The sequence below is a fragment of the Delphinus delphis genome, chromosome 5 (genome assembly GCF_949987515.2).
Source record: "Delphinus delphis chromosome 5, mDelDel1.2, whole genome shotgun sequence".
NCBI classification, from domain to species: domain Eukaryota; kingdom Metazoa; phylum Chordata; class Mammalia; order Artiodactyla; family Delphinidae; genus Delphinus; species Delphinus delphis.
The window spans coordinates 76,933,086-77,005,174 of NC_082687.1; the positions used below are offsets into that span (position 1 = coordinate 76,933,086).

At 40.9% G+C, this 72,089-nt stretch overlaps 1 protein-coding gene across 5 annotated transcripts; it reads right to left on the reverse strand.

Annotated features, from left to right (window-relative positions):
- Positions 1–11,426: 11,426 nt before the first annotated feature.
- Positions 11,427–49,903, reverse strand: PGM2 (phosphoglucomutase 2). 5 transcript variants are annotated; one of them, XM_060012709.1, is made up of 15 exons: positions 49,719–49,772; positions 47,760–47,845; positions 45,567–45,734; positions 40,935–41,041; positions 36,637–36,721; positions 34,520–34,603; positions 34,206–34,399; positions 31,562–31,751; positions 30,020–30,117; positions 28,386–28,566; positions 28,202–28,295; positions 26,583–26,712; positions 25,433–25,622; positions 21,908–22,041; positions 11,427–16,423 (listed from the first exon to the last, which is right to left on the reverse strand). In XM_060012709.1, the coding sequence occupies exons 1-15, from the start codon at positions 49,726–49,728 to the stop codon at positions 16,321–16,323; spliced, it is 1,854 nt and encodes a 617-aa protein (XP_059868692.1). In that variant the 5' UTR covers positions 49,729–49,772; the 3' UTR covers positions 11,427–16,320. The 5 variants fall into 5 exon arrangements, with proteins under 5 accessions (XP_059868692.1, XP_059868695.1, XP_059868694.1 ...); XM_060012712.1 differs by lacking the exons at positions 47,760–47,845; positions 49,719–49,772 and adding an exon at positions 48,861–48,913; XM_060012711.1 differs by lacking the exon at positions 47,760–47,845 and having other exon boundaries at positions 11,428–16,423; positions 49,719–49,903.
- Positions 49,904–72,089: the final 22,186 nt, after the last annotated feature.

The window sequence follows — 72,089 nt, forward strand, 5'->3', positions numbered from 1 at the left end:
TTTAAAAATGTAAGAATTACTACATCAAACTAAAAATTTCCTGCACAACAAAGGAAACCATCAACAAGTCGAAAAGGCAACCTATGGAATGGGGAAAACATTTGCAAACCACGTATCAGATAAGGGGTCAATATGTGCTTCATTATCAACATATTAAATAACAAAATCTGGCCACGGGTCTAATAGGGTCTAATAACTACCATGATTTTGTGGTGATGAGGATATATGGTGGTCTGAGATACCTGTGGCAGCTGAAATGTGACATGAACATAGGTGATTTCTATTGATGACAAAGTTGCAGGGCCTGATGATACTTCTGTGGTTTGTTGCCTGTGTTCATAATTGAAGGAATTTCTAAATGTTGGTTAGAACTGCTAGAAGTAACTTAAAAAGTGTTTTGATTTTCCATCCAAGTTCACTGACTCTTTGCATTCTATGCACAGAATCGTTGGAGAAACTTTGATCTCAGGTTAGGAGCTCCCAGGAAGTCAAGGAGAATGTGGGGAAATTGGGCAGTTAGAAGGTCCTCGTCTTTGAGAGCAACAATTTTAATAGAGCTGAGAAGACAGCGGAACTGAAGGGCATTGATTCGGCAATGTTGGTTTGCAAAATGGCTCCCAAACGCAAGGGCAAGAAGAGACTGAAGAAAGAGGCAAGATGGGCTAGTTAAATGGCTGTTGCCTTAAGTCACTCATTTTTGGGGTGTTTTCTTATGCAGCAAAAGCTAACTAATACAGGCGGGTAATGTATTTTCCAATTCTATGTTTCCTGGCAATTTTCCCGTATTCCATGAGTTCTCCAAGATAAACACACTGTGTGTCAGGATAACATCTACAACTATTCTTAGTACCCAGAGAGATTCTTTCGAGTTGTATTTTCTAAGTGTCAGGTTACCCATCCTGGGCTTCAAAAATCCAGTTACATGTGGCATGCTACAAGATCACACTTGGATATCAACGTCACCCACCAATTATCACAAGTCATTTCTTCCTATAACCAGTGACAAGACTCCACAAATCTGTGTTAAAAATTTCCCTTTGACGTTCCATAACCACAGAAGCTCCTTAGGTTTGAATGCTCTTTTGAAGAAAGACCCCATTCCTGTCACACTGACCAGCCTCAGGTGGCCACGGATCACTGCCTAGGCTTTGTAAACTTAGGCAAATTACTTACCTGACTTCTGTTGGTTCTCAGTGTCTCCAACCATGAGATGGGTATAAAAGTAACCGTAATTACCTTACAATGTTGTCAATAGAATTAATGAGTTAGTAAAGGTAAAATACTTAAAATCTGGCATGTAGTAGAGATGCCGTTATTGCTATATTTCAGTGTTGCAATTTGTCTCCTTTTCCTTCTTCTCTGGATCTTAACAGCTTTCTCCCCTATTCCATCTCTTGGCAGGGAGAACAGGAAACTAACCTAATAGGTTATTTCAAATAACTCCCATCTTTTTGGAAACTAAGACTCCAGGAATTCAGCATTTATGCTTCTTCAGAAGCAGTGTAATGATTGCTGTAAAGAAAAAGTCTGAGACATTTTTCTCTTAAATGGTCAAGGCTTTTCCAGCAAGGACAGGAAAGCTTCTTCAAAGCCAGTAACATTTTTCAAGTTAAAATTTAACACCTTGGAAGTCTTTCAAAATTCCTTCAAGCCCTGTTCTTCCAAAATGAGATTTTTCTGGGAACTAGTGGGGCGTGCAGGAAAGCAGTCAGCGCTGGGCCAGTTCTGGAAGCATGTAGACTGTGCAGGTGTGGAGGAGGCTTACAATTCCCATGGACATTAGTGCTAGGTAAAACAGAACAAAATGTTTTAAAATGGACAGTTGAACTCCAAAGAAAAGAAAATTTCCTAAGTGTTAAAAAAAAGTTTTCCTCGGTAAATTGAGAAGAGCAGAAAGTAGCTGCTGGAACCCCCATGGCCTCAGGAAGGTATGAGACCAAGTGTGGGTCTCAAGGACTGGGGTTTAACATCTCTCTCTCTCTGTCTCTCTCTGTCTCTCTCTCTCTCACACACACACACACACACACACACACACACCCCATGCATGGGCACCTGGAAATATGGCCCCAGGCTGACAGGAGGCAGGGAGTTGGAACTGACTCACTTGTCTTTGTTTTTTTATTTTTTCTCCCCTACAGTTTCTATTGGATTCTTTTTTCAAGTCTCTTGTTCTTATTTATGGTGTCCTATCTTAATTCCTTAGTGTCCAAGACACCTGAAAAGGACTGTGCCTCTGTGAGAAGGGAACTAGAAAAAAATGTACTTGCTGGTACAGGATCTGGGAAGCTTGTAGTTTGTTTGAGACACTGGATGGGGATAGGGGGTGGGCTGGGGGTCAGAGGTGGGGAGAGTGAGTTCATGATCAGAAATCAGAACTCCAAACCTGTGTCACATGAGTGTATGAAGTGTGGATTTATGCTTACAAGTTGGTGTAGGATTCAAAGCTAATAAAAGTAACATAAAAATTCATCACCAGAACTTCCCTAGTGGTCCAGTGGCTAAGACTCCACACTGCCAATGCAGGAGACCCAGATTAGATTCCTGGTCAGGGAGCTAGATCCCACATGCTGCAACTAAGAGTTCACATGCAGCAGCTAAGAATTTGTATGCTGCAACTAAAGATCCCACATGCTGCAGTGAAGATTGAAGATCCTGCCTGCATGCTACAACTAAGACCCGACACAGGCAAAACAAAAAACAAAACAAAAAAACTCATTACCAACTTTGTTAGAAGAGTTACAAATATCTTCTCCCAGATTGTGGATTGTCTTTTAATTCTATTTATAATGGCTTTTATCATACAAACGTGGTCAACTCTTTTGCTTTATGGTTTGGGCTTTTGGTGTCTCTTTTAAGAAATCCTTCTCTACCATGATATCATAGAGAAAACCTCCTACAGTTAATTTCTTCTAAAATTCTTTTTTAAGTCTGCAACAGAAAGTTTTTAAAAGTTGTTTTTTTGTGTGTGGTATGCGGGCCTCTCACCGTTGTGGCCTCTCCCGTTGCGGAGCACAGGCTCCGGAAATGCAGGCTCAGCGGCCATGGCTCACGGGCCCAGCGCTCTGTGGCATGCGGGATCTGCCCGGACCGGGGCACAAACCCGTGTCCCCTGCATCGGCAGGTGGACTCTCAACCACTTGCGCCACCAGGGAAGCCCAGTATTTTTTAAATTGAAGTATAGTTGATTACAATGCTGTGAATTTCTTCTAAAAATTCCAAAGTGCTGTTCACATTTAGATCTTGAATCCAACTGCAGTTTACTTTTCCATATGGTTTTGGATATGGCTTGAGGTAGGGATCTAATTTTAGTTTTTCCATCTAGACAGCTACTTGTTCCAGAAGTTTTTACTCAGTAGTTCTTTCCTTACAGACGTATGATGCCATGTTGGCCATATACCAATTTCTTCTATATACATTTGCTTATTTGTTATTTCCTTCCACTGGTTTATTTGTTCATCTCTCTGCCAAATTTATTTACAGTATCTTTATAATGAATCCTAATAAATCCTAATAAGAGCATAATTTCCCTCTTCTTATTGTTATAAACTGTGAAGAGTCTGAGAATGTATCTATTTGCAAGCTAGAAGTTAGCCTGTCACTGATTCATGGATACAAGTAGAAGACATGAGAGGCTGGTGAGTCAGAGGCAAAGGACTTCATTGCTCACAGCACAGCTGGCAGCATAAGCTTTACGTTCACCTCAGTTGCCCTTGTCGCCAAGTTCCACGTGTGACATGGAAGAGCTGAGATGAAGGCTGCACATGTCACCATGAGGAACCTGAGCTTAGGAAATCCCAAACTTTAAAGACAGATGCTAGCAAACCTGCCTGTCCTTTTCCCCAGAGGGAGACACTTCTTAAATATCCTGGACATCAAACAAATCTTCCCCCTGCCCTGGAGGGAGATGCCATCTCTGTCTTCCAAAGCTGTTTGCTGTATAAACATCTTTGAAAACATAGTCCAGAAAAAAATGTCAGTGTGTCTGCTCAGGAGACGTGCAGAAATGCAAGAGACCAATAGAGTTGTCTCCCAACATTACTTCTCCGGTATTATTTTGTTTACTGTGGCTCTTTGTAATAGGGAAGAAAAAAATCTGACTTCATATAAGGTCTGTTTCTTTTACTTTAACCTTTGTACTCTACTGCTTTTGCAACAGGTTAAGAATGTTGTCTATAGCCTGAAATATACAGAATAGCCCATTCTCAAGGCTCTGACCTTTAAAAGTATAACACTTTTCCATTCATATAGAGATAAAAAGTTGCAGAACAGAGAATAACTTTTGTCTTGTTGGAGGTTTACAGGAACATCCTGACCTGACCTACCCATGTGGACAGCTGAAAGAACAAAGGATCCCAACACTGACAAGCTGTGCAACAACCAACCACAGCCTTTTAGTAAAAGAAGCCTGAATTCTAACTTGGGTAAGATGGTTCTTTGGGACACTTAGTCCACCATTTCCTTGGTCTGCTGTCTTTCCGAATAAAGTAGCCATTCCTTGCCCCAACAACTCATCTCTTGTTGCCTGTTGTGTGGTGAGCAGTACCAGCTTGTACTCGGTAATACCTTTATTCTTCCATATGAATTTTAAAATTAATTTGTATAGTTGTTTTGGGTAGCACTATGTTACTAGATATAAATTTATACAAATCTTTTTGAAATGCATTCTTTACAACCATGTATAAATAGTATATTATAATTAATAACTGTAATTATAGGCATGCAAAGCAATGAACAGTTTAAAGAAAGATTACAAAACAAACAAAAAAATAGTTTAAAAAACCCAATGACAGCAACAGAACAGTGAAACCCCTGGGACCTTGCAGAAGTAAATATAAAACTGCCTTGTAATAACATTTTTACAACATAGGGCACAAGGAACTCTCTCAAATTAAAAGAAACAAAAACAGAGGAAAAAAAACCCACAAAAAACCTCTGCTGAAAATAAAACAAGCAAATTCACAAACACTAGGAAACAATCCATTGTGTGGGACAGTCAATACATACAACAAACTGAAGAAATAGCATCTTAAGAACTTTATAGAGCAAGGTGAAAGAGAGACTAAAGCAAGCATATTAAAAATTATTCATAAACAAAAACCAAAAACGGGAACCAAGAAGATGGAATGGGACATTAATAATAAAGAGAAGGAAGATTTGAAAAAGGATCAAATAGAATTTTTAGAAAATTTTTTAAAAGCCACAACATTGAGATTTGAAATTCCAAAGAAGGATTGAATAGCAGATTAGGAAAAGCTAATGAGACATCAGTGAACTGGAAGACAGTTCCAGATGAGAAGGCAACGCAGAGATAAAGAAGTAGAAAACAATGAATATAGTAACCTAATATGACAATGAAATGGAAAAATATCAAAGAGCAAGAAAAAATGTCTTAAAAGCATTCAAGTATTGAGCAAAAGATACAACTGTACTTACAAGAAGCTCAGGAACGGGAAAAATGAATCCATGGTATTAGCTGTTAAATAGTGGTTATCTCTGGAGGTTGAGGGAAGGGTTCCAACTGAAAAGGGCATGAGGGTACCCTTTGATACCCTTTGAGATAACGGACATGTTTTATATCTTTACATCCATGGTTTCGTGGATATTTAAAACCTAAAAAATCACTGAGCTGTACATTTAAGATTTTGTGCACTTTATTGTATGTATTTTACACCTTAATAAAAACATGACTTAAAAAAGCAATCAGAAAGAAGAAGAAGAAGAAAAAAACTATCTACAAAGGGATGACAGCTAGAGTAATAGCACACTTTTGGTCAGAAACAAAAAAAGACCAGAATATAATTCAACAGTGACTTCAAAGTGCCAGGGGAAATAAACATCAAATTAGAGCCCTTTACCTGGTAGAACCATTACCAATGAATGAGGGTGACTAATGAGATTTTCATGCCAAGACTAAAACAACCTCTAAAATATGTGCTTCAGCGAGAAGGGTTAGGATGGTTGAATCAAAATAGCAAAGCGCTGGGTGAATCTACATAAGCATTAACTTTCACAAATAATGATTTTGATGAGATGATAGATGTTCACTAAACTTGTAATCATTTCATGATGTATGTAAGTCAAACCACCATGCTGTACACCTTAAGCCTATACAGTACTGTATGTCAATTATATTTCAATAAAATGGGAAAAATTATTTAAAATAATTCTTAAGGGTTTTATTTTAATTTTTTGGCTGTGCTGTGTGGCATGCAGGATCTTAGTTCCCCGACCAGGGATTGAACCCATGCCCCCTGCAGTGGAAGCAGGGAGTCTTAACCACTGGACCGCCAGGGAATGAAGGGTTTTAAAAATTAGGTGGATTATCTTGCAGACACACGCTCATGTGAAATGATCTGTGACAAGGTTATTCACTGCTGCATTGTTTGAAACAGTACTAATTAGAAACAACCTCAATATCCATTAATAGGGGAACTAATTAAATAGATTGCATTACATCTGTACATTGGACTGTACATTCAGCCATTGAATTATATTTCTGAGTGTGATATAGAGTAAATGTATTTCTCTATGAGTCAGATTTCTCTTCATTAACAACTACAACACGTCAGTGGGTTATAACAAGGAACATGAATTTCTCATACGCTCCATCTAAGGAGAAGAAGACAGTGAATAATTGCAAACATTAAAACACTCTTTCACAATTGGTAAGTGAAAAAAGCAGAGTGCAGAACAGTGTGTGCAGTGTCCTACCATTTGGATAAAATAAATCAAAACAAATGAATCCACTACATGATTGTTTTATATACAAGTTCTCTGGAAGAATGCACTTGAAATTGGCAAAGATGATGCATACGAACTGAGTGGCAGTGAATAGTGGTAGACTAGAGACATTTCACTCTTTATATACCTTTGGTACATTTTGAAATTTCCACCATTTGAATGTACTGTCTAAGCAAAAATTAAGTTTTCTGTATTGTTTGGGTGGAGGCTAGAGATATTAACTTTAGACCTGATTAAAAAATACACCTGCAGGACTTCCCTGGTGGTGCAGTGGTTGAAAATCCACCTGCCAATGCAGGAGACACGGGTTCGATCCCTGGTTTGGGAAGATCCCACACACTGCAGAGGAACTAAGCCCGCGTGCCACAACTACTGAGGCTGCGTGCCACAACTACTGAGGCTGCGTGCCACAACTACTGAAGCCCGTGCACCTAGAGCTGGTGTTCCACAGCAAGAGAAGCCACTGCAATAATGAGAAGCCCGCGCACCGCAACGAAGAGTATCCCCCACTTGTCGCAACTAGAGAAAGCCCACCCACAGCAACGAAGACCCAATGTAGCCAAAAATAAATGAATAAATTAAAGAAAATACACATGCTAAGATTACTATAACTATAACCACACAAAAAAAGAAATTTAATGTACAACTAAAATAGCACAGGAAGAGAGGTACAAAAATTATCTTAAGCACTTTAAAAAAACATACTTAAGAACCATTTGTGTTTCCTTTCCTGTGAACTATATTTCCACATCATTTGTTCTATTTCTATTGTGTTGTTGACCTTTTTTTGTTATTGATATCTAGGGGCTCTTTATTAGGAAGATAAGCCCTTTGTGATACAAGTTGCAAATATTTTTGCCCAGTTTGTGACAGAAGATTTTACTAAATGTAGGCAAATTTTCAATCCTTTCTTTGTAACTTGAGTCGTAGTTAGAAAGATTACATTCCAAGGTTACAAAATAATTAATCTATATTTTCTTCAATAGTTCCCATAGGTCCTATGTGAGTCTCATTTCCCCAAACTTTTATCTCCTTATAGGCGGGAACAATAATGGGTATATCTGCTTGTCATCCATGGGGCCTAATCCCCCATGTGCATTTTCTCCAATAGGTAATACTTTTCTGCTGATGATGTTAAATTTCTCTCTAATCACCGATTAGTGTCCTCTATGGTCTAAAACGATTGAAATGTCGTTAGCGATTATTTTGCAACAAGTGATTGGATTTCAACCACATTACAAATAAGGAAATTGAGGTTTAGAGATTTTAAGAAACTTGTCCAGCATCACATAGTTAAAAAGTAATGAAGTTGGAATTGAAACTCAGATAGCTTGGCTATAGAGCCTATAACTGTAACCCAAATGGGTTGTAGTGGGTACAACCTAGAAATGATATAGATTTTTTTTTTTCTTTTTTAAAATCACTGGTACCATGTGGGAAATGAAGGCAGCAAAATGATACTGGTTTTCTAACACAGAGCTGCAAACACTGAATGGGTGATATGAAAACATAGTTTATAAATCTAATTTGTTCATTTGTCCAAGGATAGTAATACTCAAACGACAATTTATGAAGTGTTCTCATCTAGATAATCTCATGACGTTCTTTCAACAAGGAGATATTTTAGTTGTTAAAATATTATCTTATACTAGCATGAGAGGGAAAATTATATATACATATATACACACACACAGAGTGTTGTTTATAGCTATGTTATATTAGCAAAGAATTGGAAACGACTTAAATGTCCTTCTAACTAGGGGATGAAAAACAGATGCAGAACCAAGGATATAATGTGCAACCATTTGTGAGTAAATATAGACTATTTCAACTTCTTCATCGTTTTGAGTTTTCTAAATTCAGAAAATGGCCTACTCAATGTTTCTTTCATCATTGCGATAGTCAAGATTCTCCCAAATAAAACATATACCTTGGCCACAAACTCGGGGTCTGTTTCATCCACAAGGTCAGTCCATTCAACTGTGACTACATGTTCTCTATTAGTTTAGGTTTCCACTCATCAGCCAGCTTCTGGCTTGTGCTGCTAACCGGTGATTCTCAAAGCAGCAGAACCCTCAAATCTTCTTTTTGTTATTGATGATCGAGATGATATTGATGACAGAGAATAAATGACAGAGAACAACATTGACTGAACTCTGGGTGACTTCCCAGGCTTCTTTCAGAATCTTTTTCTTTGTCTCACTTTGTGAAATTGGTTTTTGTTGCTTGCCACAGAAATGCATACTCCAGGGCAAACGTCATGGCATCACGCAATTTAAGTTTCTTGTCCAGCCAAATGAATACTCTCTGAACAAACAGAGGATGTAGATCTCAAATGAGCCCATCTTTCTCAAGCAGCAGCACAAACTCAACCTTATTTAAATCTCTTGAGATCTTATCAGCAAAGATCTTGGTGGGGGAATTCCCTGGCGGTCCAGAGGTTAGGACTCTGCACTTTCCTGCCGAGGCCCCAGGTTTGATCCCTGGTCGGGGAACAAAGATCTCACAAGTCACATGGCATGGCCCAAAAAATTAAAAAATAATTATATTCTTTAACACAAAACAAACAAAGATCTTGGTTCCCATTCTGGGGTTGCACATGCCTTCTAAAGGAAGATGGTCTTATTTCCTCTGCCTTGTGGTTACATCCACCACGCAGCTGGTTCACTCAAGCAAATCCTTCAACAGCTCTCTCCGTGGATTCTTGTACTTTGCTCATATTTCCCCCTTTGTTTGTTGGTCTTCATAACTCAACACAAAAATGCAATTTTGTTCCAGAACAGGCACATAATTAAAAGGAATCACTGACTTTGTCCTTTCGACATATATACACTACCAAATGTAAAATAGATAGCAAGTGGGAAGCAGCCACATAGCACAGGGAGATCAGCTCGGTGCTTTGCCACCACCTAGAGGGGTGGGATAGGGTGGGAGGGAGATGCAAGAGGGAGGGGATATGGGGATATATGTATACGTATAGCTGATTCACTTTGTTAAACAGCAGAAACTAGCACAACACTGTAAAGCAATTATACTCCAATAAAGATATTTAAAAAAAAAAAGCAATCACTGAGAACCTAAAGGTGTGACAAATCCCTTTCTTTGAACTACTGGAGCCCAAGAGCGCTCTCTGAGAGCAAGAAGTACGCTTTCATCAAGGCTGACACATGAGCTATGCGTTCTGTCTGAAACAGCTCATCAGGTCCTCTTGCCTCCCTTCTGGGGGAGGCCTGCACAACAATGGATACATCCATTCATGTCTCTTTTTAATGGAACCCCATTGCCTTTACCTGATTCCCCTTTTATTGTACAGGGCAAAGCAGGAGTGGGCAAACTGACTGGTGATAACCAGCACATGGCACTTGGAAAACAACTAGACGCTCTGGGAGTGCCGCCCCTCGCCCACTCCTATCAAGTATCACCAAAAAATCAAACCCGAATGAGATCATGCTTCTCCATCTTCCATGTCACTTTACAGGAAACGTAAGGCACAGAAAAACATGTTAAATACATCATGAGGAGGCAATCAACAAGATTCAAAATGTGGGAAACGCTACAGGGCAAATGATTTGGTCGTTTGGAATAAATTAAAAAAGGAAGAAGAAAAGAAAAGAGATGAAGACTTTATAGATTAAAAGAGATTTTAAGAGACCTATCAACCAAATGCAGTAAGTGGATACTATTTGAATCCTGATTCAAGCAAAGAGTAAACAACATGTAGGAGACAAATGGGGAGATTTGCACACTGACTAGATAATTGATGATGTTAAGGAATTGTAAACATTTAAAAATGTGTGACAGTAGTGTGGTTGTGTGTATGTGTATGTGAGAGAGAGAGAGACAGAATATGTCCTTATCTTTTACAGATACATACTGAAATATTTACAGATACAATGACAGGTCTGGGATTTGCTTCAGAATTGTCCTGTAGAAGGATGGGGATTGTGGAAGATTTCGATGTAACGGGATTGGACATGAATGGGGGATTTGCTATAGCTGGATGATGGGAACTTCGAGGCCCATTGTACAATTCTTTGTATAAGTTTGAAATTTTCCGCAAGTTTAAAAAGGAAAAGGTGCAAGTCAAATATCGAAATCACCGAAGGTTCTGAGCAGGTGTTTTTAAGCGGTGGTGTAGAATAAATTGGAGAAAGGGCAGCTGGGGAACTAACTGAATAAAAAAACTGATTTGGGGCTGGGTTACGCTGAACGCAATTTGAGGACATCTGAGTAGGAAAGTCCAAGGAGTCAGGTGGTAACATAGGGTCGGAACTTGGGAGAGAAGTCTGTGATCCTACACTTAGGACAATTACAGCCTTGAGCATAAAGACACTTTCAGAGGGTAGAGAATCGATGATTCCACCTCGGGGAATGAAACGACTTAGCGTTCAGAAGGAAAATATAAGGAAGCCTGCTGAACCAGCAAAGGAGATAATTAGCTCAAGCCTCCACCTAAAATTTACTTTTTTTTTTTAACATCTTTATTGGGGTATAATTGCTTTACAATGGTGTTAGTTTCTGCTTTATAACAAAGTGAATCAGTTATACATATACATATGTTCCCATATCTCTTCCCTCTTGCGTCTCCCTCCCTCCCACCCTCCCTATCCCACCCCTCCAGGCGGTCACAAAGCACCGAGCCGATATCCCTGTGCCATGCGGCTGCTTCCCACTAGCTATCTACCTTACGTTTGGTAGTGTGTATATGTCCATGCCACTCTCTCGCTTTGTCACAGCTCACCCTTCCCCCTCCCCATATCCTCCAGTCCATTCTCTAGTAGGTCTGTGTCGTTATTCCTGTCTTACCCCTAGGTTCTTCATGACATTTTTTTTTCTTAGATTCCATATATATGTGTTAGCATACGGTATTTGTCTTTTTCTTTCTGACTTACTTCACTCTGTATGACAGACTCTAGGTCTATCGACCTCATTACAAATAGCTCAATTTCGTTTCTTTTTATGGCTGAGTAATATTCCATTGTATATATGTGCCACATCTTCTTTATCCATTCATCCGATGATGGGCATAACATTTACTTTTGATTTAGGAACCTTTATCAGATATGGAGCTACATTTCACTGTTGCCACCTAGAGATTTGTAAAAAAAAATAGTTAAGGTGAAATAGTTCAGAACAATGTATTTTAAGAACACAGTTAGGCCTCATCATCTCTGTAAACTGCAACCCTAACTTCCCTTTGGAAGTTGCACAATGCTATTTTGAAATGGTTTCAAATGCTTATTTGACCTGGAGCTGGCTCTTTGGTCTGTGTGCCCAGCTCCATTCTGGACTAGGTTTGCACCAAACACCAAAGTGGCTTTCACTGGGCGCGAACGGGAAGTGGCCACTAGCTATTCCGAAAATTTTAAATTCAGGGACCTACACAAGGAAGCCAAGGCAACAGAAACCAGATTCCCCAACAGTGCTCTCCACCCTGCTCACCCTGCGCTTATGTCCGAGGACCTCATCTCTCCAGGCAGCTGTCTTTCTCCTCCAGTGAGTCGAAGTTACCGCACTGTGCTTACATGGAGAAGTCTATCAAAGTGGCGTTATTTTAAAATTTGCTTCCCGTCTGCCCAAGAGTGTGACATCTTGCTTTCAATAGTTGGGTTACTCTACACAAAGTATGTTGGTAGCAAGAACAGGACAGAGGGATGATGCAGGAAAATGGCATTCAAACAGCCTCCCAGAGTCAAACTGTTTTGAACAAAAATGGTAGGAGTTTGAACTTGGTGTTCTTGAAAAAGACAAGTCCAAAAGGGGACATTACAGAGTGGTTTGCCCATATTTCAAATGCTTTACTATTGCAATGCAGCAATCTGATGTGTACATGTGATTTCCTCTGCTAGGCGAAGTTTGAGGTCACAAATCCTGTTTATTATCCGTATCCAGAAAAGTGCCTGACTCATAGCAAAATTCAAGCATGACTCAGTCAGTGGACATATGAACGAATGCACAAATAAGTCTCAGAATGTAGTCTTTTAGGAAGTAGAAATTATAAATATGATTTAGATGCCATTCTTTCAAAATCCCTTAAAAGGAGGGCATATTCACGTTTTCCGTCACTTAAAGCATTTATTTTTAAAACCATGTCTCCAGGGACTTCCCTGGTGGTGCAGTGGTTAAGAATCCGCCTGCCAATGCAGGGGACATGGGTTTGATCCCTGGTCCGAGAAGATCCCACATGCCAAGGAGCAAATGCGCCCGTATGCCACAACTACTGAGCCGGCGCTCTAGAGCCCGCAAGCCACAACTACTGAGCCCACGTGCCACAACTACTGAAGCCCGCGTGCCTAGAGCCCATGCTCCACAAGAGAAGCCACCGCAATGAGAAGCCCGCAACGAAGAGTAGCTCCCGCTCGCCACAACTAAGAGAAAGCCCGCGTGCAGCAATGAAGACCCAACGCGGCCAAAAATAAACAAATTAATTAAAAAAATTTAAAACCATGTTTCTAATGTCAAGAAATAACAATACCGTCCCTTAATAGCATGATGATTGAGTTAAACCGATGAGCTAATGACAGCTACTGCCAATGTTTCTTAGAGGAAAGAATAAAGGTGTTTATTTCATAGAGACACCGTGAGGAAAAATAAATAAAACAGTTGGCTTGCATTTCCTCCTGCAAGTCAGTCTCTCAGACTTAATTTGGAATTTGTTCTTTCTAGGCACCAAGAGAAAATGGGCTGCCACCTCTACACTCAAACTGGACAGTCTTCCCCAAGCAGTTTAGATATGAGAAGGCAGAGGGGGCTGCTACACGGCGCTCCGTCCCCACCACTGCCTTCCTCCCCTGCAGAACATTTCCTGGCGTCTGCATGTCACGTGGTTCTGTCTTCCTCATCCCCAATTTCAGCACCCCTCCCTTCAGGCTGCAAGGTAAGGCAGGATAGGAAGACACGGCTGCCTGTCTCTTCGGTAAAAAGCGTTTTTCCCCCATCTCAGATGTTAGGTCTTGTAAGAGGGCTAGTTAAGCATTCTGCCAAAGAGAACTGCCAATGATTTATGATTGCTGATGGTGCCCTTAATGGATTTTTATATAATTTAAAGACCTGCAGCATGATATGACCTCAGAGACCATTTAGTAAAGTTTATTTTAAAAATGACAAAATTATCACCCAAAGTCCACAGTTTACGTTAGTATTCACTCTTGGTGTTGTATATTCTATGGATTAGGACAAATATAGAATGACATGTATTCACTATTACAGTGTCACGCAGAAAATGTTTTTTACTGCCATAAAAATCCTCTGTGCTCTGCCTATTCATCTCTCCTTCCCCCTTGACCCCTGGCAATTCATTGACCTTTTTCTTGTTTCCACAGTTTGGATGATAATGATGTGTTAACTATAGGTCCATCAACAGTAACAAATGCACCCCTCTGGTGGGGTGTCGATAATGGGGAGGCTGTGCATGGGGTGGGGGCAGGGTGGGTACGGGATATCTTTGTACCTTCCTTCAATTTTGCTGTGAACCTAGCACTGCCCTAAAAAAACCCAAAGTCTTAAAAAATAACGAAATGGAGACTTTGACAGGCTAAGTGACCTGACTAAGGTCACAGAGCTGGCTCCCCGTGGACCAAGACTAGAATGCAGGGTCCTCATGGTGCAAGCTTTACGCACCACACGTTGCTACCCTGCATCCCTCAATAACAAGAAATACTTGCTGGAGGATCTCCTCTAGGTCCAACTGAATCACCCACTCACATGAGGGAAGTGGGGCAGGTCCTGAAGTTTACATCTGGGTTCTGTTTTCACCATCTCCCCACCTCCGTCCAGGACTGCACACACACACCCCAGTGCCTCCAGGCTTTTGCTAATGCTGTGCTCTGTGCCTGGAAGACTTCCTCCTCCATCTCCAGCTGCTACTTGCCCCTGAAGGTGAAGCTTCCTCTGGGCAGAATGAATCCCTCTCTCACAATCCTCAACTCTGAGTACTTTGCAGATAACTCAATTATAGAACGTGTTAAGTACTGTAGTTACTTATCAGCCCTCCAATTAGACCCTGAGCTCCATCAAGCAGGACTGGATCTTAATTACATTCGCATTTCCAGAAACAAACTCTGTGATGGGGTACAATTTATGTGCTCACAAAAATGTAGAGAGGACACAAATCTAAAGTTTCTCTTTCCCAGAGTACACTTTAAGGCTAGAAAACAAAAATAAATACAGCTTTTACAATGAAGCAGCTGACAGAATATATTGAATATTGTACATTTAGGAGATCTGGTAGGGGACAAACTGTGTATCACTCGGATATACAAATATTCTTTCCTTTACATTAGAAACATGATTGTCAATGGTACTGTCATTTTTCATTGTTCTGAAACTGTTAATAACATTTAAGTTAGTAAGAGTATAGGCAATCATTTGCTTTAAAAATAAAAAATCACACAAGATATATAAAGTATATAAAGAACAGTTTGGTCCTCAGTCATGGGTTCTCAATGGGAGTCATTTTGGAAGGTTTTAAGGCCATCAGTTATGAGAAGGCGCAGATTAAATAATGAACCTGGAGAAGCCTAGTTTTAGATTGTGATCACATTAAGAACAAGGCAAAAAAAATCAAGGTCAGGCAGTCACTGTTTTAGAGTCCTTGCTGCTTTAGGACCAAAACTACATTGAATTGTGTTAAAGCAAAAAACTACAATAATCTACTTTGCAAGTTTCAAATAACCAATTATTTCATTCAAGATTTAAAGAGATAAAGTGAATGTTAACACAGTGAACAAAGATGGTTAAGCTCTTTTTTCCTAGCACATACACAATGTATAATGGTGCATTATTAGAATTAAAGTTTTAGATCAAAAAACTATCTTTTTAAAGTATCTTTTGCTCTACTTTACAGGTTCCTGTGAATTGTATTTTCCCTAAACACAACATTTGATCTGTTCATCTATTTTACTTTATAAGCAATTGACAGAAATGTAAATATACATACATGTAGAAGTGGCTATCTTTTACATAGGACAGCCCAGAATTTAGTAATACGTATAGGCTTTCTGGCTGTTTTACTTACACATAAAATGAATTTTAGAGAAGAAACATATTTGGTATTTATTCTAATGAAAGCATATTAATTACAATATATTTTTGAAGGTTATTTTTAAAATCTTCATTTTTTATGATTTTATTTTTTTTGCGGTACGCGGGCCTCTCGCCGTTGTGGCCTCTCCCGTTGCGGAGCACAGGCTCCAGATGCGCAGGCTCAGCGGCCATGGCTCACGGGCCCAGCCGCTCCGTGGCATGTGGAATCCTCCCGGACCGGGGCATGAACCCATGTCCCCTGCATCGGCAGGCGGACTCTCAACCACTGCGCCACCAGGGAAGCCCCAAAATCTTCATTTTTTAAGTTCGGATGATGCTCAACCTTTTAACAGGAATGGTGGTTTGTTAGATTTGACCATCTTTCTTTATTACCCTTAAAGTTCAAACATAAAACAAGGAGGAATGTAGGTCTATTAAAAAAATATGAATACTTGTAGCAATAGTTTAAATTATTTAGCCCACAAAAACATTGCTTAAGAAATCAAGTTCAGCTTAATTGTAGGGAAATGTAATTAGGCCCAAGGCTGGGATAGTTTACTCTCCTTTTGGCTGCAGGTTATACTTTTGTGGCTGGAAAAAATATTCTTCAATAGCACTGACTAGTTCATTTAGTTCTTTCTTCAGCTGGTCGGGATCACTGCAAAATAAAGGGGAAAAAAAATTCCAGGTCAGTGGATTATTCCAAAGCATATTTTAAAGATTCCTCACATAGATCAGTTAACATTGATATTTACCCTTAAGCGGAGGGCTAAATCAGACAAAACAGAACTCCAGTTACTTAAGCATGGGAACACATCTGTGATGTAGACAAAAAACTCATGTGACAATATTCATATTTTCCGCAAAGGCCTTCCTGAGGTCTCTACTATAAACAAAAGCACCCCTTTGCACTTCTCATAAGAATTTTTAAGAAACACAATTTGTAGCCTAGCATCCCTAAAAGTTCTGTCTGTACCTAACAGTGCAGAGAAAACTTCCATGACTTCAGCTGTCATTAAATCCTGCTGAACTTTTACAAATGACATGGCTGGCAAGTCTTTGGTCTCCCAGGATATGAATGTTCTTGATCCTGTTTGTCTTCAAACTATTGGGAGCTCGGCTACAGCCTCCTGTGTCAGGCCTTCCCAGGATGGAAGAGATGGGGAGCCTCCTAGTGGGCCTGCTGGTCACTCACCCGGAACTCAGACCCTGAGACCTCCTGTTTATTATTATTTTTTTAACATCTTTATTGGAGTATAATTGCTTTACAATGGTGTATTAGTTTCTGCTGTATAACAAAGTGAATCAGCTATACACATTCATATATCCCCATATCTCCTCCCTCTGCCGTCTCCCTCCCACCCTCCCTACCCCACCCCTCTAGGTGGACACAAAGCACCGAGCTGATCTCCCTGTGCTACGTGGCTGCTTTTTATTCTACTTTGGGAACAAAAGGGTCACAACTAAAGTATAAACAAAAATCCTGGGAACTAGATCCCTTTAAGGAAACCAAGTTTTCAAGCATGTGGAAAACACTCATTTATGTGCAAACAATTGGAAGGTTGGTAACAGATAAAACAGACTTGTAATTAGACAGGTGTCTAATTTATGTGGCAGCCTTACATATCAGGTTACTAGCATGAGGTGAGTTACTATAAGTACTTAAAACCAAAAAGCTCAATAGAAAAACAAAAATCCTTCAATTCAAACTTTTAATACTTCATACTTGACCACCTTTAATATATGCAAACTTAACTTTAACGGAAAGGGCAATCTTTGTAATTAGTTAATATCATTTTTGCATTGTAACAGTTAACCAGTACAACTAAAACAATCCATTTTATTACAGACATTAATTCTGGCTGTACTACTTACTAGCTGTGTGCCCTTGGGCAAGTGAGTCAACCTTTCAAAGGCCCAGATTCCTCATCTGTAAAACTGAGATAAAGACTATTTTCTCAAGAGAGTTGTCATATAGATTGAGATAAATTATAGAAAGCAATTAGCACAGAACCTGGCCCAAAAACCTCAATAGATGTAGCTGTCATTATAATTACTTTTACCCCCCCATTGGTAACATATTTCGTAATTATGCTTCATAAATATATATGAATTACACAAGTCTTTTCTTTTCCTTCTCCATAAATGTGCTTTGAAGAAAATAAGAGTTCTCAGGAAGGCACACTGACTAATAATTACTGGGGTTTTTTTTAATATAAATTTCTTTCTTCCTTTCTTTATTTTTGGCTGAGTTGGGTCTTTGTTGCTGCACGCGGGCTTTCTCTAGTTGTGGCGAGAGGGGGCTACTCTTCATTGTGGCGCGCGGGCCTTTCATTGCGGTGGCTTCTCTTGTTGCGGAGCACGGGCTCTAGGCGTGCGGGCTTCAGTAGTTGTGGCTCGTGGGCTCTAGAGCGCAGGCTCAGTAGTTGTGGCGCATGGGCTTAGTTGCTCTGCAGCATGTGGGATCTTCCCGGACCAGGGCTCGAACCCATGTCCCCTGCATTGGCAGGCGGATTCTTAACCACTACGCCACCAGGGAAGCCCTTATTGGTTTTCTTAAAACAATATACATAAAACAAAACTCATCAATAAATTTACTATATATCCCCTGCTGGTTTTGTTTCTCCGTTAGAACCTTGCTTGAGACTATTACCTAAATCTTGAGATAGTAAGAGAGTGTCCTCGTTCTTAGGAGTTGAGTATTGAAGTCTGCAACTTATTTTCAAATGGCTGAGAAAACAAATAAACCAACCCAAATATATAATATTGATATGTATGGTGAGTGAGAGCAAATATTGCAAAATGTTAGCAACTGCTGAAACTAGGTTAGGGTAGGCAAACTATGGCTTGCAGCCTGTTTGTGTAAATAAAGTTTCATTGGAACACAGCCACACCTATTCTTTTATGTCTGTGGCAGCTTTCCGGCTACAACAGCAGAGCTGAGTGGTTATAACAAGGGCTATATGGTCTGTAATCCCTAAAATAGTTACTGTTTGGCTCTTTACAGAAAAAGTTTGTCAACCCCTAGTCTATGTGAGGAGTTTGTGGGTATTCACTACATTATTTCTACATTTCTATAGGTTTGAAAATTTTCACAATAAAAAGTTGAACAAAACTAAAGACATCAAGGGAGTTCCCTGGCAGTCCAGTGGTTAGGACTCTGTGCTTTCACTGCCGAGGGCGCAGGTTTGATCCCTGGTTGGGGAACTAAGATCCCACAAGCTGTGCGACACAGCCAAAAAGAAAACCCCAAAACAAAAAACAACAACTAAAGACATCAACCCCAACAAAAATAGTTTTTAAAAGCAGGAATTGTATTTGAAAAAGATTTTCTATTCAAAAGGGTTAGTGGGGGCTTCCCTGGTGGTGCAGTGGTTGAGAGCTCCGCCTGCTGATGCAGGGGACATGGGTTCGTGCCCCAGTCTGGGAAGATCCCACATGCCGTGGAGCAGCTGGGCCCGTGAGCCATGGCCGCTCAGCCTGCGTGTCCGGAGTCTGTGCTCCGCAACGGGAGAGGCCACAGCAGTGAGAGGCCCGCGTACCGCAAAAAAAAAAAGGGTTAGTGGGTTACGGAATTCCATGAATGAATGAAATTCATGATATAAAATATATTAATAATATTTAATGTTAACAGAAAGTAAGGAAATCTTAGCCATGGCTTTATTGCTGTTGTGTGTTAGTTATGCTCATGCCTTGCTTGAGCCTTGACAGCATATCTATGGGCTGACCTAGTGCCTAATGTTTCATTTAATAAATGGGAGTAACATTTCAATGACTATAACAAAAGGACAAATTTTCAAAGTATTTTCAGCAATTTAGAAACTAATATTTGAATTTAAGTCCACTCAATAAGCCATGTGAAAAATGTAAATACCACAGATCCTTAAACAGTAAGTTGTATTGTTATTATAAAAGAAAGTTTTCTAAAATATTACACATATTTTCACAGGACAATGAAAAGGAAAGAAATATATAGAGAAAATAGATCTTTAAATTGGACTTATGTCCATTTGTTTTCAAAAGAATGAGATACAGAAATATGAAAGCACTAAGTGAGAATGAGAATTATTCAGAAGAAGATTCAGGGCTGATTTGGGTGTGGCTTGCTATTTCCTTTATGATAAAGTCCCCAACAGGTGACTATTCTGAGTTCTTGTATCCATGTTTTATAGTTTTGTTTTGTTTTAATATTTCTTGCGTTGCTATCAGCCCTCACTTCTTCATGCCTAAGGAAAGTCCAACTGTAACAAATCTTCCCTGCCCCTCTAATCTGCTACATTTAATCTGCTATTAGCTCACTGATTTAAGATGCTCAGAAAATTTCCTCTGCTCTTATTTCCACATAATGTAAATTTGGTCCACAAGCCAGAAAAACGCTATGGACAAACTTTGGAGTGTATGTGCCATTACTACCTAGGCCTGTGTCGTCTACTACAGTAGCCACTAGCCACACGTGGCTACGGTGCAATTGAAATGCGGTTAGTTCAACAGAGGAACTGAATTTTTCATTTCATTTAAGTTAATTAATTGAAATTCAAATTTGAAAACTAGCACTTGATTCAGTTATTGGAAAACTTAAGTATGTTTCCAACAACTTGGGTGTCAAAATCTACTTTTTCAACTGTAAATTTTAGGAACTCTAAATACAGATTAAGAGGACCTCCCTGGTGGTCCAGTGGCTAAGACTCCGCGCTCCCAATGCAAGGGGCCTGGGTTTGATCCCTGGTCGGGGAACTAGAACCCACATGCCGCAACAAAAGATCCTGCATGCCGCAATGAAGATCTCGCAAGCCGCAACTAAGACTCAGCACAGCCAAATAAATAAATATTACCCAAAACATTTTAAGTATTTCCAGAAAAATATAGCATTCGAATTTGAGACGTGTGGTAAGTGTAAAATATTGTATGGATTTTGAAGACTTAGTGCGAAAAAAATTTTTTTAAATACCTCATTAATAATTTTTATAGTGATTACATGTTGCAACGTTAATACTTAAAATACTTAGTTAAATAAATATATTATGTTTCTTTTCACTATTTAAAATTGTGTCTAGGAGAAAATTTCAAGTTGCATATGTGGCTCACATTTTATTCCTGTTGGACAGCACTGACTTAATTCACTTAAAAAAAAATTTCCTGATATTTAAAAAATTATTTTTATTTTTTGGCTGCGCTGGGTCTTTGTTGCTGCACACGGGCTTTCTCTAGTTGTGGTGAGCGGGGGCTACTCTTTGTTGCGGTGCACGGGCTTCTCATTGCGGTGGCTTCTCTTGTTGTGGAGCATGGGCTCTAGGCACGCGGGCTTCAGTAGTTGTGGCATGTGGGCTAGTAGTTGTGGCTTGCGGGCTCTAAAGCGCAGGCTCAGTAGTTGTGGCGCACGGGCTTAGTTGCTCTGCAGCATGTGGGATCCTCCCTGACCAGGGCTCGAACTCCTGTCCCCTGCATTGGCAGGAGGATTCTTAACCACTGTGCCACCAGGGAAGTCCCAAATTTCCTGATTTTGAACTGTATTCTGAATAGAGAAATGATAGCTAAGTGACTGTTAAATAGGTGTGTAATATGACATTTACACGTACTAGCTACATGTACCACGGCTGATAAAGTTCAAAATGTTACAGGTGTTGGAAAGTGACCAACTCAAACCCTTTACCAAGGTCACAAAGCACGACCCTGAAGCTACCAGACCATCAGCTCTTTGGTGGACTCTCTGTGTGGCTCTTCATCTGCCCCAAGGCCCAGCGTGACTTACACACAATAGGTGCTCAAAGATATTTGTTGAATGGACGTGTAATGCATTTTAATTTACTGTATCAGAGACATGGAGAAAAAGAAAAAGTCATCGGTGTCAGCCTCAAATATAAAGTACTAAAAAAAGGAAATTTAATTATTATTACTGAAATTAGGAATGAAATTTTCCCATACAGGGAAATTTGGGGTAGAAGGAAATAACCAAGTAGGAAGTAAGCATTCTTGTCCCTAGACGCTTCAAGGGGCTGTTAATGTCACAATAGTGCTGCAGGTTCTGAAACAACATTCCTAATTAAACTACATATTGGAAAGATAAAATATTTTACTTAGCATCTGAATAGAATTTAGGAAGTTTAGGGAATAAAAATCACAGCAGCTGCCATCCATAGCATACCTATTTCCAGGGGGGGCGCACAGTTCCGAATAGTACTTGATTTTGGGCTCTGTCCCACTGGTCCGAATGGTGGCCACACCTCCATTAGCAAAGGTAAAGGTGATCATTTGACTGCTTTTACTAGTAGGGAGAACCTAGGAATTAATTTACACGTTATAAATTTAAGTAGTAACATCAGCTGTTCTTACCTAACTAACACTTTCCCCTGAATAAGCAAGAAAGTAAATGCAAAACAAAGAAGAAAAGAACATTTTTGAGGAAATCAGAAAATGTACTCTGTATAAATGAAACAAATAATAATAATAAGGCAATTTGTGAAAATTAACTTTGTATATTACTTTTTACCTCCATGGTTCTATTAAAGCTACTAAAGTTTTACTAAAATTGAAACACATCACTTTCACAAGAAATTGCTTTAAACCAATTAATAATGCATTACCAAAACCCCACAAAACACTAGGCTTATTTCACTTTCAAGGGCTTCTGATAGATGTATTCTTAGCTGATTGCTCTCCAAACTCCACTAAAATGACTGAAGCATTAAAATCAAAAACCACACAAGGGCAAAGAGGCAGCAGCAGTTGAGGGGGTTGCCAACTAATCGTGGCAGTCAGAAACCAGGTGGAGGGCAGAGGTGACCTGATGGAACACAGAAGAATGTCCTCGGAGCCCCTGTAGCAGGCAGATAAGAACCGAGTCGGCATGTTCTGCAGGGCCCTAGTAAAGCTCACTACCTAGCGCACCTGGTACAGCAAAGGGCAGGCGTGAGACAAAGAAGCTATTAGATCCTCCCAAATCCCCACCTTCTGCCCACGTGGTCAACCAACCACCTCATCAGGAGATGGATTAAATCTCTGGTGTAACTGAACCAGAAGGGCTCAGAAGCTGGGGACGCTGGGCACCATGGAGGGCAGGGCATGGAGAAAACTTAGAGTAAGTCAGAGTCTGCACACTGAATGCTCAAACCCCTCCTCCCAGGTCCGCAGCACCTTTCCACCACTTCTGGGGCCTCAGCATCCCAGTTTATTACCCTCAGGCAGGAGATTAGGGTGAGAGTGAGGCGTCCCCAGGAGACCTTGAGGGAAATAAAGACAATACAGAAGAAACAAGATCTACATTTTAAAAAAGCTGTAATTAATATCCTTAAGAGAGGTAAGATATAATACACATGAAACAAGAATAAGATGTTACTTTCAATAAATGAGAGAAAAAGAGCTGAAATGTTCAAAGAAGCATTGAAAGTTAATGTTGAGGTAATCTCCCCAAAAGTAGGAAAGAAGGACATAGATGGACAGTGGGAAAAAAGAAACACGGAAAGTAGAACATCACTCCAGGAGAGTCAGCATCTAAGAACCTGTCAAGAAGGACTTGTCAAGAAGGTGAGAACAGAAAATGCAAGGGAAGAGGTTACTTGAAAAACAACCATCCAGCGTCCTTCTTTGACAAAAATCAAGAGAATTTCTCAGAACTGAAAGAAATGACTCCGTAGATCAACAAAGACCAACCAAGTATCCAGAAAAATGAATGAAAAGAGACCCATACTAAAAGCATATCACTGAAATTTTAGAACCCCAAGTTTAGCGGAAAGTTCCTAACGTCTTCCCATGGAGAAAAAAACAAATGGCACGGAAAGGACTGAATGAGTATGGTGTTCTCATCCCTGAATGCAGCACACAGCAGGTCCCAACTATTTCCTGAGTGAATGAATGATGGATGCTCAACAGCTTTACAAATACAGAGCAATGCTTTCCAAACTGTGAGTCAATAAAGCATGAGGGTAGAGTAAGACATTTTCAGACCTAAACACCTCCAAAGATTTACCTGTCATTCATTTCTTCTTAGGAAGCTACTAGAGGATGTGATTTAGGAAGATAAATATAAAAAGAGGAAATCATGGGGTCCAGGAGCAAGGGACCCACCCCCAGAGAGTGGTGAAAGGGCATTCCCAGGATGACAGCTGGGCGTTCAACCCAGAGAGCAGAAGGCTCTCCCCAGAGGAAGGGACCAGGAGGGAGGCCATTGGAAACAAGATGGAACCAACAGTCCAGGTCAAAAACCCTACTGAGCCGTATTTGAAGGATGTGGGAAGAACTGGTGAGGGCTACATAGAAATCCATGCAAATGAAAGAACAAAGCAGCTATCAATTAAAGGAAAAGTAATTCTTTATACAAATTAAGGGGAACCTAATCATAGTATACTACTTAACTAAGCAAAAAACAATAGTTACCAGTCATAATAATACAAGCATGGAATCTGATGTCACCAAGAGTTGTGGTATAAATGTACTGTAAGGACAGGGGAGAAGAGTCGTGAATGCTGGAAGTGTAAGAACTAAATCCCTATCTCCATAATAGAAAATTAATAAAGTCTAACACTGATAAGTCATAGTATTACCACATGAGCACACTGTTTAGAAATCTGGTGGTAAATACCAGGAGAAACAACTAAGAGGGAAGGTGGTTGTCTTGGCACATGGAAATGAGATGGCAGGAGTTGGAACTGCCATGTTTAATCATAACCCTTTTAATACTATTTGCCTTTAAAAACATATTGTGTGCAGATGTAAATTAAAAAATATAACAAGGTGAATATCAAAGCTAATGGGAGACTGGGATTGAAATATATACACTAATATGTATAAAAGTTATAACTAATAAGAACCTGCTGTATAAAAAAATAAATAAAATTCAAAAATTAAAAAAAAAAAAGGCAAATGTCCAATATCTCAAAAGGATATTCTTACTGTCCTTCCTCTACCCCCTTGCCATAGTTAGCAATACTCTTCTGCCACATTTGAGCCTTCTTTTGACTCCAGTGGGGGAATCTACATGGTAGGAAGAATGCAAACTCATGCTTTACAGCTAACAACTCCTATATATTCAGAGAACAGGGTAAAACTAAGGAGGAAGCAAGCAGTGGTTCTCAAAGTTGGACCAGTCGCATTAGCATCAGCAGGGAACTTATTAGAAAGGCAAATAAGGGGTGGGCTGCAGGACTCAGTGTTTTAACCTGGCCACCAGGTGATTCTGATGCTTTTTCAAGTTCAACTTTTGAAAGAGAGGAAAAGCTGCGTTTGGAATCAGAAGACCCAGATTCTATCCCTAGCATCACCAATTAGCTGTGTGACCACAGGCAGGTCTTACACTTCTGAGTACAGTCGTCCCTCGGTACCCGTGGAGGTTTGGTTCCATGAGCCCCCCACAGATACCAAAATTCACGGATACTCAAGTCCATTAAACAGTGTAGTACAATCGACCCTCGGTATCCGCGGATGTGAAACCCTCAGATGATGAGGGACGACTGTATCGATTTCCTGCTGTATTAAATGACAGCATTGGCTTAGATGACTAGCGAGAACCCCTTCAGTTTCAGCTCATGATTTTTAACTCTCTGTATATTTTGATAGCTTATTTATAATAATGCCTAAAATCAGCTTCAATTAATTATATGATTAAGTTGAGCTATTCAAAGTATAGTCAAAAAGTAAATAGAGACGAGTTTAATTGATAAAAGACATTACTTACAGCTTTTTTATCAGGTTGGCTATCATCATAGCCAGTTGTAAGGTCCCTAATACCGGAAATTTCAAATTTGCCACAAGTTTTTGGATAATTATTCTTCCCATCGTAGTTTCTAAGGTTTTCAAATAATTTTTTAATAGTGCCTTGATCGTGGCAGATAAAATACGAAGCTTTGGTGATATGGTAGCCATACCTATCAATACAAACACAATTACATGCAAAACGAGGAACAAATAATTCTGCACAGGGTACACTGAACATGTATCAACCAGTATATTCTAAAACAAATAACCGCGACTAATTTCAAAGGAATAATTCAGCATTAAAAAAGAGGTTCAGGGCTTCCCTGGTGGCGCAGTGGTTGAGAGTCCGCCTGCCGACGCAGGGGACACGGGTTCGTGCCCCGGTCTGGGAAGATCCCACGTGCCGCGGAGCGGCTGGGCCCGTGAGCCATGGCCACTGAGCCTGCGCGTCTGGAGCCTGTGCTCTGCAACGGGAGAGGCCACAACAGTGAGAGGTCCACGTACCCCCCGCCAAAAAAACAAACAAAAAAAAAAGAGGTCCAATTTTATAAAAGAGGTCCAACAATCTACCCCAGGGATCGCTGAACTGCTCTGTGGCCCTCAGCCTGTATTTCTAAGTAAAAGTTTCTCTATTGGAACGTAGCCATGCCATGCCCATTACCTTATGTATTGTGTCTGGCTGCTTTTGCACTACAAAGACACTGGTGAATAATTGCTTTAAAGACTAAACATGTTTTGTGAACACATGTGTCTTTTTTGACATTGGACACTTAAAAATCACATTTTTCCCTTAGCCATTTCTGCAACTAATGTTCTCATTTGTTAAGAATCAATGTCATCATGAAGGGTAACTACTATTAAGTAGTTAAATATCAAAAGGAAAAGGTGATCCCTTATTTAGTTTTTATAGGCAATAGAATTCATAGCCAAAGTAAGGACATCAGAAAGAATATTAGTATCTCATGCATAAGAACGGAGTAAAACATTAAAAAATATTACTACATGTGGGGATAACATGTAAACTGTATTTGTTGCGATCATTTCACAATATAGATATACATTGAATCATTGTGTTGCACAACTGAAATGAAAAAAACATTACTTCAATTTAACAGTCAATAGAAACTTACTCAACATAGATGGCCTTTAGCTGCTGAGACAAAGACAAATTCTTGGTTGCTAGAAAGCTGGCCAACTCTGCACTTATGACGGCGGCACTGACTCCATCTTTGTCCAGAACGAAAGGGCAGCACATATATCCTGCAGAAACACGTGTCATACACACACCCTGAGGAGTAGGTCCCTTTACACACTGTGCGTGCACACATCTATATGCTCCCGGTCTACTGCATAAGAGGTTGTCAGTATGTAAATGCTTCTCATTCACCACCATTACATTTAAGAATCTAGGCCAGCGCCTAGCACATAGCAGGCCTTCAAGAAGTATCTGCTGAGGTACAAACTACTGTATATAAAATAACTAAGATACAAGGATGTATTGGACAACGCAGGGAGTGTAGCCGATACTTTATAACAACTATAACTGGAGTATAATCTATAGAAACATTGAATCACTATGTTGTACACATGAAATTAATATAATATTGTAATACAACTATGCTTTAACTTCAAAAAAGAAAAGAAAAAAAGAAAAAGCATTTGTTGAATAACCTGTAAGGAGAGTCTCCCTCCTAGACAAACTGTACTCATTTTCCAGGTATAGACCAAATCCCTCTGGCTGAAACACAAAACTGCTTCCAATTGTTCTAGTCAATGCTTATTCTGTCTTCTCTGAATCCCCAGTTATATGATTCATCTTGACACCTAGCCTATACTCTTTTGTGTGGTTTCTAACTAGATCTATATAAACTGCTGTAGGCTAAGGTCAGTGTCATCCATTTCTTTCAGAGTCAGTGTGCAACTGATATGCAATAAATATTTGATAAACAAATATAAGAAAATCTTTTTTTTTTTTTTTTTTTTTAATAAAAAGCTATAGTCAGGCCAGGATTGCAGTTCTGAGAGCATAAGAGCAAAAGTTGAGCTCTTACACTTCATTCATTGAATTAGTTCAATGATGAGCCTGTGTCTATGTTGCAGGGAATGTATGAACGAGAAGAGTATGTATTATATAATAAGCATCATGTACAACAACTTTTATTAAACAAAGAGCTAAAACATCCCCAGCCCAAACATTTGCATTTCACGTTTCTATTGCTAGCTCTCCTCTTTTGCTCATTGATAGTGATCATTTAAGACAAGTGTTTTTCCATCAGCCTGGCTGGTTCTTTCAGGTGACAGTCACTCTGATGAAAGTCCCACAACCATGCCTTCTCCTTTCTTCTGGACAGATCTCTGCAGAGCACTCTATGAGGGGGAGTGAACTATATTTGGCCTGTATATCAATACCATAGGGAGGAAATATCGTTAACTCCCCAAATAGGAGGATTCTGAAGCTACTACAGCCGTGTACAGAACATCACTGTTCACAGTTATCTGGGCAAAGGATTCACTACCTGACATGAATGGCTTGGTTATTTGTGAGATATTCTTTTCAGCTAAAGAAATCTGTGATGCCAACTTTGGGGTAGGACAGTTCAGCATTTGCCGAGCATCACAGAAGAAAAACAAACTGTGTGTTCCTGTCTCACAGTTAATCTTTTGAACCCAAATCCAAATCCACATCTTTGCCCATGTATTTGCATTCTATAAATTAACTGATCCCAGGATCGTCATGATCAACTCTTACCAATAGCTTCTTCAAAAGCAAATAAGACATTTTTCCCCTGGTCTATTAGCTGTTTGGCTCGGTTTCCCATCCACTTAAAGCCAGTTAATGTTTCCTAAAAGGAAAATCCAAGAGAGAAAGAAATGCCTTAGACCTTCTACAGAGCAAAAGAAAGGGAAAAGAGCAACTCTCACAAACACCTTACCTCGAAGTGAAAGCCCTCCTTTAAGGCAATGGCCTGCAGGATTTTGGAGGAGACGGTGCTGGACAACATATATGTGTCTTTGAGGGCGCTGTGATCTTGGTTCTTTTCTTTCCAAGAAGTAAAGAGCCACCAGCCCAAGAGGGCCCCCAACTCGTTGCCTGAAAACACTTTCCATTCACCACTGTAAGAAAAAACAACCTATGTACAGCAGTGATCTCAAGAGAGATCACTTAATTGTAAGTAACAATTAAGGACAGAACAATTAAGCCAAACAAGGTTCAAAGTAGCCCCTGCAGGACTGTTCTTATTATTCTTGTTTAAATAATAGGCCAGAAGCGTGACTGCCACGCCACAAACATACGAGCAGCTACCGTGTCTCAGCCTGTTCGCCTAGACAAACATCCTGTCTTTGAAGAGCGTACAAAATAAGTACATCAGCGATGACACACAAATGCTTTTATCTCAGTCTTTGGCAAAGGCTTTGGTTTTAAACATAACAGAAACATGCTAGCAAGATGTCCCCTAAGGACTTCCCTGGTGTTGCAGTGGTTAAGAATCCACCTGCCAATGCAGGGGACATAGGTTCGAGCCCTGGTCTGGGAAGATACCACATGCCGCGGAGCAACTAAGCCTGTGCACAACTACTGAGCCTGTGCTCCACAACAAGAGAAGCCACTGCAATGAGAAGACCACGCACTGCAACAAAGAGTAGCCCCTGCTCTCAGCAACTAGAGAAAGGTCCGTGCGCAGCAACGAAGACCCAATGCAGCCAAAAATAAATAAATAAATATATATTTTTTTTAAAAAGATGCCCCCCAAGTATAATAGTTTGCATATCTCAATTTTCCGCTCAGCTTTGCTGATTCTGAGAGAGAGAGACTGCTTAGCATTCCTTAAGATCCAGCGCAGTATTCACACAGTCAGGACACCAGAGAACAGGTTTGCAGCTTATGTTCCTGTCTGTAGGTGGCTACAAGTACACCTCACATTTCAGCATGTAGCACCTTAGCTTAAATTTCTAAAACCTGATATAGAATTGAATCTGTTTTGTTATAATGGAAAATCCTAACCCTTTGACAGCACCCCACCGTCTCCCAAACATCACATAGGCTGTTTGACACCCAAAACTGCTTTCACTTTCCCCCCCGCTTACCTACCACTGCTCTATATAAACGCTACAGTCGCACTTGTCTTAAGCATTGTCAGCGCCCCACAGGCATCTTTCCTGGTCTGTTCAACCTGAATTCAACATTGCTTTGAAGGTCCAACTCCTCATCAAACCTTTTACCAAACGCTGAACTGTAAAGCCAGAGATCAAGTACTTTGCCCTCATTAGGCACTGAGTCATTAATTATAATAAAAGCAATGATAAAATGGGGGACGATAACAAATAGTAATTTCAATTCCAAATACATACTGGGCTGGTTTACTCTGTAATGTGCTTGCTGATCGTGTGGCCCCCGAATCAGTACTTGCTCCATGTTAAAGGATCTGACTGAGGTTAAGTGAGATGATCGTTTGCAAAATAAATGGGAAATATTTCCAAATAGGTCTGGTCTCTCCAGAAACATTTTACTGCCAAAGATGTCACCTTTTATATTTTCCATTATGTAGGTAATCACAATTAATTGTACCTGTCTTGCTTTTCTGCCACAGCAAGTCTGTCAGCATCTGGGTCGTTTGCTAAAACAATTTTGGCCGTGGTTTTGTCAGCCAAAGCAAAAGACAAAGTCTGAAAAAGAATAAGAGAAAAGATCATTACAATCAAGAATTGAGCACAGGGCTTCTCTGGTGGTGCAGTGGTTAAGAATCCTCCTGCCAATGCAGGGGACACGGGTTCAAGCCCTGGTCCGGGAAGATCCCATATGCTGCAGAGCAACTAAGCCTGTGTACCACAACTACTGAGCCTGCGTGCCACAACTACTGAGCCCTTGTGCGACAACTACTGAAGCCCGCGTGCCTAGAGCCTGTGCTCTGCAACAAGAGAAGCCACCGCAATGAGAAGCCCACGTACCACAACCAAGAGCAGCCCCCGCTCACCACAACTAGAGAAAGCCCACGCGCAGCAACGAAGACCCAACACAACCAAATAAATAAATAAAATTTTTTAAAAAATGCTTAAAAAAAAAAGAAAAAAGAATTGAGCACATTTCAGTCTTTAAAAATGTTCAGTTCTTTAAGAACTAAAAGAGGTCCTTCCCCAAACCGAGGCTGAATTTTATTTCTGGAGCTGTTCCTGGCTGGTCACATATTACGTTTTGAGTCAAAGGTCAGATAATGAGAGCATCAACACATGACCCACATGCGCCCATGGGATTCGCCCCACATCTGATAGTGTGTGTGGCTGGACTGGTATTTCCAGGCCTGGGCCTGTGGTCAACCTAACAGGCAAACCAGAATAAACCGACTCTCCGGATATCACTGTTACCCGAGCCTTTAAAAAGACTAAATGGAACCATAATTTAAATGGCACTTCTTCGTATCAGAAAAATATCAATTGAGGAATAAAAATCATGTGATAAATCTCCATTCTATTACTGTTTCTTTTTGGCATTAAGAAAACAGTAAATTAACTTAAAATTAAATTGATTAAATTGAATGTAAAGTATTGTTTTAAGTTTGTGAGCAATTTCAGCTCTCACATCCTGACGCTAAGACATCTGATTTGAAAGTTCCTTTAAGAAATGGATGACTGGGCTTCCCTGGTGGCGCAGTGGTTAAGAATCCACCTGCCAATGCAGGGGACACAGGTTCAAGCCCTGATCTGGGAAGATCACACATGCTGTGGAGCAACTAAGCCCGTGTGCCACAACTACTGAGCCTGTGCTCTAGAGCCCACGAGCCACAACTACTGAGCCCATGTGCCTAGAGCCTGTGCTCTGCAACACGAGAAGCCACCGCAATGAGAAGCCCGTGCACCGCAATGAAGAGTAGCCCCCGCTCGCCGCAACTAGAGAAAGCCCTCGCGCAGCAATGAAAACCCACTGCAGCCAAAAATAAAATTAAAAAAAAAAAAAGAATTTAAGAAATGGATGACTAATAAATATAAATATTTCCAATGATGAAATTACTTTTTTGCTCAGCACAATGAAAATGCATAAAAACATTTTACTCAAGAGTAATAGTTTTGAACTATATTCAAAGTAAATTTTATAATTAAAAAAAAATCAGGTTACCAAGACACCTTTACCCTCTTCAGGATTTGGGTATCTCACTGTTGGGAACTCAGGATCGGGATCCTTCTGTTCGGGAACAGCCTCGGGAGGAACAAAGTCAAAAGCCTTGAAAGCCGACTGCACGAAGCTGTGACCCACGCCGTGGACGGAGGTGTGCACAAACTTCACCTTGGTCTCCCTGTTCACAGCCCTGGAATCAGACACATGGAGAATGACAAAATATACAAATATGGCTCTCAAAACTGGAAGGACTGCAAAATATCAAGGAACCAGATTCCTAAGAATTTAAGGTATCAAAGTAATAAGAATGTATAAGACAACTGAGTATCTTTCTAATTCCATTAAAAAAAGAAAACTTATTCACTTTCTTTCAAACATACACCCTCCCCCAACACATTCAAGTTTTAAATTTTACTCTGTAGTTATTTTCCACAAATCTGCTTACTTTTGGATTTTATTTCATGCTGCAGCTTTCACAGCTGGCCCAGTGGCAGTACCCACCCATGGCAGTGCCAGTAAATACTCTCTACTAGCTTCACACGTTTCAAAGTGTCCCTTTTAACACAATGTGATGGAACATCCCATACATGGATGCATAAAAAATAAAACATTTTCTTTGTCAAGTAACAATCCTGTTTGGCAGAGTACCCTGATCTAGAGACTGTAGAATAAAAATGTACATCAAAATTCACAGCAGATTTCTCTCCGGACCCCAAGCTTGGGGAGAATCTTTAAGAAAGCATCTCTTGTGATCCAGGCTGCGTGGAAGTGAACATCCACCACCTTGGGAGGGACACAAAACTCCACCTAGATGTTTCTCCCCCATCACCCCTAAAGGACAAAAGCCTTAATCTGTAGGGGAAAGGGCAGCAACACCATAGCCATAGGAGGTATTGGACAAGGATGCATGATTTATAACCAATCTGCAGATGAATAAAATATTAACATACCTTAAAAAAAAAGAAAAAAATTAACAGCAGAAGTTATAGAAAGGTAAGCACAAGATGTTAAAAAATTCCAATGATCTGACTGCTAGATTCTTAGGTTACTGTCCACTTCTTTGGCAATGAATAAATGAACAAGGTCTTCCTTAAGACAGTAGTAGTTTAAAACAAACATACCCTTGAAAATAAAATGCATCTAGAAAAATAAATATGCAAGATCAGTAAGAACAAATCTGGAAAAACACTCTTAGATATTAAAGTGAATTATAAAGCTATCACAATTAGAACAGTTTAGGCCTACATATATAAAGGCAGAATAAAGGAACAGAATAGAGTCCAGAAGTTGATCCAATTTGAAATGGGAAATATATATGAGAAGCAGTAAGGCTTAGTGGTTAACATGATTTAGAGACAGACTCTAAATTTAAATCTTGGAGCTCTGCCACTTATAAGCTGTGTGACTATTGGTTATTTTCTTAACCTCTCTGTGTTACAGTTTTCTCATCTATAAGATGGCAATACACCAGAACCTACCGTCAGCATTACCGTGATGATTAAAATGAGGTTAAATTAATTAGTACAAGTGAAGGGACTGTAGCAGTTATCTGACACATAATAAGCGTTCATATATCATGTTAGAAATTGTTAGATTAAAGGTGATATTTCCAATCAGTCAAAGAAAAAGAGATTCTTTAGTTTAATATGTTGTTACAATTGCAACTTTTTGGAAAGAACCTAATCTGCTTTCCTACTTTATGCTTCATACAAAATTAAAAGTCACCAACAACTCAAAAGATTTAAACATTGCAAAATGTAAACATGAAAGCCAACACAAAACAAGAGTTGTGCTTTTTTTAAAAAATAATCTCGGTATAGTGAAATCTATCTATAGTGACACAAAACCCAGGAATCAGAAATTGAAAGTTTCAGTGAAAAAGTCCAAAGGTAACAACAGAAGGGAAAACAATATTTGAAATAAATGAAGTCTAGTTTTCTGTACAAGCAACGAGGTTTTACAAATGCAAAAGAGGAACAAATACATAGAAAAATATAGGTTAAATAAATATTAAAAATATTCATAATTAAAGAATGCAAATAAAGATAGGTATTACTTTCATGCAGCGAATTGGGAAAGAGGAGAAATTTAATACTTGGTATAGGTAAGAATGTGTGGATCATACACTATTATCATATACTGTTGGTGGGAATCTCAGCTAGTGTAACGTTTCTGGAGAGCAATTTGTTAACCGTTATCAACTTTGTAAATGCACATATAATTCTGATGCCTGCAATGTATCTTATGAATACACTTGTGCGTGCGCGCGCGCACACACACACACACACACACACAAATATATGCATATGTATGTATATACACATATACATATACATGAATCTACAACAGAGGTTAGCAGCCGTGGCCTGTGGGCCAGCCACCTACTTTTGTAAATAACATGTTTTGGAACACAGCTATGTTTGCATGTGTTCATTTCTGTATGATCTATGGCTGCTTTCCTACAACAGCAGAGTTGGGTAGTTGTAACACAGTGGCTCACAAAGCACAAAATATTCGCTATCTGTCCTTCTAAGAAAAGCTGCCAGCCCCTCATCTACAGCCTCTAAAGTCAGATGCAGCTACAGTATATGTATCAACTGAGAAGAAAATTTAATGAAAACAGAATTTGGCTAAATCCATTTACCTGTGAAAACAGTATTTTTTAAGGTCTTCAAAGTAGTCCTTATTGATGGAAGCACTTGGGTCATGAAAGAGTGGACTGCCATTGATTACAGAATCGTCCCAAGCTTGAGGCCATGGCTCTAGATTTTCTTCAATAGCCTGGGAAATCCCTTTATCATGAGGAGAGATGATCTGAGCCCCGTTATCCCAGTAGACCTGGAGAATGCAGGAACATATCCAGGTGGTTTACAGTTCATCCATTCCCCATGCTCCCAAAACATAAAGGCATAGGATTCATACAGAAGGACGTAAGCGTGGAGAGAAAAATAAAAATACCTTGTAACCATTATCCTGCTTTGGATTGTGAGAGGCAGTTATCATGATTCCAGCACAAAGTTTCAAATGTGACACTGTGTAGGGCTGTAATACAGTAGGAAAGGAGAACAGTTTTAAATAAAAAATTAGATATACTTAAAAGGTCTATCATATATTGTACCGTGTTCTCTTTTAATAAACATCATATATAAACATCATATTGTGTCATACAATATTTTTGTGCCACATCCAAGCAGTACACTCTGACTACCTTTAGAACTAACTCACTGCTCAAAATTCAAATAAGAAAGGTGAGTATTTTCCTAGGTGTCTTCTTATTCTGTCTTCTCCTTGGTAGAGCTAGAAAACTCTCCAAACAATATGATGGTCTGATTCTCCACTGCACATTCTTGTAAGCCTTCTGCTTGGGACAGCAGCTTATGGATTCAGTTTATTCCCTCCAACTGCTTCCTCTGCTCTTCTTCCCCTGATTTGCTTTTAAGGAAAAGGTTGAGGAAAATGTGGGAGAAATGGAGAGAGCCCTCACAGCTTGTCATTTATCTCCCACTCCAGGTCTGATTATCCCTCTCTTGCATCTCTACTTAGCTCCCATCTTTACAAGACTACTTCCCCAAATGGGGAGAGGGTAGGCTTATGCGCCCCGTGGCCGCACATGAGATTTACTCTACACAGGCATCCTGAGATTCTACCTGCCTGTCTGCTTCAGCCCTCCCACCAAGAATCACTGTGGTCACTTGTCCCCCCTAGGAGTCATCTCACATTCCCCAGGTTTCCTGGAGCAAAGAAAAAGGGAGAATCACTCCACTATGTGGGCAAATGACCATGAGACACTCATTTAATTCATGTCTGATATAAAAGTAATAGCTATCAACACTTATATAGTACAGAAGACCAATGATGCTTGAACACATTGCAATTTTTCCATCAAACAATAAAACTTGAACCACATCTGGATGTGACATTGAGTGCCTACTGGGATATTTACAATCTAGGAGGTGTTGCACCTACCTGTCAGTGCACTAGAGACAGTAAACACAAAGCTAGTGGAGCTTACTTTTTTATTTACACACTCTCATTTCTACTTGATGGAACTAAGTGCATTCAAACCATGTTTTTGGTTTAGTATCTAAAAACATTTATGCTTAGCATCTGGCTCCACTCTTTTTTTTTTTTTACGGTACGCGAGCCTCTCACTGTTGTGGCCTCTCCCGTTGCGGAGCAGCGGCATGTGGGATCTTCCCAGACCGGGGCACGAACCCGTGTCCCCTGCATCGGCAGGCAGACTCTCAACCACTGCGCCACCAGGGAAGCCCCTGGCTCCACTCTTAACAGTTCTATCTACTTAAAAGCAACAGCTGTCACAGTCCCTATTGTCCTTTTCTTTAGATTCTGCTACAATAAGAATTTGACAAAAATCTTACTAAAACATGGCAAGTATGCTTCTTATACTGGCCATGAATAGGATTTAGAATGAAACATTTATATAAAAAGTTGGCGCACCAACTTGTCAAAAATTTTCATGATAAGACATGGTTTGAGTTGAATTCAGATTTAGACCCAAGAAGTTTCCTAACTGTGATAGCTGGGAAAAAAGAATACAAACCAAATTAAAAAGCAAACAGACAAACAAAAGACATTTTGCTAACTAGCTAAAATATCCTCCGAATGCAAGTAAAAGAAAAATTGCGTTAAAAAAATCAATTTTGGGCTTCCCTGGTGGCGCAGTGGTTGAGAGTCCACCTGCCGATGCAGGGGACACAGGTCCCGGTGCGGGAGGATCCTACATGCCGCGGAGCGGCTGGGCCTGTGAGCCACGGCCGCTGGGCCTGCGCGTCCGGAGCCTGTGCTCCGCAACAGGAGAGGCCACAACAGTGAGAGGCCTGCGTACCGCAAGAAAAAAAAAATCAATTTGGATGAATCAAAAGTTGAATACCAGAGAATATTACTAGGATGTGGGAGGAACAGTCCTGGAGAGGAGGGAGAATTCCTGATAAAAGGCAAGGAGCCCTTCTATCTTTCAAACACCTGAATCCCAAGAGCACTGAAGACTGTAAAACTCGGCCATGTCCCATCTCTGATTCCATGACAGGAAATTACAAGAGGAAAGAGTTACTTACCACAAAGGGGGTTGGGGTTATATCAGAAAAGAGGTACACAGGAATCCCCTGGCTGATAAACGTAGTGGCAGCAAGTCGGGCGAATCTGGAAATGCAGAGTGATGGGGGAGAAAAGGAAAGTAGAGCCGTCAGGACCGTGGGTGACAATAAAGAAGGAAATGAAGGTCCAACCATTTCTTTAGGCTGAGAACGGCAGCCAGGTCGAAGAAAACGTTTATTTTACTTCTGCTGGCAGAGAACATTAAGGCTGGAGGAACCTTAGGAGTCATCTCACTCCACCCCTTTGTTTTACAGAAATGGGACTAAAGCCAAGAAAGGACGTATGACTTGTCCCATGTCCACGAGCCACTCAGCGGCTGACCCAGTCCTGCACCCGAATCTCTAGGCTCTCTTCCCTCTCAGGGGGTCTCAGCGGAGGCCAGTGCTGCCCCCACGGGACATTTGAATCGTCTGGAGACATTTTTGGTTGTCATCAGGGTAGAGCGCTAGTGGCAGCTAGTGGACGGAGGCCGGGGATGCTGTAAATCATCCCACAATGCACAGGGCAGTGCCCACAACAGAAAGTTATCTGGCCCAGTACCAAGTCACTTGGCAAGAGAAACCTGAGTCTAAAGCTGTCACTATCCAGTATACGCCATGAAGACTCGTATTTGATTCGATGTTGTCCTCTACAAAACATACGGCACATTGGCATGTGTGTGTGTGTGATATATGTGTAACACATATATGCATCTGACATGTATATGACATATATACATCTTGGCTCCATTCAGCCCTTAGAAGAAGACTTAAATCTTTGACACTTCGACATATTTCTCAACTTCCACAGCACCTGACTTAGGGCAGGACATAGAACATGGCACTGGGTCTTTCTTCATGCATGGACTAAAGTACTTCATCACAACAATTGAGCAATTTACTACCAAAGAACAACACCACACTATTACAGGATTAAACAAACAAAATATTTGATCATTCTCCCAAACAGTTCTTGAGCACTAACCTCATGGAACACTATTTCGGGAGCTGGCTGGGGCAAAAAGAGCTATTTAACAACTCAAGCGTCAAAATTCCTAGGATCAAGAGTAATACGAAAATGATTTTGACAATTAAAAAAAATACCTCTACATAGGGGAAAGTCATAAAAATAACAAAATTTAGCAAAAACAACTTAACTAAAAATCTGAATTAAATCCACATTGTATTCACTGGAAGGTACTGAGTCACTTTTACCCTCATGAAATGTGTAGCATGTGTTCAGGCTGACTTTAAAGGCGCTTTCTTAAAGCTGGCAAAGGAGACACTCAACATACCTACGATATATACATGATATATATGAATTAAGTTACAAATGTGCACGAAAAAAGATTCAGTGTGTTCTTTGCATATACTTAACAGTTATTGCTTATGTTTCCCACCAGATATTTAAAACTGTAAGATTAAAGAACTAATCAACATTTCCTTAGGTAAAATTCTGAGACTGCAATAGTTTCCGACTCTTTAAGAAAATGTCGGGCTTCCCTGGTGGCGCAGTGGTTAAGAATCTGCCTGTCAATGCAGGGGACACGGGTTCGAGCCCTGGTCCGGGAAGATCCCACAAGCCACAGAGCAACTAAGCCCGTGCGCCACAACTACTGAGCCTGTGCTCTAGGGCCCGCGAGCCACACAACTACTGAGCCTGTGTTCTAGAGTCCGTGAGCCACAACTACGGAAGCCCATGTGCCTAGAGCCCATGCTCCGCAACAAGAGAAGCCACCGCAACGAGAAGCCCACACACCTCAACGAAGAGTAGCCCCCGCTCGCCACAACTAGAGAAAGTCTGTGCACAGCAACGAAGACCCATTGCAGCCAAAAATAAATAAAATAAATAAGTAAATTAAAAAAAAAAAAGAAAATGTCCATTTCCTCATCATGAGTGTTTTACTATATACTGGTTAGTAATTGTTACAACCTGTAAATATCTTGCTTGCTGTAGGTGACAGACAGAGACCCTGAGCTCCACTCCATCCCATTCTATCAAACTCTGAGACTTGAACCATAAACAAATAGAATCAGTAACATCGGTCACTTTAAGGAACTGATATGGCCCCAAGGCCAGAGCAAGAAACAGCTCCACCTTAATTGACAATGTTAACATATATGAAAGATGTGTCAACCTGAAGCAGGGTACTCAGCCTAAGGAGAAGAAATCTGAGAAGCTAAACAGGCAGTTAGCCACATATATGCACTGTGCATGCTTTGACCGGAGGGTCTGACCTGCTGGTAAAGCATGCTTATGATGTAATTCTCACTGTAAATTCACTAACTGAAATTGACAAACTGATAGTCTGAGGTTTATTCTACACTACTGTCTTGTGAATATAGTTCATAAGCATCAGTCCTTGAAAGATACAGCTTCTCTCTAGCTTTATTGACAAAAATCACATCTTTGAGCCTGCAGCTGAAGACCCAATATTTTATATCACCCTGAGTTCAACCTAGGAGCTGATGTCATCTGGTATTTTGCCCTGGCCATGCTCCCTTCCTCACAGCCACACATTTGTTCCCATTAATGTTTCTCTCTTAGACTAGAAGCTACCGAGAAGCAAAGATTAGGACTCTATGAATTCATCCAGCATTGTAAAGTTATGAGACTTTTCATTAATATTAAACATTGGTATGTTCTTCCAATCTAAGAAACTACTAATACTTATATTCTGGAAATATTAAAAAAATTCAACATAATAGAGGAAGTGTTCAAGTAAAAAAGAGGGTCATATAATGTGATTAAGAGCAGTGATTGGCAAACTCCAGCCCATTTTGTAAATAAAGTTCTACTGGAACACTGCCACACCCATTCAGTCATGAATTGTTCATGGCTGTTTTTATGCTACATGGCAGAGTTGAATGGTTGTGACAGAGACTGTGCAGCCCACAGTGTATAAGATATTTACTATTTGCCCTTTAGAGAAACAGTTTGCTAACCCCTGGTGTCAGCCTCTTTATTTAAATTGTGTTGCCTTCTCTCACTTTATGATATTAGAGCAAAGAGATAAAAGTACATACTTTACAGGTTTGGTGAGGGCTAAGTGAGTGAATACCTAGGTGCCTAACTCACATTCAGCACTCAAATGATTCTATCACCATCACCACCTCCACCACCACCTCCTCCACCACCAGCACCGCCATCACCATCACCACCAGCTCCTCCACCACCACTATCTCCACCAGCTCCTCCACCACCACCACCACCACCACCACCACGACCACCATCACCACCTCCTCCACCACCACCATGACCACCACCTCCTCCACCACCACCACCTCCCCACCACCACCTCCTCCACCACCAGCACCGCCATCACCATCACCACCAGCTCCTCCACCACCACTATCTCCACTAGCTCCTCCACCACCACCACCACCACCACCTCCTCCACCACGACCACCACCACGACCACCACCATCACCACCTCCTCCACCACCACCACCTCCCCACCACCACCTCCTCTACCACCATCACCACCACCACCACCACCTCCTCCACCACCACCACCACCACCACCTCCTCCACCTCCTCCACCACCACCACCACCACCTCCCCCACCACCACCACAACCATCACCACCACCTCTTCCACCACCATCACCACCTCCTCCACCATCACCATCACCTCCTCCACCACCACAACCACCACCACCACCGCCACCACCACCTCCTCCACCACCACCGCCACCACTACCTCCTCCATCACCACCACCTCCTCCACCACCACCTCCCCCCCACCACAACCATCACCACCACCACCACCATCACCACCACATCACAACCACCTCCTCCACCACATCACCACCACCTCCTCCTCCACCACCACCACCACCACCACCACCACCACCATCCCCACCATCACCATCATCACCTGCCTACAGCTACATAAGACAGTCTCATTGGTCTGGGAATGCTACAAGAATGCAGCTTGCAGTGGGCATTTAGGAATGGGAAGGAGCTCATGAGGCTTATAAATAGCGGAAGAAAAAAATTTACATAAAAGGAAGAAAGTGAGAGGGAGAAATAATATTGCCAGTTAAAACAATTACCTCAGATAGGAGTAAGTTCTACATTGTCTAAATAATTTTATCTTCTTAACCCAAACATAAAGCCAGAATTCTTAAAAGTTACAAAAGAATCTACCCATCAATTTCATAGTTAAGCAATGTAGCTGAAAAAACATATTTAAAGTCAACATATTGAAATGGTGATTACACCTAAAACTACAAAATACACTACAAAAAAGTAGTTTCCGAAATATCTTTACATACCTTCTGCTGCTGCCTCCACTTGCCGGATGGGCTCGAGCATCATAGCTGATCACAACACCTCTTTGCTTAAGGTCACTGAATTGCTTTTCCAGGTATCTACAAAATCCCTAAAAAATACCCCATGGATTCAAAGAGTACACTATATGTTTTAACACACACACTATATATATATTATATATATACTGAACAATAGGAAAATAACAGCTCTATTTATTTTCTATCTGTATGTATCAGGTAATGTGTTGGACACTTAGTATTTATTATCACTAATCCCAGATCAGCTTGGCCAAGAAACCTCATTTTACAGATGGAAAAGCTAGAACTCAGAGAGGCTCGGTGACTTGCCCAGTTTCAGACACACGAATAGCAGAGCCTAGATTTGTGCCTCGGTCTGGTTAGAGGTGGTTCAGTGCTGGGTTAAAAGCACACAGACTCTGTGGGCTTGTACTCTACCCCCACCTACAAGCAAATGACAAGTTCCTTAATCTCTCAGTGCCTCAGTTTCCTCTTCTGTAAAATGGGAATAACAATAGTACCTACTTCAAAGGGCTGTATGAGGGCTAAATGAGTTAAAACATGCCAAGTGCTGAGAATCCGACACCAAGGAAGCACTGTGTGTTTGCTGTTATGAGCATCATTTTTACTGTCATTTTTCTTCAAAGCCTGTATTCATTTTACACTAGCCTAAAATGTCTGAGGACAGGGAAGTGTTTCAGACATTTCCACCTGCCCTGTACATCAGTAGGTAAAAGAAATTCGACAGTTAAGATTTCGACAGTTAAGATTTCGACAGTTAACTGATCTAAACTTGTTCTGCTTGTGATATTGTTTTCAAGCAGGTAGGTCTTAAGGAGGCTCTATCAGTCCACCATTATACAATTAAAATTGTGCAGAGTTTGGGCTATTCCCACCTGCCTAGAAATGGTGGAACACACAATTCCTGCATCTTAGTGGGTGCAATAACATCACATCAGTCTGAAATACAGAAGATTAGAAAATAGTGAACTTTGAATTCAAGAGGTTTAGATTACTCGACAAAATAGGTTTTATTACAGAACAAAAAGAACTCTGGTTGATTGGGTTATAATGATGGTTCATACTACTTATTTCACTTTGATTGAAGGAAGTTTTATAAAAAGTAATTGTAACTCTTATTTTTGGTAGGGCAATACTTCACAGCTTTGTTGCCAGAGTGATGCCAATTTAGAAATCCTTCAGTTTTTCTTGTGCAAAAATATTGCATTGGGCATATCTTCTGAGGTTGAGGGATATGAGGTAATAAGAACACGTGTACTGGTTTTGTGGGGTCCCCTGAGGGTACGCAGATGCTCACACTCTAAGGCTTACAACAGTGACAGTGCTCTCTCCCTGGCCCAGGTTGACCCCTGTGTGTGGCCCTAGTGTTCAAGGGGGGCATAAAAACATTCAGCCTTGGTCTAAAATCCCTATCATCTCCAAATCGCTCTAAAAAACTCTGGGGGCTGCTGAGGCTGAGGACCTGAGAGCATGGCTAAGGGAAGGGGGCATGCTTTTTCCTGAGAAGAGACTCACTGAGGGATGGAAATATTATCATAGAGCGTAAGAAACAAACTTTATATACCTTCAAAAGGTCAAACTATGACCAATATGTAAAAGCTACAGAAAGATAGATTTGGCTCAAAATAAAGAAACCATTCTTTAATGAGAACAATCCAAAGACAGAATGGCTAATTCAGAAGACAATGAGTTCTCTATCACTGATGTGTAATGGCTCAGTTAAGTAACCTAAACGGAAACTATAACCTCTGTCAATGAGGCAAACAATACAAAAATTTCCCTCTAGTCTATCCTGTTTCCTAGTGGGTTGTTCTTGACTCACATGCACCTACTTCTTAAATACAACCAGGTGAATTTGGGGGCACCAATAGGACGAGAGTTCGCACCAGAGACCAGCAAGCATGGAGCTTTCAGATGACTCCAGGCTCCAAGCTGGCCCACGTGATGCCAAGTGCAGCAGAGATGAGCTGTCCCCACTGAGCTCCACCCACATTACAGATCTGTGAGCAAAATAAATGTTGTTGTTTAAGACTACTATGTTTTGCGTGATCTGTTGTATGCCCTAGTGACCAGAGCAGAGGGCAGCCTTATCCATCAACATGATCCCATGTTATCCATAAACCAGAACAGGATTCCCAGGCTCACTTTATTCTAAGCCTTCCCTCCAAAAAGATCTCGGGAGCCCTACTGCTTAACAGTAGTGTGTTCCCATGGCAACTCTGTACCCTTATGCAAGAGTTCCTTCTTAGGGTTTTGCCAGAACATGCCCAACTCTGCCTTTATGTTGGGAGGTACACGTAAAGTACACGTAATCACCAGTAGTCAATTTTCCCAACGTCTTCTCTCCTGAAACTAAAGTGACCTTCAATTTTAACAAGTCCAAGCAGTTGAAGAAACAGAACAATCTGTTCCACTTCATTTCCCTCATAAACAGAACTCTCGACACTCGGCATCAGCTGTTTTATCAAAGGCTTCATCTTTATTCCTAAAAGTTGGGTCTGGACTCTAAGTGTAAAATTCACAAATGAAGGCAAGGGAACTCGGCAATAATTTCCACCTATGCTGTAAATTAAAACTAAGTAGAACTAATAACCCTTGGTTATTCTGGCAGTTAGAAAAGCTTTTCAATGCTTGCATCTGTACAACCATAACAAACATTACAAGAACACAGGAGTCGGTCAGCTTAGTTGGTGGATTGGCACTGGAATGAAAGCTCCATGAGGAAATCTGTCTCTTTCAGTCATTATTATATCCCTGATGCTTGGCACCCAATAAAGCTCTGTTGAATGAATAAATGAACGAATGAATGAACTGCTGCATGAGTTTGAAAAGGTACTGCTTCAGCTGACTGTGCAAGCCTAACTTTATGGAGTAAACGTGTGATTCCCTGTGCCTGGGCAAACCCACAAGACTCATCCATAATTAAAACAAATTAGGTCTGTCAAATACAAAAGGAGCCTGGAGTCAAATTAATTAAACAAAGAGGCCAGTGGACTCAGATGGCTTTAATGCCTTGGGAGCCTACTAAGCAAGCCAAAACCTAACCCTGTAAAAACCTCAAGGTTAAGAAATCGCAACTTAACGACAGCCAATCACAAACAGCCAGCAAGGCTTTCCCAAATACGGCACCCACTTGAGCTGTAGCCAATCTATTAATTTCCTTGCTTTGCTTCTGCCTCTTCTCTATAAGTCTTTCCCCTAGTTCTCCTTAGTGGAGCGCTCTGAGGGGGAGCAGAATATGTGACCCCAAAACATGTCACTCTGGCATGTGGATCATTTTGAAATGAGGCCAATCAAGACCTGACAGATTGAAGAAAAACTTTCACCTCTTCCTTAACTACCTAGCAGAATTTAGATATGGAGCCTGACCCAGAAAGGGAACTTTTTTTTTTTAAGTTAATTTTTATTTTTGGCTGTGTTGGGTCTTCGTTGCTGCACATGGGCTTTCTCTAGTTGTGGCGAGCAGGGGCTACTCTTTGCTGTGGTGCGCGGGCTTCTCATTGTGGTGGCTCCTCTTGTTGCAGAGCACAGGCTCTAGGCACGTGGGCTTCAGTAGTTGCAGCACGCAGGCTCAGGAGTTGTGGCACACGGTTCCTAGAGCACACAAGCTTCAGTAGTTGCAGCACAAGGGCTCAGTAGTTGAGGCGTGCAGGCTCTAGGGCATGCGGGCTTTAGTAGTTGTGGCATGAAGGCTCCATAGTTGTGGCTCACAGGCTCTAGAGTACAGGCTCAGTAGTTGCGGTGCACAGGCTTGTTTGCTCTGCGGCATGTGGGATCTTCCCGGGCCAGGGATTGAACCCATGTCCCCTGCATTGGCAGGCTGATTCTAAACCACTGCGCCACCAGGGAAGTCCAAAAGGTAACTGTTATCAGAGATAACTTTTAATCTGAAAGAGCTATCTGTATGGCAGGTAAACATTAACTAGCAAACATCTGCTCTTCTACTGCCCTGTGAAAAATATAGCTATAAAAACATATATAGGCCTTTCCTGGTGGCGCAGTGGTTGAGAGTCCACCTGCCGATGCAGGGGACACGGGTTCGCGCCCCAGTCTGGGGGGATCCCACATGCCGCGTAGCGGCTAGGCCTGTGGGCCATGGCCACTGAGCCTGCGCGTCCGGAGCCTGTGCTCCGCAATGGGAGAGGCCACGACGGTGAGAGGCCCGCGTACCGCAAAAAAAAAGAAAAAAAACAAAAAAATCCCATATATATACACACACACATATGCATATATGTCTGTATATATGAATATACATATATACTTGAAAAGTCCTTCTATTGTCATTCTCCACTTTGAAGCCTCAACTGCTAAATCTGCCCTTGTGTCTCACTGTCTTTATGAGGCTCCCATATGTATGTCATTAAATTTGTTTTCTCCTGTTAATCTGTCTTATGCCACTTTAATTAATACCAGCCAAAGAATCTGTAAGCGTAAAGGAAAAATTTTTTCTCCCCAGCAGCTCCTAACCAGTTTGGAATTGCCTGATTCAAAGAGATTTTTGCTCAAATAAACTCTTAAACTTTTTAATACGCTTCAGTTTATCTTTTAGCACTGGGACTATGTTAAGAATAACTAAGAAATATAAAAATGTGGCACCTGTGTAGTCTGGATGATGGTCAAGTCATTCATACAAGAAATTCCTGCTCCCATAGCAGCTCGGAGGCCAGCTGTCCCAAACTCCATTCGAGCCCCAAAACATTTTTGCAGTTCTTCTTTATTACCTTCTGCAATTAGTTGTTTCACTGACTCCAAAGTTAAGGGATTCTGCAAAACAGAAATGTACATACCAGGTGAATAAAGTAATGAAAAATCAGAAATATAAGAAAAACCTCACGATAACTCTAACCTATAGGAGAAAAAATATATATATATTATAATATATGTATATGTATGTATTTGAAAAGCATATATACATGCGTACATATACACGTAGAGGCTTTTCAATTTTCTGATGCTTTTAAAATCTGAAATATGAAGTTGGTCCTTTAAAAATTATAATGCATGACATTGTGATATAACGTTTTTATTTAGTTTTTGTTCCTAGTTCCTGGCAAAGAGGTCATAAAACCCTTGAAATTTCCTGAATGATTAGGATGAAAGGAGCATCTTTTGTTATTCATAACAAACCCGTTTCATCCATACCTGAGTTTATTCTACTGATGTGACTCTTGGGAACCAACCAAGTGATTAGATGGTTGGAACTTTCAGCCCCACCCCCTGACTTCCAAGAAGGGGAGGTGCTGGAGATTAAGTTCAATCACTGATCATTTAATCAATCATGCCTATGTAGGGGCACTGAAGCTCTGCACTCCTTCCCACCATACTTTGCCCTATGGATCTCTTCCAACTGGCTGTTCTTGAGTTGTGTCCTTCATAATAAAATTGGTAATAGTAAGTAAAGTGCCTTCCTGAGTTCTGTGAGCTGTACTCCAATTACCAAACCCAAGAAGGGGGTCACGAGACCCCTGGTTTATCACTGGTTGGTCAGAAGGAGAGGTGACAACCTGGGACTTTTGCAGGTATCTGAAGTGGGGACAATATTGTGGGACTAAGCCCTGAAGCTGGAGGGTCTGTGCTAACTCTGTACTGAGTTAAATTGTTGGACACCCAGTTGGTGTCCACAGAGAAATGGAAACTAGCACAGTGTGAAAAACTCACACATTTGGTATCAGAAGTATTGTGAGTAAAAGGAAATAGTTTTTCCTTTATAATGTAAGTATTATTTTCTTTCCTACAAAGGTAAGCACTTTTGGAGAAATGGAATGAACATACAGGTTCTGGGATCTAACACTCAGAATGGAATCCCAGCAACACCACCACTCACCAACTCTATACTGTTGGGCAGATTATTTAGCTTCTTGAATTCTCAGTTTCCTCATCTCCAAAATGGGAACAACCTATAACCTTCCTTACAAGGTGGTTTACATTAAATTCATGTAAAACACCCTTTTCTATCTGGCACCTAGTAATAATCAAATGTTCATTTTCTTCCCTAATGTCTTCAAATTTTCCCAGAGTGATAGCGTATATAATTTAAATCAACACCTTACTTTGGTAGTGTTTTATAAGTTGTTTTTTTTTTTTTTTTTTTTTTTGCGGTACGCGGGCCTCTCACTGTTGTGGCCTCTCCCGTTGCGGAGCAACAGGCTCCGGACGCGCAGGCTCAGCGGCCATGGCTCACGGGCCCAACCGCTCCGCGGCATGTGGGATCTTCCCAGACCGGGTCACGAACCCGTGTCCCCTGCATTGGCAGGCGGACTCTCAACCACTGCGCCACCAGGGAAGCCCTGTAAGTTGTACAATACTTTCACATACCTGGTCAAATTTGAATCTTGCAATGACTATAAGAGGCAGGCAAATAACAAAAACCCCATTTCATAGACGGGGAAGCCTCAGAGATTAAGTGTCCTGCTTAAACTGTATATGTAAGCATTAACTTAGTACCTTTCATATTACATTAACTGCTTCAAACAGACACTCACATGAATCATTTAAGTTCATTTTAAATTGCCCTTTTTTTGTGCAATAGTTGCATAAAATGTTAAGCATGGAGAAAAACGACAATTACATTAATTCCATATCAAACTTTTAAATTAAGGATTCAGGGTAACAAAGAGTAAGTACTTTATATTCCATCTTACAGTAATCACCTCAGTGGATGACCATGCAGGCAAAACATGGCCACATAATTAAACTTTGAAATGCTACTGCAATAAAATGCTGCCTTTTGGAATTAAGCCCACATTTTCAGATTGTTCCAGATTCAAAAGGAAACAAGTAAAAGCCCACCTTTTTGGTTAAAAGCAATAGCCACTGACCACAGAGCACAATCTGACCTATCAGATTGTTAGGTGCCTGCAAGTTAGGGCTCAGATCTGCAATGTAAAAGAGGTTCAATAAATACTTGCTGAGTGAATGAGAAAACAGAGACTTCAAGGTCACACCCAATATCCAGTGATTCTTTCATTCAGTGTAGATTTGGAAAATCCTAACCGGCCTTTGATATCTATAAAAGACCTAATAGCTTGAGAGAAACCAAAGGAGGCAGAAAGGTAAGCATAAAAAAATCAAGAGGTCAGCAGCGATCAGAGTCATACGTGGCAGTGACACATTTGTCAGCACCCAGAGGAACAGGCATGGAGGTACAGTGGAAATGCTCAGAGGGTACCTGCTGGTGCCCCGCCACCCTTGGGGCAATCAGACTACAGGGCTGCAATGCTTTTAGCTGGCAGGAAGTTCCCTCTGGGTGCCTGTTTCAAGCCAAAGGAAAAATTGAGAGAGGAAAGAACAAGAGGAGTGGTAGCAAAAAGATGAAGAGGACAACACCCCCTCACCTCTATCCAGTGAGGTACTCTCTCTGTATACAAAGATACAACATTTTGTGGAAACTGGGTTTTTATTTCTTCAAAGGGAAAGTTTTATGAAACTAATTCATTACCAACTATGGCTTCAAAAGATTTCTACTCACTGCCAGGCAGTGAGTTATCAGAAATGGAGACCTTTTCCTCCGCTAAAGAATTCACAAGAATTACAAAGAAAAACCACCCAAGGAGTTGCCAGTAGCATCAGAAACACGATGTGCTGGCATTTCATGTGAAGTGGGGGGCCCGAGGGTGAAGAGGAAGGCCTGGCCCCTGCAGAAAGGGCTTGTAGTCTTCCTCACTGACTCAAATATTTCAGGTCTCTACTATTTCAGTGCACAGTAATGCACTGTGCAGGACTATGGACCATGGAATTTCGTGAATGAGTGCGCAGCACCGGCTATATGATTTGCTGGGGCCCAGTACAAATAAACCCACAAGCAAGTGTTTTTGTTTTTGGCCAATCGCTAAGGGCTATGAGGAAAAAGAACAGTCTGTTTAGGGAGAGTATTAGAGAGAAATAATTTACCCTTGGAAGCCAGGGAAGCCCTCTCTGCATAAGCCACATTTAAGTTCAGACCTGAAACACAAGTAACGACATGAGAAACAAGTTCAGCAGAAGAGAGCTGAGAGGAACTTTCCGGGAATACAGACAGCGTGCACGACGTAACAAGTAGGAAACGAGAGACTCAGGTTAGAAAGGAGACAGGGAGTGATGTCCGGAGCTCGGTCCCTGCTTCTCTGTTTGCTCCAACACCTAAGAGAGTGAAAAGCTAGGGTGCTGTGTCCAAGGGGTTCCCCCTTCTTCTTCTCAGCAAAGTCTGAGACCTGAGAAAAACGCCTGAAGCCAAGCGGGTCCAACCGAAAGGATCCACGTTTGCAACCCAGCGCCTGGGAATGCTGCTCTGCCAAGTACCCGGGAGTTTGAGGAACAGGCGGGGACAAATAGGGGTCGGTGGCGGACGCACTGCTGACTGCAGCGGACGAGCCCGCGGTCTGAGTGGCAGGAACGCGCGCTCGCCTCAATTAGACAAGACCCCTGAGCCCCGCCGCATTCAGACCAACCCCGCTCGCTGCCCCGCTCCCGAACTTGCAGTCCCCGCCCGCCGGATGGCTGATTTTGTCCCGGGACAACCTTTCCTGGACAAACTTCAAATGTGCCACAAACCAGCCACACCGACGAGGCCTTGCCGCCGCCACGTCCTCCTCCTCGGTCTTCCGGCGGGACCAGCGCGGCGCCGCGGGGCGGAAGGGAGGGAAGGAAGGAAGCGAAGGAAGGAAGCGCCTGCACCGGCACTCGCCGCAGGGAAGGCGGCGCGGCGCCCGGGGAGCGGGCAGGGGGTCCTACACCTCCTCCGGGCGCTCCCGGCCCCCCGCCGCCCTTCACCTTGTCCCATCGCAGCCACCGGGCCGTCTCCTGGTCCAGCCGGGCGTCCATGCCGGGGCCGCCGCGTCCCGGAGCCCCCGTCCCCGCCGCCATCCCTGCGCTGCCACCACCAAGTTCAAGAGGTGGCGAGATCGTCCTTCCGGCGGGGCGGGGCGGGGAGGGGCGGGGCGCGGGCGGGGCAGAGAGAACCGGCTCGGGATCCACCCGTGTCGGGAGGAAAATGACGTGCTCCGCCGGGGAGCAGCCTCCTTGCAGTGTACAGTTGCGCCTCTGGGGGCAGCGGGATAGAAGCGTGGGGTGGAAGTGGGCGTGCTGAAAGATCCCGAGGTCACTCCCATTCATACAACAGCTATTCATTCAGTTCCTACTGTGCGCCAGGCACCGGGTCAGGAGCTGGGATCCAAGCACGGGTAAGCCCAGAAAGGAGCCTAAAAGTTATGTAGAAATTCTGAGAGTCAAGAATAACCGAGAAAAATCTTGAAAAAGAAGAAAAAGTGGGAGGATTAAGACAAATAGATGATAAAACAGAATGGAGAGTCCAGAAACTAATCTACACGTATATGGACAGTTCATTTATTTCAATGGTGGCGCCGCAGAGCGAGTGGAAAGGACTTACTTTCAATTAATGGTGCTAGGTCAACTGGATATCTATGTAAGAAGAAGAAAAAAGAAACATGAGCCCCTACCTCACATCACACCTCATATAAATATGCATTCCAGGCTAATTGTAGATAAGTGTGAAAGGTGCAATGAAACTTCTAGAAACTAAGGAGTTCATCTTCATGACCTTAGGACCACTAAGCCATAAAGGAGATGCATGCAGTGAGCATGAAAAGGTATGTGTAAGAATGTCTCTAGCAGCATTATTTGTAATAGCCCCAAACTGGAAACAACCCAAATGTACATCAACAATACAGTGGATAAATACATTATATTATATTCATACAATGATGTAGAAAAATTGTGGTGTATTCATACAGCTGTGAAAATGAACTACTGTACACATCATAGATGAGCCTCACAAACATTATGTTGAATGAGCGACATATTGGCTCATTCCATATATGTGAAATTCTAGAATAGGTAAAAATATAAGGAAAGAAAGCAGATCAATGGTTTCTAAGAACTGTGGGTGGGGACAAGGGTTGCCTGCAAAGGGCACAAGGGAATTTGGGGAAAGATGGAACTGTTCTGTGTCTTGGCTGAGGTTATGATAAACACAATACACATTTATCAAGCCTCATAGAACCGTACATGCTAAAGGGTAAATTTAAAATTATTTTTGAAGTCTTAAGAGTTAAAACTTTTAAAGGAGGCAAAACTAATCTATGGGCATCAGGAGAATGGTTACTTTGGGCAGGAAGAGGGTGCCTCCTGGGCCCATCCTTTTTCTTGACCTGGTCAGTAGTTGCTCAGGTGTGTTCACTTTGTAATAATTCACTGGGCTGCACCTATGAACTGTGCATTTTCTTTGTATTCTATTTCTTTCTTTTTCATATTCATTTATTTATTCTCTTTCAGTTTTAAAAAGAAACCAATATGTATCCAGGATCTATGAGAGCTAAGTCTAATGAGAGGCATATCATACAATATGATCATATAATCACATGAGTTAATATGTAATCATTTCAGTTAATATGTAATTACAAACTGATAAGAATGCTGGAAGGAAAGCAAGGAGATTCCATGAGGGTGCATGTTAGTGGGCTGTCCCGGTGGGGGAAGCTTCCCTCAGCACTTGAAGCTTGTGAGGAGACAGGATGCAAGGATGCAGTTAATGTTGGGGGGAGGCAGCCTGGAAAATGCTTTCCAGATAGAGACCCTCTAAATGTGGTGCTTCCCCCAAATGAAAGCTACAAGAAACCAGAGCACAGGGAAGTAGAAGAGCAGAAGGATAGGCAGCCTCAGTCTCCCCATCTCTCAGCTTGTTGTAGGTCTGCCACACTTGGGCTGTCTCCTTTCTCTGCACCAGACCAACCTTCTTTTCAACATCCTAGGACAGAAATTGTGGACACAAAGATTCTGAGACCAGACAGGTGTCGACTGAAGAAAAACGCACAACCTAAAGTTGTGAGTTAAGTTTTATTCAGGGACCTTACTGAGGACTGTAGCCCGGAGACAGACTCTGAGAGAGCTCTGAGGAACTGCTCCGACTAGATGATGGGGGGGAACCAGGATATGTAGGAGTTTGCTGGAAAAAAAACATGTAGTTGAACGTCAAAAGATTACTGCTAATCACAAAAAACAGACATCTCAAGGTAATGATTTTAACGCTTGTGTGGGAAGATGCAAAAGTCTGAGCTCATTGAAATTATCCCTTAGATATGCATCTTAACTATCTAGGGCCAGTATTCAAAGCACAGAGGGTTTCCAGGTTTTCTCCATTCTGCATGCCCCTCAGGGTGCACTTTCGGGGGGATTGGGGGGAGACAACGGCTAATGGCTTGATGGTGGGCAACATTTGTTGTTTACTGGAATGGCAGGCAACGTTTCCTTTCCACACAGGTCTCACTTGCACTTGCTTCCCTCCCAAATACCAGAGCTCTCCCAGGTGGGGCTGTGCAGCTTCCAGCCTTCTGCCACGGTAGGGTGGTAGGGCGGGGTGGGGGAGGGAGGGAGGGGGGGTCCTCGGCCTCAGAGCTCCAATCACGCCCTCCACCATGGGGGTGGTTGCAGCTGAGTCTCTGCTGCAGTTCCAAAGGTGTGGAGAATGGGGAGGCCAGAGGATCTTCTGACACTTTTCATTACATTCGTCAGCACAGAGATTATGGGCCCATGGAGACATCCTGTCAGAACTATTTAACTTCCTTTTGGGACACCAAGGGGCAGGTTTCTCAGTGCTCAATATTCAAGGAAAGAAAGCAGGTAGGATTTTTTTTTTTTTTTTTTTTTTTTGGCTGCATTGGGTCTTCATTGCTGCACACGGGCTTTCTCTAGTTGCGGCGAGCGGGGGCTACTCTTCATTGTGGTGTGCAGGCTTCTCATTGCGGTGGCTTCTCTTGTTGCAGAGCACGGGCTCTAGGCTCACGGCTGCAGTAGTTGTGGCACGTGGGCTCTAGAGCGCAGGCTCAGTAGTTGTGGCACACGGGCTTAGTTGCTCCGTGGCATGTGGGATCTTCCTGGACCAGGGCTCGAACCCTTGTCCCCTGCATTGGCAGGCGGATTCTTAACCACTGCGCCACCAGGGAAGCCCAGCAGGTAGGATTTTTCAAGCCTAGAAGAACTTTTCACAAGGAAGTCGAGAAGTTGTAAGTAAATCCTCCTCCCTTAACTTATGAAGGTCGCCAAGAGCTCAGGTACTGTGCTAAAAACAATGCACAATGGCCTTACTCTGTTACTCCCTTCTGCTTCCCGTGGGAAGCAGAAAAAGTCCTCTGAGGTTGTGTCATGGGGTCTCTATGTCCAGGAGACTTTCCCAGGGTCTCCTGTAACTAAGATGCCTGAACTGGAGGTCTTTTCGGTTCTCACAATGATGCTACAGTGACCTGAATCAGTTGATTCTCACACATGATCCCCAAATTAACATTTCATGTCTGAAGAAGCCCATGTAGAATAATAGAATGTTGGAGCAGAAAGAGTTCTTGGGGAACAATTTGGACCTCGTTTAATAGATGAGGGAACAGAGACAGAAAATTTCCAAGCCCCTCTTCGAGACACACAGCTGGTCACGGGCAAAGCCAGGATTCTTGTGCCTGCTCTCCTGATTTTCTAATCCAGTGTTCAATCCCCAGCTCCACTCAGCCCATTTCTACACATTTCTATAGAAGGAAGTTCCATGAACTCTGGGAACCTGTTTCCATTTGATAGCGGCTGGGTCTTGATGAAAAACAAATATTAACCATTTCTGGCATTGATGACATTAGGTGATGCTTAAAATAATTTAATTTGTTTGTGCATGCTCTCCTGCCGCCTGAGAACTGTTTCACACACGGATGCCCCATTTTTCCTTGGAAACCTTCCCAACTTCCCCAGACACCTTGTCAGCAATTCTACCAGTTCTCTTGTATCCAGCCCAGGATAAAAGAAAGTTCTAAAACTTTTTACTTTGGGAAGCTTTACATATTTACTAAAATGGATCCCCATGTAAATATCACCCAGGTCAACTATGATCACCCATGCCAATCTTGTTTCGTGTACCCACTTCTCTCTCCTGTATATTTTGAGGAAGATTCCAGACATCATATAATTTCAACTATAAATTTTTTAGTGTATGTCTCTAGAAGATCAGGACACATTAAAAATAACCACAAAATCATTATCTCACCTAAAAATTTTAAAGTTAAAAATTCCTTAATACAACTAAATATCCATTGAGTGTTCAAATTTTCAACCATCTAGTCTTAATTTTTTTTAATAGCTTGCTTGAATCAGTAGCCAAATAATCTTGCTATTGGTTAATAAGCCTTGTAGATCTCCTTTAATCTACAGGTTCTGACTAAATTTCCTTGTAATTCATTTGTTGAAGAAACTGGATTGTTTGTCCCATAGGGTTTCCCAACAGTCTGGGTTTTGCCGATTGTGTTTCTGTGGTGTCTGTTAACATGTTCCTCTGTCTCTTGTATTGCTTGTAAATTCATCACATTATAATTTTCTCTTCATAGTCTCTCCCTCACTAGTCTCCTTGAGGACAGGAATGGTGTTGTGTTTATCTTTGCCTACCCAGAGCCTAGCACTGTAAGTGCCCAGTAAATGCGTGAAGAAATGACTGAAGTCAGGAGGCTGTTTATTCCTCCCTCATGAAGGAAAAGGGGAGGCTCTAGAGTCGGGACTGGATCTTGGCTCTACCCTTTGTTCTCTGGGGGCCCTGGGCAAGTCACTTAACCTCGCTTGGCCTCAGTCTCCTTATTTCTAAAATGGACGCAATCATAGTGTCCAGCTCATAGGGGTGATGTGGGGCTTACGTGAGGAACTACAGGTAAAATGCTTAGCCTAGTGTCTGGCATGAAGTAAGCACTCAATAAACGTTAGCTGTTATCATGAAAATTTTACTAGCTTGACAATCTACATCAGTCAGGATAGCCTAGGCTAAACAGAATAAATGAATCCCTAAATCTCAGGACTTAGTGAAACAAAGCTTTTTGTTGCTTGGTCATGCTCATGTTCAGGGTGAGTCAGGGGACGCTATACCCCACATAGTCACTCAGGGATCAGAATGTTTCCATCCTGCGGCTCCTCCATCCCAAGATGTGGCCTCCACAGTCACCATGGACTAGTGTGGGAATCACTCGTGGCTCTGAAATGCTTCTGCCTGGGAGTGGTACGTATCACTCCTACTCATACTTTATTGGCTAGAACTCATATGTACCCACTGAAGTGCCGGAGTACTGGGAAGTGTAGACTATCTACGTGCCCAGAAAGGAGGAGTAAGTTGGATAGGGAGGAACGCTCATGGGCACTACCACACACTCAGTGTTACCTGTGATTAAGTGTTAGGACGGTTGCAAGTATCAATGATTCTGATGTATTTCTAACAAGCAAGGAGTGATTCTTAGCTATTACTCAGTTGAAATTTAGAACCACCACCTGCTAAAACAGTCTGTTCTCCTCCATACAGTAGAGTGAGTTTTCTTTGTAATAGTAATCAGATGACATCCCTCTCCTGTTTTCAATCCTCCCATAGCTTCATAATGTACTTAGAATTAAAACTGTATCTTTTACCAGGGGCTTCCAAGCTCTACGTAATCTATCCCCCTGCCTTGATCTCCTGCCACTTTTCTCACTTACTTCTATCAGCCATGCCGTTCTCTGTGCTGATCTTGAAAACGTGTCAAACAAGAGCTGACCTGGAGCCTATGCCTGCACTGCTTTCCCCCAGATTCCCCAATGACAAATATCCACATTTCATTCAGGTTTCTGCTCAATTATCACCTCACTAGAAACTCTCTTCTGTAAAGTGCTGGTAAATGTTTAACAACTAGCTTTCCGGGATAAAAAGCCCTGGTTTGTAGTATTTGCCAATTTCTGTGGTGTAATTACGCTCACCATGGCCGTTTCCAAGCTACCAACATGATGTCACTGAACAAAGAGTTGAGAGGAGATGCGGAGTTGCACATCATTCTGTAATGTTTCCAATGCACAGATAGAATAGGCGTAAATAAAGAGCATAGATAGTAGTAACAAGTAGTAAAATAAATAGAAAATGGTGAGTTTTGAGTATTTATTACGTTCTTTTAATTATAATGTATTTACCTGGAAGTGTATAAAATTTAAATTTTAACAATGGCTGTGTTTAACATCTGGCTAGCAAAATTCCTAAAAATTTGCTAGTCAGCTCTCATGAATCAGTATAAGCTGTCAAAGACATACCTTTCTTCTCCTAAAATGGGATCTGCACCCCTCTCTCATCTTACTTTATTATTCTTCAAAGTGTTTATCACTACCTGCCATGATATTATAAATTTGATTTTTAACAGTGTCTGTCGACCGTGTTATAATGTAAATTCTTTTTTTCCGACTGAGTCCCCAGCACCTAGAACGTCATAAGAGATGTTCAGTGTTTGTTGAAGAATAAACCGCTGGGTCTCCCTACACTTATGAAGAAAAAGGAAAGATGGGTATAGTAATATTATAAGATACAGATATAGCACCTACACAAACTTTTTCTCTAAAACAAACTAACGTTTCTGAATTTAACCAAGAAAAGTGAACTGCTTGCCACTGTTCTCTAGCACCCCGATTTCAAGGCTGATGAGAAAAGCAGGCATGTGCCAATAGACTTTATCAGTATACTCATTACTAGCCATAAACCCAAAGTACACCAACAGCAAACATTTCTGCAGACCAGATGGAGTTTGTCTTTCTCAGTGAAAAAATGAAAATATCTCTTATTTATGCCTATTTTCATTAAATAAATTCCTCCCATAACTCTTTTTTTTTTTTTTTTTTCCTTTTTTGTGGTACGCGGGCCTCTCACTGTTGTGGCCTCTTGCGTTGCGGAGCACAGGCTCCGGACGCGCAGGCTCAGCGGCCATGGCTCACGGGCCCAGCCGCTCTGCGGCACGTGGGATCTTCCCAGACCGGGGCACGAACCCGTGTCCCCTGCGTCGGCAGGCGGACTCCCAACCACTGTGCCACCAGGGAAGCCCCCATAACTCATCTTAATAATTCTTTGCACTTGAACTCCCACTAGGCCTCTGATCATTAAACATTTAACGCCAGGGCGGGTTAGTGTTCCCTAAGAGAGGAAGCCCAGCGTCCTCTTTCCACTTCTCTTTTTCCTCTTCATGGTGCCCAGTTGTCTAGCACATCTTGCACACCCCTGACTTGTCACAACCAGATCTCCGGGAACGAGTCATTATTTTCATTAGATGCTTGGTGACTAGTTCAGCATCATTGTGTCCTTCTGCCTCAGGTGTTTGGATGTTTGACCAGGCACTAATGAGCTGGTGAACTTAGGAAAGCACCGTCATTGAAGTGCTATGTGCCTTGGTTTCTGCCTCAGTCAGAGAAAGAGACACCTGACCACATCATCAGAGTGTGTGAGGATAAATCCTCCTAAGAGATTCTTGTTTGAAAACTTCATTGTCCTCTAAACTGTTAGTATACTCATTCCACTTAGGACCAAGCCTTATACTAAAAACTGCATCTCTTGGAAGCGTTGAATTTAAGAGACTCAGGAGGAAGGAGAAGTTGTTTTTTCTCCCGAGCATCCTGTAATTCCTGATATTTCTGAAACACCACCGCTTTGGCAACTGAATTATTCAGCCTTTTTAAGTCAGAACCCAGAGAGGCCACAGTTTCTGTTTGGGTAGCCACTAGGTAAGTTACTGTGCTCCAAAGGAAGCTGCCGATACACTGCATTTTTCTTTTTCATCAAGATTATTTTTATCGACTGCCTTCTCACCTCAGTCATTTCTAATTCTCCCTGAATTAATATGGAATTTAGTTTGTACTTCTTGAAGCAAACAATATTAGAAAGGAGACCAAGAGTATATTGCTAAAAGAAGTACTTTTCTGGGGCTTCCCTGGTGGCGCAGTAGTTAAGAATCCGCCTGCCAATGCCGGGGACAGGGGTTCGAGCCCTGGTCTGGGAAGATCCCACATGCCACGGAGCAACTAAGCCGGTGCACCACAACTACTGAGCCTGCGCTCTACAGCCTGCGCACCACAGCTACAGAGCCCATGTGCCACAACTACTGCAGCTGTGAGCCTAGAGCCTGTGCTCTGCAACAAGAGAAGCCACCGCAATGAGAAGCCTGCTCACCACAACGAAGAGTAGCCCTTGTTCACCTTTCTCTGCAACTAGAGAAAGCCCCTGCACAGCAACGAAGACCCAAAACAGCCAAAAATAAATAAAATAAAATAAATTAATTAAAAAAAAGTACTTGCCCCCAGTAAAATTATATTGCAGAGATAACACACAAATCATAGTTTAAGGTGGGCAATCCAGCCTTAAATTCCTTAAAGTACCATTGTGTTTAACTCCAGAACAAAAAAGATTTTAAATTTGTAAACTTTCCCATTCTAATCACTGCTCAGTTTTGATCTAATCCCATTTTCTTTCTTCAATGATTTTAGCCCCCCTCCTTTTCTACCTGTAGAGATTAGATTATCATTTTCGATGACTCATGCCTCCCCTTCCTTATAGGAAGATCATACATCCACCCTTTACTTTGCAACCTGCAGGGACTTCCTGTTTGAGGAGTAACTTCCCCTCCCCATCAGTGTGGGGCGTGGCCGTGTGACCTGCTTTGTGAGGAGATGAGACAGGTCGAATCTGAACAAAAATTTGAATAGGCACCGTATTTTTCAGACAGTTCTCTTTCCCTCTGCCACTGAACAGATGTCCCAAGTGGTGCTGCTCTGTTGGTTTGCATCTGGGGATGAGAAGCCACAAGCAGCGAGTTGCAGCACCTGTCCCATCACCTGACACGTGATGTGGTCAAGACAGAAATATTTGCAAACCACTGGGATTTGCGGGGTCATTTGCTACTGCAGCAAAGTTGACTAATCCACCCTGGAGTGGATTTACCTGCTTTGAGGATGGTTGGAATAAAAGAATGTTTGGATTTTAAAAGTTAGCCCTTCTAATTTTTCCCATACCATATGATGATAAAAGTATTCAGAGAAAGTTCCCTAATCAATTTGACATTTCCCCCAAGTCACCAGCTTGATGAGGGACAGTCAGGGTTTTTAGCCTCCTCTTACTGGTAAACAAAACAAAACAAAACAAAACCACACTGTTTCTCAACAAACTCCAGGCACTATGTACCCTGAATAATTGAAACATTTTGACTATTAAATTTTTCATGTTTTGCTTTTCAAATGCCCTCAGACTAGCAGAAAGATAAAAATACTTCTGCAAAAAGTACAAAGGAAAAAATTTCCACAGTTCTTGAATACTGGTAATTATCACATTCTGAAAAACATTGCGTCATAGTCTGACTTGATGAAATCGTTAAAATGTGGTTTGACAGCTATAATTTGCTCTAGACAGGCTCCTTTTCAAATTAAAGGCTAGATAATTATATAGCTGGACATCTAAATAATTAAAGGTTTTCAGTGAATGTTATCAGTTCTGTATATCAAATGTCCCATTGCTTGGTTTTATGTCTTAATGTTCATTTACATTTCTGTGTATGTATGTATGTATTTTACTTTAGTAATGGAGAAAAAAATTTTCACAAGAAGTGCTAAAGAAGTGAAAATTGATGAAATATGTCTAATACACGGAAGGCTAGATGCTGGGGATGTTATAATGAAAAAGAAAAATAAAACAAAGAAGGCTCAGAAAGGTAACTAAACAACTTCAGATCACAGACTCAATCTGACAGATAAACATTAAAACATTAGTTTTGTTAATGGTTAAGACCTAGATTGAGGCTTTGCACCAAGAATAGCAGGTTGGCCACATACTTTTCTTTCACCCCTTCTAAAACCACAGTAAGGTAGAAATAAAGGGACACTTTAGGAGGATATAAATCTACCAGGACAAAGAGAATCAAGAGGGGTGGGAAACAGCAACACATGTTGGATGCTGGAAAGCAGGTAGAAGAATATGGCTGATGTAGCAGCCTGGAGGGACAGGAGTCCTAAACTAGTGTAGAAAGCCAGGAATAATCCAGTTCATATGCAGAACCCTAAAGACTTGGGAATTGGTAGACCCAGACAATTCTATAGGTAAAAATAAACATGGGGCTAAAACCAGAGAAGACTGGCTGAAAATCTGTTTAAGAAGCAGTTAGATCTCTACACTTCTTGCCCTCCATGCCAATGACAGTTGCCCCTTTGCCACATATACTAGCAGAGGGCTGAAGGTTTATTTTCTGGTGTTTAAAGTCTCTTGACTGAGGAACCCAGATACGGGTTAAGATCAGGATACCAATGTGAAGGTAGGCCGAATAGTAAAAAGTTACTTACTGGACAGCCTCATGTAAATCAATGAAATTAGAACATTCCCTCATACCGTATACAAAAATAAACTCAAAATGGTTTAAAGACATAAACATAAGACATGACACCATAAAACTCCTAGAAGAGAACATAGGCAAAACATCCTCTGACATAAATTGTAGCAATAGTTTCTTAGATCAGTCTCCCAAGGAAAAAGAAATAAAAGCAAAACTAAACAAATGGAACCTAGTCAAACTTAAAAGCTTTTGCACAGCAAAGGAAACCAGCAACAAGATGAAAAGACAACCTACAGACTGGGAGAAAATATTTGCAAACAATGAGACCGACAAGGGGTTAATTTCCAAAATACACAAACAACTCATGTAACTCAGTGTCAAAAAACAAAAAACCCAATCAATAAATAGGCAGAAGACCTAAATAGACATTGCTCCAAAGAAGATTTACAGATGGCCAATAGGCACATGACAAGATGCTCAACATTACTAATTATTAGAGAAATGCAAATCAAAACTTCAATGAGGTATCACCTCACACTGGTCAGAATGGCCATCATCAAAAAGTCTACAAATAATAAATGCTGGAGAGGGTGTAGAGAAAAGTGAACCCTCCTACACTGTTGGTGGGAATGTAAATTGGTGCAGCCACTATGCAAAACAGTATGGAGGTTCCTTAAACAACTAAAAATAGAGCTACCATATGACCCAGCAATCCCACTCCTGGAGCTATATCTGGAAAAGACTAAAACTCTAATTCTGTTACCAAAAGTTGGGGTCTGGCTGCTCACCACTCGAAAGCCAATAAAGAGGCAAGGTTGGTGGAAAGGAAAGTTTGCTTTACTTCAGAGGCCGGCAATCGTGGGGGAGGGTGGACTCATGTCCAAAGGCCAGCTCCCCACCACTGACAGTCAGTGGGCAACAGCTTTTATAGGCAGAGGGAGGGGGCTACATGCAGAAACAGCATAGTCAGCTCTGACAGTCATCTTGAGATTGGTCATGCAGTGGTCTGATCAGCACTGTCTTGGTTGTTTTAAGTACAGTTACAGTTAGTCTTCAGTTCCGGAGCAGTTTGTTCCCATTTCTTTGAGGTGAGTTCTTGGAATTGTGGCAGCTTATGTTGTGGCTACAGTCTGGTCATCATGTAGTTAACTTCTTCCACCTGGTGGCGGTTTCAGTACCTACAAGACAGCTCACAGGATACGGCTCAGAATATTATCTATAGACCTTGAGGAGAAACTAAAGGTCCTTGACTTTGCTTAATGACTAAACTATTATTATTTGGTCTTGTTTGACAGTTTTCCTTTGCTTCTGCATTTTCTCACTTCTCTGATTCCACTTACTTTGGTTAAAGTTTTTCCACAGACAAAAGGCAGGTGGAGGACCTGGGGGGAAGGACCTTAGGGTCCTGCTCCATCTCAATTCAAAAAGATATGTGCACCCCAATGTTCATAGCAGCACTATTTACAATAGCCAAGACATGGAAACAAACTAAGTGTCCATCAACAGATGAGTGGATAAAAGAAGATGTGGTATACACACACACACACACACACACACACACACACACACACACACAAAATGGAATATTACCTGGCCATAAAAAAGGATGAATTATTGCCATTTGCAGCAACATGGATGGACCTAGACAATATCATGCTAAATGAAGTCAGACAGAGAAAGACAGATATATATTATATGATATCATCTATATGTGGAATCTAAAAAAATTATACAAATGAATTTATTTACAAAACAGAAACAGACTCACAGCCATAGAAAACAAACTTATGGTTACCAAAGTGGAAAGAGGAGGGGGAGGAATAAATTAGGAGTATGGGATTAACAGATGCACACTACTATATATAAAATAGATAAACAACAAGAATTTACTGTGTAGCACAGGGAACTATATTCAGTATCTTGTAATAACCTATACTGGAAAAGAATCTGAGAAAATATATATAACTGAATCACTTTGCTGTACATGTGAAAGTAACACACTGCTGTAAATCAACTATACCTCAACTTAAAATATTATTTACTGAATATTGATACTGACCCAGGCATCTTGCCAATCTGTCTTTCCAGAATGGTGAGAGTCTTACTGGAGAATACAACCAGCCCAAGAAGAAAGAATAAGAGCTAGTGATATTGAGAGTTTCCCCCAATGAAATCGGTAGCTAAGTGGCATTATGATGAAGCTCATGCAGCACATAGAACGTCCAGCTAGTTATTCGTGCCCTACTCTTAAATATAAGAAGTCAGCCCAGAATCACCAGATTTTGAGCAATCCTCCCATATGAAGGACAGAGGCCAAAATAAACAAGAAAAAGTAAAAAAGAAACCAAAAAGACTATACAAAACAGAGATTAATATCTTGATAAAAATAAGGAAAAATGCATTTATGAAGTAATAACAGGATTATTAAGAAAAAGAGATTTATAGACCAGAAAATATGGAAATTAAAAACACAATAGGAGAAAAAATATCCTAAAGTATGGTTGGAAGAAAAACTTAAGGAAATCTCCCAAAAAGTAGAAAAAAAACAAAGAGGAGGAAAAAATATTAAGTGAGAAATTAAAAAGTATTTTAGGGATTCCAGGAAAGGAGAGAAAGGAAAATGGAGGGAAAGAAATCATTGAAGAAATAATTTAAGACAATTTTCCAGACATGAGTTTCCAGATTGAAAGGGCCCACTGAGTTCCTAATAAAATACATCTAAAAAGACCCACATTTCACATCAGAGTGAAATTTCAGCATGTTCTCTCCAAATGAGGGAGTGAATCCATTTAGAAGAAGACATGGGACCCAAGAAGCAGGTGACCCATAAGAGAAAGATGAAAATTATCTCTAGGATGACACCGAGGGAGCCATCCGAATGCCCTCTGTGCAGCTGGCCCAGGTATTAATCCATCCAGACCAGAGCAGGTCAGAAGGCACCAGGAGAGACGGCTTCAAAAAGTTGAAAGTGATAAAATTCCTGATGTATTGTACTGAAAGGAGACTTACTCAACTGGAGGAAAAGTTGGGAATAAATTAGTGACAAATTCTTAGGAATGTAAGCAAATTTAAAGAAAGGTAATTATAAGCTCTAGGGAAATAAATTGTACAGGAAAAAAAATTAATACGACATAAATTGGCTGTCAACAGAGTTTACGTTCTACATGGCCATAAATGGAAACTCTAAATATTGATCTCACCAAACTTACAACATATTGGGAGGGTGGGATATTGAGAGGAATGTGTATGTGTGTGTGTGTGTGTGTGTGTGTGTGTGTGTGTGTGTGTGTGTGTGTGTCTGTCTGCCTGTGGGTTAAAAAAATGTAAACCATCATCTTCTGTGGTGAGAAATCAATAACTTATGTTTAAAAGTAAAAAAAAAAAAAATCAAGGTGTATCTATATAAGCATGTTATTTGGAACTATAGAGGGAAAGACAAAACCAGTTAAAAGAGTTAAATGAAGTTGCATTACTGTGAAACGGTGGTGGTTACAGAGGCTGCTGTTTTTCATAACGAGCTTTGTAGAATTATGTAACTCTTTAAAACTATAAACATGTATAACTTTGATAGATATAAAATAAATTAAACAAAAAAAATCTGTATGGAAAAAGAGGCTTTGAGGTGAAGCCAAACAGCTGAGCATAAATTGGGCTGACCTGGTTTCTTTTCAAGGACTGAGCTCTGGGGCACCCCAATCTTCAGGGACACCTGAGAAGGCACAGCCAGAACTGTTGCAGGAGACCCAGGGCATGGGAGGTCCTGGAGGCCAGTGAGGCAAGTGTTTCAAGGAGGAATGGTCAGCTTTCTCAAATGCTGCTGAGAAGAAAACTCAGAAATGATCACTGGAATAAAGATTACACAAATGCCAGGTATTTGCTTGAGATTTCCAGCCTTCAGAAAGAAGCCATTAGCTTCCTAGTTTAGTGATTCCCAAATCAAAATTACCTGAAGCCCTTAAAACAAAGCTCTCTCATTCACATACATATACCTTCACACACATGCAAACACACACCGGCTCAAAACTGAGCTAGAGTTAGATCATTGGGTTTTATGGGGCGGGACCTGGAATTTGCATCTCAAGACATTGCAGTTCTGATTCTGATGGTCAGCAAGAGTTGAGGAATGCTAGGCTGGCTAGACTTTATCCAAAACAGGAGCTGATAGCTGGGCATTGTCCACACCTACGATTCCTGCCCCTTCTCAAACTTCACATATTTTGTCCTCAACAATAATTCATATATTGTAGCTTGCGTTCATACTGGCTTCATATCTAGCAAGGCTTTGTGCATTCTGTTTTAATATATTCATTTTGCCTTAAAGAAAGTAAATGGACTGTGCCTCGATTGTGATTTTTCTTCTAGAGTTTCATATTATAACAAGTAATGTCTATTCTTATGCGTTATCCCACTTGTCATTCAGACATTGAAGACTGTTTCTTCTTAATAACAGCATTAGATGGGTATTGAGACAAGCAAGCAAAACTTCTCTTTCAATGGCTTTTGAAAAGAACAACTTAGCAAACAGTAAAATTTCTGATTCAGTTATTAATCCTGCAGCCATCTTTTAATCCATAATGACTTCCTGAAACAGTAAAAATAAGTAATAATTTTTCTTGTATTAATGGTTATTTATTTCTATTAGGCAACCTGGTAATACTATTCTCTTCTCTGAAAGTAAAGATAACTATTTAAAAACAGCTTCTTTTTAAAAATATATACAACATTATTTGCCACCTTAATCATTTTCAAGTGCACAGTTCTGTGGTGTTAAGTACATTCACATTGTTGGGCTACCAGTACACCATCTCCAGAACTAAAACAGCTCTTTTTTAAATGTCTGAAGATAGTTTTACATGCTTAATATCTACTAAAAAATTAAGTGTTGGCCAAGCTAATAAAATTAATATAAATATTAAGAGAATGTTAATAAAATAACTTATGAGTATCTTGAAATATCACATTTTCTTCTTTTTTCTACTGTATTCGTTTTCTATTGCTGGATAACAAATTACCTGAGTTGAGCAGCTAAAAACAACACACATTTTACATTCTTTTTATCATAATAAGTCTTTGAAATCTGATGGGTCTAGTACACTGACATTATATTTCAATTCGGACTAGCCTCATTCCAAGTGCTCAGCGACAACCTGTTAACATCCTTGCTACATGAAGACACACCTCAGAAGCAGAAGGCTGCAGGATTAAACCCAGGAGCATGTGGCAGTTATGTCAATTGCATGCAGTTCACATTGTCCCATCCTGGCTTTGTAGGAGGCCCATGAATGGTCTTAACCAGATGAACTCCCTCTAGGTGGAGGAGCTGGGAACTCCAGGGCATGGTCTTGGTCATGGTCCTCCCACCATGGGAGGATGTGGTCTAGACTTATTTTAGAAAATATCAATGGTCCAAGACCTTGTCTACTGACAAGCTTAAACCTGGGGAAGGTTATATAAGGTACAGGCGAAATTAGTATTATTGGCTTATCACAATTGCAGCAAAAGTGTTGCAAATTACCACCACAACTCACATGTACCCACAAAGGTAGATTTTGCAGTTCTATAGCACGTCTATTTCTCTTGTCTCCACCATGAGGACTTTGAGAATGCTCACACACTGGTGATGGGAGTGTGTATGGGTAGAGCCACCTTGGAAAACAAGTGAAACAGTAAATGTACACACGCTAAGCTTCAGCATCTCCCTCTCAGGTATATAAGATTGAGCTGGAGTCTGTAAAATTTTTCTGTAAAGGGCCAGATAGTAAATACTTGGGGTTTTGTGGGCCAGAAGATCTTTGGCACAGCTCCTCAGCTTTGCTGCTGTGCTTGGAAAGCAGGCATAGGCAACATGGAACTGAACGGGTGTGTTTATGTTCCAATAACACTTTATTTGTAGACACTGAAATTTTAATTTCATATAATATTCTCATGTGACAGATATTCTTTTTCTTTTCTTCAACCATTTCAGATATTCAAATCATTCCCAGTTAGTGGGCCATACAAAAACAAGCAGCAGATTGTCCTAGAGGAACTGTTGCACACCAGCAGTGTAACTCTTAATTGCAACAAAATAAGAAGTCTACTGCCAAAGCATAGACGGTAAGTAATAGTTTGTGATATACTCATAGGGTGGAACACTGCACAGCACAGAAAATGCATGAGCTACAGTTACCTGTATCAGTGTGAATGGATTCCAAACACTTAATATTGATCAAAAAAGCAAGTCACAGAATTCATACAGTATGAATTCATAACAGTTATAATAAAGGTAAAAAAAAAGCAGAATTAAACAGTACAGAGGTGATAAAACTATAAAGAAAGGCAAGGAACTTATAAACACATAATCCAAGAAAATGTTTCCCTTAGGAATGAGAAGAGATGGAGATACATTGGGAGAAGCATAACGGGGCTTCCAAGTTACTGGAATTTTCCCATTTCCTAAATTTCCATGCTGGGCATGTAGGAGTGCCTTTTCCTAAGGTGTATATACAAATAATATACACTTATAAATGTATATTTTACTAATTTTTAAAAAGGATCGCTACTGAAAATTTGAAGTTGGTATACTGCTTTATTTCACAGATTTGTTTACATATTAGGGATTTAGCAAATGAATCTTAGTTTTATAGGAAAGGGCGCCCTCTTCAGGCAATATGTCCAAAGTTGTTAAAGATTTTAAATAGAAAATATGGGCTTATAAAAAATTTATACCAGGGCTTCCCTGGTGGCGCAGTGGTTGAGAGTCCGCCTGCCGATGCAGGGCACACGAGTTCGTGCCCCGGTCTGGGAAGGTCCCACATGCCACGGAGCAGCTAGGCCCGTGAGCCATGGCCGCTGAGCCTGCGCGTCCGGAGCCTCTGCTCTGTCCGCAACGGGAGAGGCCACAACAGTGAGAGGCCGGCGTACCGCAAAACAAAACAAAAAACACCTCATAGAATCACAGGACCAAGAGGCACTTTGCGAGGTGTTTTATGTCTAACCTTAACCAGTACAAAGTATTTTATTTTTGGAAGTCTCCAGGGAAGCATTTTTGCTATTTTAATTGAATAATATGACTTAACTTAGTTAAAAAAAAAAAATCCCTGTTTCTTTCCTAATTTCTATTTATTACCAATATATAAAATCCCTTTGACTCCTTCCTTGAAAGGTTTAAGGTACAATTACAGAAATACTTATCGTGGGATGCCTCCCTGTGTTAACACCTATAGGTGGGAAAGGCTTAGTTTCTTGTTATTGGCAATAACTTACATATTCTTGCAAGTATTTCAGAATTCTATTTCTATTCAAAGAGAAAAACTCTATCCAGATCTAAGACCTTGTGGTTTACCCAAATGTTCAACATAAGCCTTCATTTAATGTGTATATTATAGTACAGTCTATGAAAATGATTTATACAAAAATTACCATTTACTCAGCAATTGGTAAAAATATAGTGGAATTAATAAATCTGTTCTTTTGGCCCAGGCATTGCAATGTAGTTAAATAAAATTTGTTCCTTTGTTAACTCACTAAACAGGTACTTATTAAATATTATTATTATTGTAACATTAAACATAGTATTTATTCTCCCAGATCATCTTATACCATCATTGTATTAAAAATAAAGTTTCAAAAGAATTCCTTTTTTTAGTTGTTAGTTTTTAAAACATTACAAAATATTTGTTAATTTTTTATTTTCCTTTTCTTTCATGGTTATCAAAACTTAATTTTTATTAAAGGCCTTTATTGGCCCTAAAACTGTTTTAGAGAAAAACATGTTAAATGAGTAAAAAATGGGTTGTACTTCTTTAAAAAAATTGTATCATTTTAATTTGTATGGAAGAATGAAAAGTGGACAGCAGAAATTAGAATTCTAGAATTTTAAAACTGGAAAAGATTTTAGAGATCATCTTGTCTGTTGCTGTCCACTGAGGGCTGAGTAAACTGAGTTCTAAAGTGGTCACTTGATTTTTCCCAAATCATACAATTTTAGTAATTGAAACAACTCTTTTAATCAGTTGCAAATGAACTTAAGTAAAAGGTTGTTTTTTTTTTTTAGTTTTTAAAATTTATTTTTATTGAAGTATAGTTGATTTACAATGTTGTGTTACTTTCTGCTGTACAGCAAAGTGATTCAGTTATGCACATATATCACTCTTTTCTAAACTCTTTGCCATTATGGCTTATCCCAGGATATTGAATATAGTTCCCTGCGCTATACAGTAGGACCTTGTTGCTTAGTCATTCTATATGTAATCGTTTGCATCTACTAACCCCAAACTCCCAGTCCATCCCTCCCCCAACCCCGCTCCCCCTTGGCAACCACAAGTCTGGTCTCTATGTCTGTCTGTTTCTGTTTCATAGATAGGTTCATTTGTGCCATATTTTAGATTCCACATATAAGTGACATCATATGGTATTTGTCTTTCTCTTTCTGATTTACTTCACTTAGTATGATAATCTCTAGTTGCATCTGTGTTGCTGCAAATGGCATTATTTCATTCTTTTTTATGGCTGAGTAGTACTCCATTGTATATATGTACCATATTTTCTTTTTCTTTTTTTTGGCTTAAACAACAGATATTTATTTTCAATTCTGGAAGCTCAACATCCAAGATCAAGGTGTCTGCAGAGTTGATTTCTTCTGAGGCCTCTCTCTTTGGTTTGTAGGTGACTGTTTTTTCTGTGTCTTTGTATGGTCCCTCTGTGTCTGTGTCCTAATCTCTTCTTTTTTTTTTTTATACATCTTTATTAGAGTATAACTGCTTTACAATGTTGTTAGTTTCTGCTGTACAACAAAGTGAATCAGCTATATGTATACATATATCCCCCATCTCCTCCCTCTTGAGCCTCCCTCCCACCCCAGTAAAAGGTTTTTATCTTAATGCAATAGTTTCTTTAGTGGTCATTTGATATACCTAGTCTTCTCTCTCTGGGTAGTTGGGAGGCAGTGTTGTGTAGGGGGAAAAAAGCTTTCAAGTCAGACAGAGAGCTGGGAGCTGGCTCTCCCCACTTGGTGGCAGACTTTGGGGAAATTACTAGGTATCTAAATGGGAATAATAATACATACCCTATAGGGTTGTCATGGGGCTTAAAAGAGATGCACAGTGCTTGGAACACAACAGATCATCAACTAATAGTAGCTGTCATTATTGTTAGTTGTATATTTTTATTAGCTGTATATTTATTATTATTTCCTTACCTGTGTATTTTTGTATATTATTAGCTGTATATTTGTATTAATGCCATTATTTAATGCTTATATGCATTTTCATCTGAAATTCATCTCTTAATTTCTAGTTACATGCCTTAATTTTCTACATTTTCCCACAGTCCTTAGCAGAGCCCCTTGTATCATATTTAACTCATTGGTGCCTCTGTTTCCTCATTTGTATTAGGAGGAAGGGGTTGGACAAAATAGTTTCAAAATTCCTCATAGCCCTAAGTTTCCATGTGCTCCTCAGGTGGTTTTCTGAAGCCAAAAATCCCAGCTTCTCAGAGGGGAGTTTTCAGGTCTGAATTATCTACACTAGCTTCTTAAAATAAGTCACTACTCTACACAATGAAAAATATTGGATTGAAAATCATTGTCAGGAGTTTAAAAAATGCTGATGGTGGGGGTGAGGTATAAATCAGCATTTAATGAATATTATCAGGCAAACAGAACAATAGGGAGAAAAATTAGCTTGTATCTGTACTTCATATTATATACCACAGTAAACTTCAGATGGGTCAAAGAATTAAATATTAAAACCTATCTATTAAATAAAAAAAATCCTTGGAAAAATGAAATGCCAAATTTAATCCAGCTGTGGAGGAGAAACACATTTTTGAATCTTGAGTAGTGTAGGCTATGACCAGAGATGCAATGTGTATGATCAAATCTGTGAGGTCAAACTAAAATTTGTGTACACACAATGTATCAAAATAAATATTGAAAGAAACTAGTAGAATAGAGGAAACAAATGTAATGATGACATCTGGTAAAAGCTTTACTATTCAAATATAGCAAGCATATGACTATAATTAAAAGTCAACAGGTAGAATTCCTTTAGTAGCCATTAAAGATCATCCAGTACAAGAGCTAGTGCATTGTCTCATGGAAAGAGACTACGGGCCAACAGAAAGAAGGAATATAAAATAAGGTAGCAAAAATTATTAAAAATTATAATGACCAATGGAGTCAGGGTTGCATGGTCATCATGGGAAAACAGAATGTGCTTTCTCACTGCAGAAGGGACATCTTTCTGGAGAATAATTTTCCAATATATAGCAAGCTCTTTAAAAACTTCATACCCTTGGGCTTCCCTGGTGGCGCAGTGGTTGAGAGTCCGCCTGCCGATGCAGAGGACTGGGGTTCGTGCCCCGGTCCGCGAGGATCCCACATGCCGCGGAGCGGCTGGGCCGGTGAGCCGTGGCCGCTGAGCCTGCGCGTCCGGAGCCTGTGCTCCGCGGCGGGAGGGGCCACAGCGGTGAGAGGCCCGCGTACCGCAAAAAAAAAAAACAACAAAACTTCATACCCTTTAACCCACTAATTCTATTTTGGAAGTATACCCTAAGGAAATAAGCGAAAAGGAAACAACATCCGTTGTAGAAGCACAAATATAGCTGCTTCATTTATACTACAAAATAAAAAAAAATAGAAAGGGAGAGAGTTTATTCCAACAAAAAGAAAAAAATATTGATACATACACACATATACATACATGTGTGCATGTATATATGTGTATGTGTGTGTGTGTATATAAACACACATAATACACACACACTGACATATTCTCTGGGCAGAAAAAAGTTTATGTGGTCTGTGTAAATACTTGGAAGTTTTTTGAAAATAATCTTAAGGTGAAAAAGAGAAGCACAAGATAGTAATTATGTACTGATTGCAGCTGTAACCATTTATGAAATGATTGTTTGTTCAGCTGAGTTTACATCTCATGGCCTCTCTTTCCTCTGTGCAGCAGATGACTGAATTGTTTGTTGAAAGTACTTGGGAATGAGGAGGGCAAGAGATGATGGAGGGCAAACTTGGGAAGAATCTCTAAGAACTGAAGTAGCTGCTTTGGGGAATGAGATCAGGAGCCAAGTATTCTTAGAAGGACTATGGCTGAGGTTACAGGTCATGAATTTGTTCCAGTCTAAATAGTGATTTTTTTTTTTTTTCTCCTGGCACTAATACAAAGTCAGAATGTAGGAGAAAAAAAAAAAAAGGGATTGAATCAGTAAACTAATGTTAGAATTTGTGGAGAGGTGAAAAGAATGACAAAGGAACAAATGAGTTGAAGTATGGTAAATATATCAGTCCTTTGGTTGAATGTAATGGAAATGAACGGTTAACTTCAGTAAATAATGAATAGCTCATAGACCAAAGGGAAGGTTAGAGAATCAAGTTTAAAACAACAGATGGGAACCACAGGAGATCAGACAGCCAACACAGAAAAGAATGACCAGGATACCCTGCTAGAGTGGCTGCCACTGTTGCCAAGGGACCCCACTCCCAGTGGGGCTCCTCCCCCCTGCTTCTACACCTGCCATACATAGACTCTGCAGCCATGAAAACATACTAAACTATCCATTTGTCCCTAGTGGTCAAGAGTTGAGGTCTCAGGCAGGAGCATCCGATTGGCTAACCCTTGGTCATGTGTCCAACCTCTACTTCCAGGAAGATGGGATAAGTATCTGGCTCCTTCTCCCAGCTTCCACACTGGGAATGAGTCTTTACCTCCCAGCAGGAATCTTTACCTTAGGGATTCCTCCCAATTGGAAATGGGGGTTTAGACACTGAATAGGAAAACAACAACAAAACCTACTATTCACTGTAGTAAGAGAGAGTGGTTGAGTGTTGGACCATTGGTTCTGGGATTATAGGAGAAGTTGTGGGAAAAGATTAGTTGAAAAATTTGGGGAAAAGAGAGGGATAATGGTACTGGAGGTTTTGATGCACCTTTTTTTTGCGGTACGCGGGCCTCTCACCACTGTGGTCTCTCCTGTTGCGGAGCACAGGCTCCGGACGCGCAGGCCCAGCGGCCATGGCTCACGGGCCCCG

Excerpts from the sequence above, each read along its gene's own strand:
- PGM2 (XM_060012709.1), bottom strand. Across the intron at positions 26,713-28,201 it reads TGCTTTTGAAGAAGCTATTG|GATATATGTGCTGCCCTTTC; the intron begins GTAAGAGTTGAT and ends GTGTTTCTGCAG. Across the intron at positions 16,424-21,907 it reads TGCGCCCCCCCTGGAAATAG|TGATCCCGACCAGCTGAAGA; the intron begins GTATGCTATGGA and ends TTTATTTTGCAG.